This window comes from Archocentrus centrarchus, chromosome 1 (assembly GCF_007364275.1).
Source record: "Archocentrus centrarchus isolate MPI-CPG fArcCen1 chromosome 1, fArcCen1, whole genome shotgun sequence".
In the NCBI taxonomy this organism is placed as follows: Eukaryota; Metazoa; Chordata; class Actinopteri; order Cichliformes; family Cichlidae; genus Archocentrus; species Archocentrus centrarchus.
In genome coordinates, this window is record NC_044346.1 from 16,618,770 (window position 1) to 16,690,858 (window position 72,089).

Below are 72,089 nucleotides of genomic sequence, written 5' to 3' on the forward strand. Positions count from 1 at the left end.
CTCAAGCTAAACACAATTGAAACAACATTTCTCCCATTCAGATAGTTGTTTTAATCATCTTAATAAATATGGAATAAAGATAGAAAGAAGCTATGCTACTATGTTACTCCAAATTTACAAGGATTGTGATTCCATTGTTGAATTAATCATTAAACTTTATTTTAATCATCAAAAGAAATGTTTTGTTTTGGGGGTTTTTGACCAGCTGTTTGGTGAGCTTCTGTAATATTAACAATTATATTTCTGTCTGAGGCTGCTGTTTTATGTTGGCTAACATGCACTTGGACATTTCTTTGTAGAAAACTTTTTTTACTTGTAGTCTTTTCAATTATATTTAAACTATACATGCTCCCCTTAGGCAGAAATATTAGAAAGCACTGCACACAATTTCATTGCTATGCAGATGATACTCAGCTTTACCTATCAATGAAGCCAGATGACACACATCAATTAGTTAAACTGCAGGAATGTCTTAAAAACATTAAGGCCTGGATGACCTCTAATTTCGTGCTTCTAAATTCAGATAAAGTTAAAGTTACTCGGCCCCACAAATCTTAGAAACATGGTGTCCAACCAGATCCTTACTCTGGATGGCATTACCTTGGCCTCCAGTAACACTCTGAGAATTCTTGGAGTCATTTTTGACCAGGATATGTCCTTTAATGCACATATTAAACAAATTTGTAGGACTGCTTTGTTGCATTTGTGTAATAGTCCTAAAATTAGAAGCATCCTGTTGGACTATTATAAGTATTTACAATCCGTCTGTCCTAAAAGCTTCCTGAAAAGCCTTCAACTGATCCAAACTACTGAAGTACTGAATCTAAGATCCTTCTTCTTACACAAGGCCTTGAATATTCAGGCACCATTTTATCTTAAAAACCTCATGGTACTATATTACCCCAATAGAGCACTTTGTTTTCAAACTGTTGCCTTACTTGTGGTTCCTGGGATACTTAGTTCAGTTTCAGTCCAGTCATTTTTACCTGACCATTTCCAGAGGAATGTTTTTTTAATCCACTGAACTATGGCAGAATGGGAGGCAGAGCCTTCAGCTTTCAGGCCTCTCCCTGAGCCGCGATCTGCTAGAGGTTTCTTCCTGTAAAAGGGAGTTTTTTCCTTCCCACTGTCGCTAAACGCTTGCTCATAAGGAGTCATTTTAATTGTTGGGTTTTCTCTGTAATTACTGTTGTGTGTTTACCTTACAATGTAAAGCACCTTGAAGTGCTTATTTGTTGTGATTTGGCGCTATATACATAAAATTAAAATTGAATTGAACTGAACTGAATCATACTGTAAACTGTCAGCTCTCATTACAATAAATTAGATGCACACATGTGCAGCAACTTTTACCATCAGTGTACCATCTGGTATGCAGAGCCTACACTAGGCTACACTAAAAACAATGCCCAAACCACACCCAGTTCAGTTTCAGTCCAGTCACTGTAGCTGACCATTTCCGGATTAGTTTTTTTAAACCACTTAACATAACTATTAATTATTCAAGCATAAAACATGGCACCCAACTCAAGCAATGAACCTGTGTTGCATTTACACATAACAGACAACTTAGTAAAGAGCCAATTTAAAATTGTATCTTTAGGCACTTTGTTACTTGCTGCCTGTCCCATCAACAAAAAATTTGTGCCCATTTCTTTAGCTGAATCTATTAAAACCGCAAAAAACTTCACATAACTAAGAATGGTGTGCAGTGTGCCTCCAAAACACTTGAGGAAAAACACACAATGGAACACTATCAGCTATGGATTGGCCTCCCCAGAGCCCAAACCTCAACATCATCAATGCAGTGTGGTATTATCTTGGCAGAGATCAGAACAAAAGACAGCCAACATCCAAAGAAGAGCTTTGGATGTCTGGAGAACCATTCCTGAAGACTACTTAAAAAATGATGAGAAAGCTGCCTAAGAGAGTTCAGGCTGTGTTGAAGAAGAAAGGTAGCCATACAAAATATTGATTTTCAAGCTTGTTAGTTGTCCAAAATCTGTTTTTCTAATTTAATTTAATTTATTACATTTTCTACTGTATTTTCATGTATATTTATCTGTAAATAAATCACACCACATATTTCCCATTTTCCAAGCAAAATATAAAGAATTGGGAGATGTATATTTTGGTTTCCATCATGTTATAAGCATTTATGACTCCAAAACTGTTTAGTTTGAAGTGTTTGCTGCTTTAGAAAATAGTCCCAAATGATATTGACTGTGATGGTTCTACATTTAACAGTGGCAGAGCTGGTTTATCTTGAATAAACTGGTGCTTCCTTCAGACCTCATTATTTGCACAGCATTATCTGTCATTTCATCACAAGACCTGACTGGACACGCCCACTAAACTCTGTTAATAAGAAGAGAAATTGTGGGGGCAGCTGCTGACAGAACAGTTATTCTAAGGAACTTCTTCATCTCATTAACAAAGGTAAGATAGATGCTTTCAGATTGTTTCAGTTAGAAATGATGTCACTGAAAAAATACGTTAAGCATAATCTCTTAAAATTCCTTTTGCTATTGTTATTTTCATTATGATAGGACAGTTTTAAAGGTTTAAATATTCAAATGCTGAGAATGACTTTAATTCTCTCCCCACCAGGAATTGATTCAAGAGGGAAAATGGTGGTGTATGAAGTGACTGTATTCACTGGAAATCGCGTTAATTCCTCCACTTTTAACAATGTCTTCATTAAGCTGGTGGGCACAGATGGGGAGAGTAATCGAAAGAGGCTCATGAGCTTGAAAGGGGCTTCATCCTTCGTCAGAGGAGCAGTAAGTCTGGGATATCCATCTCCACAATCAAATGTTTCTCATGTATCACTATGCAAAGCTGAAATCTATCACCATAAAAATGGTCAAGGCAAGAAGTTCACTTCATGAACCACAGTGAATTCTTGGATCAATTGTATGCTGTTGTGTTATGGCTCAGTACAAACTATTACATCATTTCTTTAGGTATCAAGTTTTACTGTGTCCTGCTCCACTTCCCTTGGAAAACTTGTGCTAATAGAACTAGACAAACAGCCTCTCCCACTGTTGCCGGATGATGCTTGGTTCTGTGACAAGGTGGAGGTGAAATCCCCAGAAGGAGACACTTACAACTTTCCCATCTATCGCTGGATCACTGACAGAAACGTGTACCGCTTCAAAGATGGAAAAGGTTTGGGGAAATGTGCTCGTATTAAATCATGTTCAGTGCTTACAGGCTACAATAGATGTAAAACAAAGTCTCTGATGACTATTTTTAAGATTAGGCTTAAAACTTTCCTTTTTGATAAAGCTTATAGTTAGGGCTGGATCAGGTGACCCTGAACCCTCCCTTAGTTATGCTGCTATAGGCCTATGGTGCTGGGGGGTTCACATAATGCACTGTTTCTTCTCATTCACCTTATTTAATTTGTTTATACTCCACTCTGCATTTAATCATTAATTGATATTAATCTCTGGCTCTCTTCCACAGCATGTCTTTTCTCTCCCCTCAGCCCAACCGGTCGCGGCAGATGACTGCCCCTCCCTGAGCCTGATTCTGCTGGAGGTTTCTTCCTGTTAAAAGGGAGTTTTTCCTTTCCACTGTTGCCAAGTGCTTGCTCATAGGGGGTCATTTTGACTGTTGGGTTTTCTCTGTATTATTGTAGGGTCTTTACCCACAATACAAAGCGCCTTGAGGGGACTGTTTGTTGTGCTTTGGCCCTATATAAATAAAATTGAATTGAATTGAATTAATGAGGCCAAAGCAATTTCCAAATGCACCTTGTTTACAAAAAAATTTAAAGTTTTTGGGATTTTGATTTGTGTGTGTGTGTGTGTGTGTGTGTGTCTGGGGGCGCGGGGGGGGCATTTTAGCTGTAAGAGTCTTTGAAGACAACCATCATCTTGGCAGACACAGTCGACAGCAGGAGCTTAAGCGGCGAGAAGAAGACTATCGGTGAGAACTCAGAGCTTTTATACATTTTAGTTTTAAGGCCCCTGACACTGCCATGCAAATGCTCTCCAGCTATAGATGAATGATATTAATGATACTTAAGGTTAACATTAAACATTACAATATATTGTTTGTCTGCTCAGAGTAATTAAAAAAACATGTTGCAGAGCACATTATGTATATATTATGTATTTCATAATGTAATTAACCTCATCACTCTACTGTTTCATTGTTTTCTCAGTTGGGATGTGTATGTAGAGGGAATGCCGCACTCAATGAAGGCAGAGAACCTACATTCACTGCCGAGTGAGGTCCGCTTCTCCTTCACCAAAACCACAGAATTTCTCTACACTGCTTCCAAGGGGTGATGTTCTAATATTCTACGTATTTCTTTCTTTACTGATCAAAACTACATTAAGCATCGAATTCAATTCATTTCAGTTTTATTTATAAAGCTCTAAATAACGACACACGGTTTCCTAAAGGCACTTTATATTGCAAGGAAAAGACCATACAATAATTATATAATCATAAAGAATAAATGGCAAATGTGTTCTTCTTTTTCAGACTGACTGAGCTAAAACTGAAGGGACTGGATAACTGTAAGAAGAAGTGGGATGATATTAACAGCATCCGTCGAGCATTACACTACAAAAAGTCTGCCATATCAAGTACTGTGCTCACATTGTAGCATAATGAAGTACTTATGTTCATGCATAATGCTATGTATTTGACCGTTACCCTAATTGTACAGCCTTTTCTATAAAGCACATACACACGCACACACACACATACACACACACACACAAATTTATTTTTAAAAAAAGTCTCAGAATGTAAAGTTTCACTTAATATTTTGATTGATGTTTTAAAATGTAATGTGTGTCAATACATTTATTGAAAAGATTATATAGTTTTTGCTTTTTAAGAAACTTACTGACTTTTTTGTACATTTCATATCAGCAAGACTCAGACCGTCTCAGACACTGAACTTCTGACACGAATTCATGAACTGAGCAGATTTTTGTAGCCTACAGTTTAAAAATGATTCATTTAAATATTGTTGCTTTTTGCAGAATATGTTCAAGACCATTGGAAAGAGGATGCTTTCTTTGGCTACCAGTTTCTAAATGGTCTCAACCCCATGTTGATCCAGCGTTGTACAGCCCTGCCCAGTAACTTCCCTGTCACTGATGACATGGTGTTCCCCCACGGTCGGTGTAGCCTGGCAGATGAAATGAAGGTGACTGTCTCACAAAAGTAGAGAAACCTTTCTTGAGTCAAGTACTTGATCTTTGTAATATTTGATCAAATAATTGCACTTACACATTCACTGAGCACGGGTCATATCCAGACTGTTGCAATATTCTGAACTTTGATCAGAAAGGAAACATATTCCTGTGTGACTACAAGCGTTTGGATGGACTGAACACGAACACCATCAATGGGAAGAAGCAGTACTTGATGGCGCCTCTCGTCCTGCTCCACAAAGCTTCTGATGATAAACTAATGCCGATTGCTATTCAGGTAATTTAGACACTAAGCTTTAAGTTAAAATATTTATTAAAGTGGCTATAACTAATCATTACAGATAACCTGCCTTAGTGCTGTATCTGGACACCAGCTATGAATTTTCTCTGCAGGAAAGGAAGTCATTATTTTTGCCTCAGCCTTTAGCCTTGTGAAAAAGTTCAACCTATAATCATGGCCAAGTTGCTGAAAGCAAAGTCTAACAAATGTATAAATCAAATCAGTAGTAGATGTCATATTTACTGACTATTATTTTTAAATATCTAAAAGCAAAAGCCTCTCTGAAGAACTTCATGCTCTGACCTCTCAGTTGAAGGGATTAGTGGAAACTGCCCATAAGAGAACATCAGAGTATCAAACTGAAAAGATAAACTTGGCAAACAAACAGTAACGGAAAATTCATCAGTACTGACCAGTACCTGCATGGATTGTCTGCACCAAATGACCCACTTTGCCCTTTCTTCTACAGCTGAAGCAGACTCCATCAGATGACAATCCAATCTTTCTTCCTACTGATTCTGAGTACGACTGGTTGATCGCAAAGATTTTTGTGAGAAGTGCCGATTTCAATGAGCATCAACTCAATGCTCATTTGCTGCGCACACACTTACTGGCTGAAGTTTTTGCAGTGTCACTGCTGCGCAATGTGCCCAGGGTTCATCCTCTGTACAAGGTAACTAAATAGTGCTGAAACACAGTATTTTGATTTGTGTGTGTGAATATATATATATATATATATATAAACAAACATATACTGACATTCTTAGCAAAGCACTCAAACACCACATATGAATTTAACACAAAATATTCTAAATTATTATGTTGCTTTCCTTCAGCTTCTCAAACCTCACACGCGCTACACTCTGCAGATCAACTACTTAGCTCGAAATCTTCTCATTTCTGAGACTGGATCTTTCACTCGGGTATGAAGAAATCAGCACTACACCTACCTAACAAATGTTTTCTTTTTCTGTGTCATGTACATTTGTCTTTAACTGTGAGCTGCCTGTTCTCTAGTTTGCAGCATCTGGTGGAGAGGGCATGATTACAGCCCTGAAGAGGTCATTGTCCTCAATAACCTACAGCTCCCTCTGTATACCAGAAGACATTGCTGAACGTGGCCTGGAGACTGTGCCAAACTTCTACTACAGAGATGATGGGCTAAAGGTTTGGGATATCATCCACAGGTAGCATAGTTTCTTTTCTTTTGATGTTTATGATGTTTCACAAATTTTGAAAGTTGTAAAAAATTCACAACTCAGCTCAATCATTACTTTCCATTTCAATATATTGCATATTGTAGAAGGAAAACATCTGCCAGTGGAGCTCTATTGTTTAAATGTTATTGACCAAGAAATAAAACCTGGACCTGGAATATCTGATCTGGAGTATCCTTAGCCAAGAAAGGCAAAAAAACAATTAGATAATTCCACTCTTTTAATGGTTTAATGGTTAAAATCCTTAACTCACTGGGTCCTTTACTTAGATGAGAGATTATCAAGTACAGCTTACTTTATTAAACAATCTTCAGTTATTTGTTGAAACTGTCTTATGAAATGTGTTGATTTCATTTCAAACTGTAAAACAGCTTAAAGCTTTGTGCTGCTCTTAAAGTTAGACATGCGTGTGTGAGTAAAGCAAAGGTGTTAGGGCAAGTTAAAAAAAAATAAAACATTTTGTATAATTTAAATAATCCTGGAGCATACCGTCTGTGTACAAATCTATGATGAAAGCATGTTTTACACAGTGTATCTCCATTTCACAAAGGTTTGTGGAGGGAATTCTCAGCTACTACTATGAGACTGATGGTGAGGTTTAGCAGGACTCTGAACTTCAGAAGTGGATTTTGGACATTTTTGAACATGGATTCCTTTCTCAAGCAGGCACAGGTGGGCTTTAAAGAATATTTCAGTCTTTATGATGATAATGTTGATCTGGTCACACTGTATATGATTATACTGCAAGCAGAAATTTAACTAATGTTTGGTCACCTAAATGCATTGAAGCGATGCAGTTATTTTTTCTGCTTTTAACAGGAATTCCTCAGCGATTTACCTGTGTGACTGAGTTGGTCAAGTTTGCCACCATGGTGATCTTCACTTGCTCAGTCCAACATGCAGCTGTGAATGCTGGACAGGTGAGTCCTTGTATAAACCAGCCTGCCCTCCTTGAAAAAACATAGATATTGGTTGTTTCTGCAGGCACATTTTACGACCAATATCTACGTTTTGGAATGAAATAAAGCAACCTCTAGTCGTGTAAATAGCGTGTTCGTATTTCTCTGGCAAATCTGGAAAAAAAAAAAAACATAAATATGGATTTCCTCCAGTGGTGGATGCTGGTCTTTCAAGGAGGGGAAGCTCAATTTCGGCTTACATCATACAATGTGTTGGTATTTATACGTAAATTCTACCCTCCGTTCCTTTTCAAGAAAATGATCTGTGACCCTGTCGTACCAACAAGGCTTTTTTTTCCAGGGACTTGACTAGTGTCCTCTCAATGGCCAGCAGAGGTAGGCAGCTTAAACGGCCTTGGCCCATGGTGGTGCGGGTGTAAGACCTGAGCTGCTTTAAACAGGAGAAGCTCCTCTCCACACCTGCAGATGTAGCTCCAGTCGTTGCCACTAATGACAATAGTTTGTACACCTGAGGCATTGCACTGTCCAACTCCGGTCCACCACTTTCAAACTGTCTGCCATTATGTGCAGCTTGCTACCTAGCTAGGTCGCTAGCTGGGACTGGCGCGAGGCTAGTGTGAAGTGTGTTCGCCTGTGAGTGCTTTGTGATGGTGGAGGGGCTCAGCAGCACACGCTGGACAGAAACTGCGATAGAAGTCAGAAAGAGTGATAGAAGTCAGTCTCCAAACACAAGCAGCTACACAAAAACCCACCAGAAATAGAAGCTCGATTTGTCGCTAGTCGTTTTTAACAAACAAAATGCTGCTAAGACGATTAGGAAAGTCTCCAGTTCAACTCAGAACAGAATGAAAATTTAAAAATGCTCCCATGGATGTTTACACCAAAAGATCGCTGATTCGCTCATTTCGCTGTCAATCAAAAAGGGATTCAGCCTCAGACAGATCATCCAATCATCATGCAGAAGCTGAGCGTCCGGGCCAGCCGAGGCCAGCCCACTGCCCCATAGACCCCCAGAGACGCTGAGCGTCCGATGGGCGGGACAAAGCCCAGCATTTATCCAATGACTCGTCTCGTTTCGCTGCACTGTTTGCTTCGCTATTGAACTGTGTGGACGCTCAGCATCCACACTGTTTAAAACACTGGGAAGCTGCGGGAACGAGTGAGAGGAAAGCCGCGTCGTTACCAGTGATAAGAAGCTGATTCTGAACAAAAGTTGAGCGTGTTGTAGCGCATATTTAGTCAATGACATGTACACACAACAGTATATATTTGATCGCTTATTTTTTGACATTTTAGGGGAAGCTGAGCTTCCCTTGCAGTCTTAGAGCAATCGCCTCTGATTTCCTCAGATTTCTGAAAAGTCTGTACAGACTAAATGGCAACCCAATTTTGAAAAAGTTTGGATGCTTGTTTAAAAAGAAAAAAAAAAATCCAATGCAATGATTTGCAAATGTCACGTACCCATATTTTCGTCACAATAGATCAGAAAAAGAACAGAAAAAATGTCCACGTTTCACGATTCCCCAAATGTTTTAGACTTGCGAAAGGTCTGGACTGCAGGCAGGCCACTTCAGCATTCAGACTCTTCTACTATGAAGCCATGCTGTTGTAATAGCTGCAGTACGTGTTTTAGCATCGTCTTGTCAAAATATGGAAGGCCTTCCCTGAAAAAGACATCTTCTGGATGGGAGCATGTTGCTCTAAAACCTGTATATATGTATATCTTTACTTCTGAGAAACTGCCTTTATAAAATTCTCTTTTATGCCCTGTTTCTGACCTGTTGCCAATTAATGTAATTAGTTGCACAATTTTCCTCCAGCTGTTTCTATTAAGTAGCACTTATTTCCAGCCTTTCGTTGCCCCAGCAAGAAGGACTCAACAATCCTGAAAAACAAAGAAGGAATTAAACACCATGATTATTGCACTTATGAATCAGTTATCCTTTGTTCATTAAATGCAGTATGACTATGGTGGCTGGATGCCCAACACACCTATCTCCCTGCAACTTCCACCACCAACCACAAAGGGGACAACAAGTGAGGCCACGATGCTGGCGACCTTCCCTGATGTCAATGTAACAGTTCAGGGTGTGGCTGCCATGTGGCTACTCAGCAAGCAGTCCAGTGACTTTGTAAGTGGCAAAGATTTCATGAAAACAAAATGTTTATGTTCAAGTTTTGCTAAAAAACTACAACTTTATATAATAATGTTCAAAGCCTATTATGAGAAAAAAAAATGTTTGTTGTTGAAGGAAAAAATATCATTGTTCTCATCAGGTCCCTCTTGGCCATTACCCAGAGGACCACTTCACCGAGGAGATTCCCTGCAAGATAATAAAGGATTTTCAGAGGAAGCTTGAAGATTTAAGTGGAGCCATCAAAGCCAGAAACAAGTGCTTAGAAGTGCCATACACATACATGGATCCAGCCGAGGTAGAAAACAGTGTGGCCATTTGAATATTAAAAGACTTCCTCAGCTGTGGGCCAAATTCAGTTTCTTCTTCAAATGAGAGCAGGGAAAGAGTTCTAAGTTCTGATTTTAACTGAGGAAAAAAGCAAAATGAATTTACCGTTTCTGATTATTGTAGAGTGATCTGTGAATTTGATTAATATGTACTGGAATGTGATTGTTTTTAAAATCTTGTTCTGATTTTGAATATACTGTGCAGACTATCCAATCAAAAAACAAAACCTGTCAAAGAAAATCGATTGTTAAAGATGTTTTTTTTTTTTAACAATTGTGACCCTTCGAATGAGTTCTAAGTTACAGTTTCATTTCTTGGTGAGCCTGTCTGTTCTGAGCCACTTAATCTATATTATATTGATCTGTTAGAAATATTACAAATACAAAATTGTTCTAATTAAAATTTTCTCAAATGAAACACAATTGTAACAACTATTGCATTTCTCCCATTCAGTTATTTGTCTCAGTCATCTTAATAAATATAGAATAAAGATAAAAAGATGTTGGGATACTCAAATTTAAAAGGATTGTGATTCCATTGTTGAATGAATCATTAAACTTTATTTTAATCATCAAAACAAATGCTGTTTTATACTCGTGGTTTGGTTTTTGGAACAGCGGATTGGTGAACTTCCACATTAACCATCTTGGTCTCTCTTTAATCTCTGTCTGAGGCTGCTGTTTCATGTTGGCCAACATATTTCCAATCTGTAGCCCATCTGCTTCAAGGTTTAACATATTGTGCATTCAGAGATGCTCTTCTGCATATCTTGCTTGTAATGAGTGGTTATGTGAATTACTTGAAACAGTCGGGCACTCCTCTTTTGATTCCTAGCATGAGCAAAGCAGTTTCTCTTAATAGCCTGCCTAGCACCAACAACCACGCCAAGTTCAAAGTTTAAATCACCTTTCTTCCACATTCTGAAGCTTGGTTTGAACTTCAGCAGGTTGCCCTGATGTTCATGCTCAAATGTAGTTGTTGCCAAATGAGTGGCTGGTTAAATATTTGCATTAGCAAGAAGCTTAACAGGCGTACCCAACAAAGTGGTGTATATAGTAGTTTACTTACATGTGTTGTGTTGAGGGATATTCCCGGATACTAATTTCTTAATTGACTAAACAAGAAAAAAAGAAATTAGATTAATCTAATCTAGACTAATCTAAAACTAAGAAACACTCACATATCAAGTTAAATTTTAGCACTATTTAACTGGACAAGGTCAAAAACTATTTTAACAAAGGCATTTGAAACCATTAGTCACACTCTTCAACAGTGAATCGCACTTTAAATGCTGTTTAACTGTGTGGCACCTCGCAAAGTAAGATAAGATTAGATAAGATCTGCTATGCAGAGCCTAAACTAGGCTGCACTGAAAACAATACCCCAAACAACCCCAATTAACTCTGCTGCTGTCACCTGGCAGACAGTACAGATGTATTTGTTGCTGTGTCGCAAGGCCTCAGGGCAGTTTCTACTACTGAGTTCAGCCCTTCATTTTACAGTGAATAACAGGCAAGTTATTTATTCAGTTATTTAGTTTATTAATGTGTTGTTAGTAGCATAAATACAACACGGATCTTGTATATTAAATTATGCCTCCTGAAGCATCGTCTATGAAGTAATAAGATGAACAGAGTTGTTTTAGTGAGGATATTTTTGCCTGCATTTAAAATTTGTACCAAAATTATCATCAGAGTAAATGAGGCAGATATCAATGTGACTCATGTGATTTGGAAGAAGACTTTTTCAGGTGCTCCTTTTAGGGGGGTCACCACAGCAGATCATCTACCTCCATCTTAGCTACCCCTAGCATCCTCTACTGTCACACCAACCCACTTGTATTTTCCAAATAAGACACTAAAATTGCTCTGTTCACTTGTGCTTTGTGTTATATTGAGCATTATGCCAAAATCTGATCCTGAAGCACCACTTTGTCATTCCAACAAAAGAATATTTGCAATTTCTAACTGTGCTTGAGTGTCAACAGTCTGTGGATCTGCTCACATACAGACTGACTCACTTTTCTCTGTTTGTAGGATGTAACGTTTTGCCCTGCCGTGCCTCTCCCACTGATCCCCGAGGATTTGTGATCCCTCTGTAAGGGTAAAGTGAAGTCCCAGCAGAGACACATCTGAAACTTTCCCGTGCAGCACAGATTTGTTCAGAGGACAAACAGGTTAAATGCACGCTACATGCACTTGACTATTACAGCGTAATGTACTGTTAAATCAGCACCTCAGTATGTGCAGTATTTAGGATGGTACATCATATGCATTAATGCAGAAGCATAATATTTCAAGAGCTGAAACTATTATGGACTTTGTAGTTAATGTAGCTGGGTGGTTAAAACTTTCCATTTTCCATTTGAGCTACATAAGTTTTTCTCTTGGGATGCTGGGCTCCCAGGAAACATGTTCTTTATCATTTCCTGTTGAACATGACATTTGTTGTTAATTTGTGGTTGTAAGGTACATGGCAAATGTGCTGGCAGAGGTTCACCCATGTTACAAACTTCCCTCAGAAGATGGCAGCGTCATGAAGAACAGTGGTTATCTCTTGTTGTTGTTGTTGTTTTGGGTGTTTTATTTTTGATTGAGTCTATATTTAATAAGACAAAAGGGTCAATTTACAATTTCAAAACTACTTAGTCTTTTTGACATAATATATTTTGTGAACGTGCAAATTGTCACATTCAGATTCCTGTCTTGTAAAATCTTCAGAAAGCTGGACATGTAAAAAATAAATAAAGCCACAGTGTTTATAGGTGGCTAGAGACTAGAGAAAACAGTAACTGATTTAGTTAGAAAGTTCTTAGCTGTGTTAGTTTATTGGTCTGATGTACAGTGTAATAAATACTTCACGGGAACATCTGGAACATTAGAAGATTATATTTCAAATAAATCACCATCTGATGTTTCAGTGAACAAAAATAACTTTGCTCACTTCAGCATAACACAACAGAGAACTACGCTGATCACTGTAGATTCTCCTTTTGTGCTCTTCTTGGAATAAATTAGCCAGTCTGGCATTTATAAACTCAGCAGGGATAGTGTTTCAGGCAAAATCCCAATTTAGAAAAGATGCCCCCCTTCCATATGTTAGAAAATGGAAAAAGAAATAGTTTTTCTTCACTGAGGAGGCAATCCTGCACTTATATTAAGGAAGCATTAGAACATCAGAAGGATTCATCTGCAGAGATCAGAGTGTATACAAAGCTGCATTTTAACTTTTTATGGTCCACATGATCAGCACATGGTCATAGTTCTGAAAACGGTGGCTTCATGCCTCTCATGTTTTGAATAATAATCGTGTGCTTTAATCTTAAGCCAAGTATTAAAGCATAATGATGTTTTGTCATGATCCTACACATCAGAAATCCATAAGAGTCATGCAGGTTGTGAAATGAAATCATCATATTTTAAAGTTATGAGTCTACTTGTGATTTTTATTTTCTTGTAAATCTTTGCCATTTTTACTGTGATTCAGACAATAGCTGGTTCACCAATTCAGTGAACAGGAGTTACTTAATAACTCTTCTGCATAATGGGCAGAGGTTTTGTAATCATATACCTACACTTAGTTTCACCATCAACCTTACATAACACAAGTTCAAGAAGAAGTCACAAAGAAATCAAATGTTTTCATTCTAAACATATTTTAGCAGGAACTGGTGCTTGAATCAGTACATTTTTAATCCCTCTGTCTGATGTTTAGCTGTTGTTTAGGCTGTTTCAGGGCAATTGCTGAACCAGTTTTGTTAGTGTTGCTACAGGACTGCAGTGCCTTATACTGGCATTTGTGCCAGTAGTAATATAGAGTGAAATATAGAGTGAAAAAGCATTTGCAACACAACACATATAGAAAATGTTGGGTAGCGCTAACAGTCATTTTATCAACAGCAGCTGCTCAGAGTACAGTAGAGTGTTAGGCCTTTGTGACAGAGACAGCAAGTCTTGGCATTACCTGAGGGTTCAGTCATGTTTAAATTCCTTTTATCTTGATCCTATTTTGTTGTACCTGACACATCAGCTATTGCGCTGCACACATTACACCACAGTGGCTCCAACTGATTATTGTGCAAACACGTTATTTCTCATGTATGGCAACTCTCTGAATAACTAAACAAAACGGTGTGAGATGTTTGGAGTCATCTGAATTGATGAGTTCTCACAGTTCTTCATGGGAACTTTCTCTCTTTTATTTCCCTTTATTCTCAGTTTGCTGCACATCTAGTTAAGATGAATTTTCTGCCTGTTTGTATCAACAAGCTCAAACCCAGCAGACTCATGACTGTCCCTTCTCCCCAGATCTGAGACTCTGCCTTAGCTTGACTTCAACATAAGGGACAGATGAAAAGACTGTAAGTTTTAAATACTGCAAATGTTGAGCTCATATTGAAGTAAAAAAAAAAACCAAACAAACAAACAAACATCACATTCAGACATTTTTACATAATCTAATTAACTGCTGCAAAAATTAGTAAATATACTGAAATAATCTGCTTTTTTTTTAATCCACTTTGCTTTCATGACCCTGCTCACAGAGTCATTGTTTGATTATTATTCTGGCTTATTAAACAAGAATAACTGATTTTTATTTTGCTACAACCAGCCCAACAAAGAAATGATCCTGTGTAGAGGCACATAACACCAACTACATAAATGTGTGTAATCTTTGAGCCTCGGGCCTCATGCTGCCTCAAATGTGATCACTGTGTTTGTGTGAGAAACAATAAAAAATAAGACAGCAACTTACTTGGCGATTTCATAACCAGTATTAGCAGTTAATTACATTCTTCTATATGCATTTGGCATGTGACACAATGCTGTGCAAAAGTCTCGAGCCACCACTCATTTGTTTATATTTTGCTTCCAAGGAGTGTTTCTTTAGATACTGACTGACTTTTCACTCATTTTCAGTCCAGTCCTTCTATCTGACCATTTTCAGAGGAATGATTTTTTTGTATTTGTTAAACCACTTAACACTGACCTATGAATCATTCAAGGATAAAAAAGGCACCTAAATCAAGCGTTGAACCCGTGTTACATCTACACATAACAGACAACTTACCATAGAACCTGTTTTAAATCGTATCATTAAAGCACTTTGTTACTGGCAGCCCGATGCAACAACACAGAATTTGTGCCCATTTCTTTAGTTGAATCTATGAAAAATGCCAATGATAAAACAATTTGACAGGCATAAAATAATACTTTTGCACTAACAAGATGATTTCCAAAAAAGCAATTAGCCTCATCAGAAATGGCATCAGTGGAATGGTGACTGGCATGAAGCCATTCTTGAGGAAGGGAAACAGGGGGTAAAGGATGAGGCAACGGGTCATGTAAATGATCCCTAACACACTGCTATTGCAATCACAGCATACCTGGATAGAAAAGCACACAATGGAACACTGTCAGTCATGGATTGGCCTCCCCAGTGCCCAGACCTCAAAATCATCAAAGCAGTGTGGAATCATCTTGACAGAGAATGGAACAAAAGACGGCCAGCATCCAAAGAAGAGCTTTGGATGTCCTTCAAGAAGCCTGGAGAACTATTCCTGAAGACTACTTAAAAAAGGATGAGAAAGCTGCCTAAGAGTTAAGGCTGTGCTGAAGAATAAATGTCGCTATACCAAATACTGACTTTCAAGCTTGCTAAGAGTAAAAAAAAAACTTTTTTTTTACTTTTTATACTGCTTTTTCATGTATGTTTGCAATTAAATAAATTGCTGCATATATTTCCCATTTTCCTAGCAAAATATAAAGAACTGGGAAATGGAGACTTTTGTACAGTACTCAAAATTTTGGTTTCTCTCTTATTATAGCCATTTATGACTCCTAAACTGTTTAGGTCAAAGTGTTTTAGCAAATAGTCCCAAATGATGCAAACTGTGATGGTTCTACATCTAACAGTGGCAAAGCTGGTTTATCTTGAATAAACTGGTGCTTCCTTCAGACCTCATTGGTCATTATCATCTGGGGTTTCAGGTGAAACCACTGAGACCTTGCCCCACCTGAAGGTGTTAGTGGGGGTTGAGGCACCTGGGAAGGAATTTGGAGACTGAATTGCAGGGGGCTGACAGCTGCTGTCTTAAGCGACCACCTCAGAAATGGAACGGTCATGTAAAGAAAGCTCTTAAAACATGTGGTTATGCCAGCTGGGCCTTCATCAAATCTGCAAGGATGTACAGGAAAGAAGATCAGACACCAACTAGGGAGGAAGGGAATTACAACAGAACAACATTGTCATCCATTATGTAGCAGGTTTGTCAAGGAAACTGAGGAGAATTTTCACCAAACATGACACCTGACAGGTATTTCAGATGTCCTCAATACCGCGCATGATAAGGTTGGGCGAGGTCTCACAGTGGGCTCACCCAAAACCCCTGATGGTAATGAGCCACACCTTTTTTCATACCTTGGCTCATGTGATGACACATGAGTTTAAATACCTGGGACTCTCCAGCTTTTGGTTTTAGAACTGAAGAAACCTTTTGGATAAGAGGTGAAACCTCTTTAAAAAAATTTAAGAAGTCCAGTCCTCTTTGAAAGCTCTTGAGATTACCACAACCTGGATGACTGAGAATCTGCAGACTTATGATAGAACAGTTATTCTAAGGAACTTCATCTCATTGACAAAGGTAAGAGAGATGTTTTTCAGAGGATTTCATTTAGAGATTATGCCACTGAAAAAATACATTAAGTTCTTAAAAGTCCCATTCATTATGATGCCACAATTTTATTTAAATGTAATTCTCTCCCCACAGGAATTGACCACATTCAAGAGGGAAAATGGTGGTGTATGAAGTGACTGTATTCACTGGAGACTGTGTTAATTCCACCACTTTTAACAATGTCTTCATTAAGCTGGTGGGCACAGATGGGGAGAGTAATCGAAAGTGGCTCATGAGCCTGAAAGGGGCTTCATCCTTCATCAGAGGAGCAGTAAGTCTGGAATATCCATCTCCATGATCAAATGATTCTCAGCTTTCCTACATATTATACACGTATGAGTCCTGTTTGTGGAAAATAAAGGGATCACTACCTATGACTCACGGCAACAACATATGTACCACTATATTTAAGTTAAACTCTTTCACCATAAAAATTGCCAAAGCAAAGAGTTCACTTTATGAACCGCAGTAAATTCTAGGATCAACTGTATCCTCATGTCTCACAGCTCAGTATAAACTATTGTCATTTCTTCAGGTATCAAGTTTTACTGTGTCCTGCTCCACTTCCCTTGGAAAGCTTGTGCTGATAGAGCTAGACAAACAGCCACTGTTGACAGATGATGGTTGGTTCTGTGCCAAGGTGGAGGTGAAATCCCCAGAAGGAGACACCTACAACTTTCCCATCTATCGCTGGATCACTGACAACAAGGTGCACCGCTTCAAAGATGGAAAAGGTTTGGGGAAATATGCTCGTCTTAATTTTGTTCAATGTTCAAGTCTCTAATGGGGCCAAAGCAATTTCCATATGCATCAAATTTACAAGAACAATTTAAAACCTTTTTCTCTTTTAGCTCTGAGAGTCTTTGAAGACAACCATCATCTTGGCAGGGACAGCCGGCAGCAGGAGCTTAAGCGCCGAGAAGAAGACTTTCGGTGAGAACTCAGAGCTTTTACACAGTTTAGTTTGAAGGCCCCTGACACTGCCATGCAAATGCTCTCCAGCTATAGATGAATGATATTAATGATACTTAAGGTTAACATTAAACATTACAATATATTGTTTGTCTGCTCAGAGTAATTAAAAAAACATGTTGCAGAGCAAATTATGTATATATTATGTATTTGATAATGTAATTAACCTCATCACTCTGCTGTTTCATTGTTTTCTCAGTTGGGATGTGTATGTAGAGGGAATGACGCACTCAATGAAGGCAGAAAACCTAAATTCACTGCCGTGTGAGGTCCGCTTCTCCTTCACCAAAACCACAGAGTTTCTCTACACTGCTTCCACGGGGTGACGTTCTAATATTTTACGTATTTCTTTCTTCACTTATCAAAACTACATTAAGCATCATAAAGATCAAATGACAAATGTGTTCTTCTTTTTCAGACTGACTGAGCTAAAACTGAAGGGACTGGATAACTGTAAGAAAAAGTGGGATGATATTGAGAGCATCCGTCAGGTGTTTTGCTGCAAAAAGACTGCCATATCAGGTACTGTACTGACATTGTAGCATAATGGAGTGCTTATACTTTATGCATAACACCATGTATTTAACTGCTAGCCTAAAAGTATTCTTATGATAAGCTGTTAGATTTTATTGAATAATGAGCTGTACATTAGACAGTCTGTTCTGTAAAGCATATATATTTTTATGTGTGTATATATTTATTCAATTATTTAAAAAAATACAAGAATGTAAACTTTCATTTTATATTTTGACAGATTTTTTAAAAAATGTAATGTAATGTGTTTGTCAATACATTTACTGGAAGATCTTACAATTTTATATACATTTGACATAAGACTTGGACTGTCTCAGACACTGAACTTCTGACACAAATTCATGAATTGAGCAGATTTTTGTAGCCTACAGTTTAAAAAATGATGAATTTAAATGTTGTTCTTTTTGCAGAATATGTTCAAGACCATTGGAAAGAGGATGCTTTCTTTGGCTACCAGTTTCTAAATGGTGCCAACCCCATGTTGATCCAGCGTTGTACAGCCCTGCCCAGTAACTTCCCTGTCACTGATGACATGGTGTTCCCCCACGGTCGGTGTAGCCTGGCAGATGAAATGAAGGTGACTGTCTCACAAAAGTAGAGAAACCTTTCTTGAGTCAAGTACTTGATCTTTGTAATATTTGATCAAATAATTGCACTTACACATTCACTGAGCACGGGTCATATCCAGACTGTTGCAATATTCTGAACTTTCATCAGAAAGGAAACATATTCCTGTGTGACTACAAGCGTTTGGATGGACTGAAAACAAACACCATCAATGGGAAGAAGCAGTACTTGATGGCGCCTCTCGTCCTGCTCCACAAAGCTTCTGATGATAAACTAATGCCGATTGCTATTCAGGTAATTCAGACACTAAGTTTTATTTTTGTAGTACTTACTCACAATGACACTCCTCAAGCCCCATTATTTTCTAAGGCAAAGACCTATAATATTCAAGGGAAAACCCCAACAAACAGATTAAAACAGTTTTCCCTTTCCCGTTGAGCAAGCACTTGGCAACAGTGGGAAGGAACAACTTCCTTTTAACAGGAAGACACCTGCAGCAGAACCAGATTCAGGGAGGGGCAGCCATCTGCCGTGACCAGTGAGGGGAAGAGAAAAAAGAAGAGCATAAGAAGGCACTCAAAAATAACACTAAGATATAAGTTGGATTATCTGTACCTTAATCAATACTCTAACTTGTTAATTTTTTTATAAGCAATTGGGGTGCAGCTACCATAGCCTATAGTGTAACTGGACACCAGCTATGAATTTTCTCTGCTAGGAAAGGAAGTCATTATTTATTTCTGCCTCAGACTTTAGCTTTGTGAAAAAATTCATCCTATAATCATGGCCAAGTTGCTGAAAGCACAGTCTGACAAGTACATAAATCAAGTCAGTAGTAGATGTCATATTTACTGAGTATTTAAAAATACCATCAACAAAAACACAGTAACTAAAAGCAAAAGCTGCTCTGAAGAACTTCATGCTCTGACCTCTCAGTTGAAGGGATTCAGTGGAAACTGCCCATAAGGGAACATCAGAGTATCAAACTGAAAAGATAAACTTGGCAAACAACAGTAATGGAAAATTCATCAGTACTGACCAGTACCTGCATGGATTGTCTGCACCAAATGACCCACTTTGCCCTTTCTTCTACAGCTGAAGCAGACTCCATCAGATGACAATCCAATCTTCCTTCCTACTGATTCTGAGTACGACTGGTTGATCGCAAAGATTTTTGTGAGAAGTGCCGAATTCAGCGAGCATCAACTCAATGTTCACCTGCTGCGCACACACTTGCTGGCTGAAGTTTTTGCAGTGTCACTGCTGCGCAACGTGCCCATGGTTCATCCTCTGTACAAGGTAACTGAAGTTTGCTGAAACACAGTATTTCTGACTTTCTTATCAATTTGTATATAAAAGGCAGGTGACTGTTCAGCAGTGTGCCTCAGCACAAAAAGCAAAGCACATAAATACACTGCCTGGCCAAAAAAAAAGTCGCCACCAAAATAAAGGTCACACACTTGGACCGCCTTTAGCTTTGAATATGGCATGCATTCGCTGTGGCATTGTTTTGAAAAGCTTCTGCAGTGTCACAAGATTTATTTCCATCCAGTGTTGCATTAATTTTTCACCAAGATCTTGCAGTGATGATGGCAGATTCTGACCACTGCGCAAAGCTTTCTCCGACACATCCCAAAGATTCTCAGTGGGGTTGAGATCTGGACTCTGTGGTGGCCAATCCATGTGTGAAAATGATGTCTCATGCTCCCAGAACCACTCTTTCAGAATTCGAGCCCAATGAATCCTGGCATTATCTTAGAATATGCCCGAGCCATCAGGGAAGAAAAAAAATCCATTGATGGAATAACCTGGTCATTCAGTATATTCAGGTAGTCAGCTGACCTCATTCTTTGAGCACATAATGTTGCTGAACCTAGACCTGACCAACTGCAGCAACCCCAGATCATAATCCAGGTGGTGACTTTTATTTGGCTAGGCAGTGTACCACATATGAATTTAAAGCTCAAGATAAGTACTATATAATGCAGTGTGCACAATATATAATAAATTGTTGTGTTGCTTTCCCTCAGCTTCTCAAACCTCACACACGCTACACTCTGCAGATCAACTACTTAGCTCGAAATCTTCTAATTTCCAAGACTGGATTTTTCACTCAGGTATGAAGAGACCAACACTACACCTTTACCTAAAGAATGTTTTCTTTTTCTGTGTCATGTACATTTGTCTTTAACTGTGAGCTGCCTGTTCTCTAGTTTGCAGCATCTGGTGGAGAGGGCATGATTACATTCCTGAAGAGGTCAGTGTCCTCAATAACCTACAGCTCCCTCTGTATGCCAGATGACATTGCTGAACGCGGCCTGGAGGCTGTGCCAAACTTCTACTACAGGGACGATGGACTAAAGGCTTGGGATATCATCTACAGGTGCCATAGTTTTTTTCTGTTCATGTGTATGGCCTCTTAATTATGCTGTTAAGTTGCTGTAATTCAAAGTTTGTAAATAATACAAAACATCCCACTAACTTCCAACTCAAATAATAATCAATAAAACATAACTCCATCCACTCTCTATCCACAGTCAATGAACACTAAAACGATCAAAAGAAATATGTTTTTTTTTTAACCTTTATTCACTCAGGAACTGAAACTCTTGAGGTTAAGAAGGTCTTTTGCAAGAGTGCACTGTGCTGACATAGGCTGGGTCTGAACACACCTCCTTATTCAGTGGTTTTTCATTATTTAAAAATTGTCTGCATTGTAGATCAATACTAAAGTCATTCAAACTATGAAGAAATACATATAGAATTATTTAGCAAACAAAAAACTGTTAAACAAACCAAAATATGTTTTATATTTTTGATTCTTCATAGTAGGTACCTCTTGCATAGATGACAGCTTTGCACATCCTGGCATTTTCTCAGTCAGCTTTATGATTTAGTCACCTGGAATGGCTTTCAGTTAACAGCTGTGCCTTGTCAAGAGTTGATTTCTTGAATTTCTTGCCCTCTTAATGTGTTTGAGACCGTCAGTTGTGTTGTGAAGAGGGAGAGTTGGTATCCAGTGAATAGCCCTATTTGAGTAATGTTCTAATCCATATTATGGCAAGAACCACTCAACTAAGTAAAGAAAAATGACAGTCCATCATTACTTTAAGAAATGAAGGTCAGTAAATCCACAAAATTTCAAGAACTTTGAAAGTATCCTCAAGTGCAGTCTCAAAGACCATCAAACGTTATGATGAAACTGGCTCTCATCAGGACCGCCCCAGGAAAGGAAAACCAAGAGTTACCTCTGTTGCACAGGATAAGTTCATCAGAGTTACCAGCCTCAAAACTCGCAAGTTAACAGCACCCCAGATAAGAGCCTACCTAAATGCTTCAGAGAGTTCAAGTAGCACACACATCTCAACATCAACTGTTCAGAGAAGACTGCACGAAACTGGACTTTATGGTCGAATTGCTGCAAAGAAGCCATAACGAAGAACAACAAGAGGAAGAAAATGGCTTGGGCCAAGGAACACAAGGAATGGACATTAGACCAGTGGAAATCTGTTCTTTGGTCTGATGAATCCAAATTTGAGATCTTGGTTCCAAACACCATGTCTCTGTAAGACAAAGAAAAGGTGAGCGGATGGTTCCTACATGTGTAGTTCCTACCGTGAAGTATGGAAATGTGATGGTATGGGGGTGCTTTACTTGTGACACTGTTGATGATTTATTAAAAAAAATCCAAGGCACACTTAACCAGCATGGCTACCACAGCATTCTGCAGTGACATGTCATCCCATCTGGTTTGTGCTTAGTGGGACCGTCATTTGTTTTTCAAAAGGACAGTGACCCCAAACACACCTCCAAGCTATGTAAGAGCTATTTGACAAAAAAAGAGGGTGATGGAGTGTTACGTCTGATGACTTGGCCTCCACAACCTGATCTAAACCCAGCTGAGATGGTTTGGGATGAGTTGGATCACAGAGTGAAGGCAAAGCAGCCAACAAGTGCTAAGCACCTCTGGGACCTCTTTCAAGACTGTTGGAAAACCATTTCAGATGATTACCTCATGAAGCTGATTTAGAGAATGCCAAGAGTGTGCAGAGCTGTAATCAAAGCAAAAGGTGCCTCCTTTGAAGAATCTAAGTTCCATTTGTGTGTATGTGAAGCAAAGGAGTTAGTATAAGACTCCTAAAGTTTTCTATAATTTAAACAATCCTGGAGTCTACAATTTGTATACAAATCTATGATGAAAGCACGTTTTACACAGTGTATCTCCATTTCTCAAAGGTTTGTGGAGGGAATTCTCAGCTACTACTACAAGACTGATGGTGAGGTTCAGAAGGACTCTGAACTTCAGAAGTGGATTTTGGACATTTTTGAACATGGATTCCTTTCTCAAGCAGTCACAGGTCGGCTTTAAAGAATATTTCAGTCATTTTGATAATGTTGATTTATTCACACTGTATATGATTATACTGCAAGTATAAATGTAACTTTTGTTTGGTCACTTAAATGCATTTAAGCGATGCAGTTAATTTTTTCTCCTTTTAACAGGAATTCCTCAGCGATTTACCTGTGTGACTGAATTGGTCAAGTTTGTCACCATGGTGATCTTCACTTGCTCAGCCCAGCACGCAGCTGTGAATGCTGGACAGGTGAGTCCTTGTATAAACCAAATTCTGAACATTGTTTAAAATGTGAATTAAAACAGAATGCAATGATTTGCAAATGTCATAAACCCACATTTTATTCACAATAGAAATAGAAAAAATATCAAATGTTTACAGTGAGAAAATGTAAAAAATTTTAAGTATTGGCTCATTTTGAATTTGACGGCAACAACAAGTCTCAAAAAAGTTGGGACAGGACCATATTTACCGCCATGTTGCATCCCCTCTTCTTTTAAATGCATTTATTGCATGCAATTCACGGTCGTAGCCAAAAAAAAAATTGCATGTGTGTTGACGGGTGCGGGCTAAGTAGCATTAGCTTGCTAATGCTAAATGCTGTGCTAGCTTGCTAATTCAGTGAGGGTGAACAGTTGGATAATATTGTGTATGTACTATTCTCTGATAATTGTTGGTCCTACAGGTCATTGAAGGCACCTGAATCTAATTGGACCATGTGACTTGATGACAATAGGGAGTGTGGATCCCTGTAGTCTGTGTTATGATGCTCTGAAAATAATGTCACGTTTCCACTAGTACATACTCAGTGTGGCTCGACTCGACACGTTTGTAGGCTTTTCCATTAGGTCCTGGTACCAGGTACTTTTTTAGTACCCACTCAGCCAGGGTTCCAAGAGATCTGATGTGATCGGAAAATGTGACGTCGAAGAACAGTATTCCGCTGATTGGCCAAGAAGTGTCGTCACTAGCTGAGTTAACAGAGCAACTCCTTCACCAGCTTCAACAGTGCCATATTTAAAACCCGACAAAGAAAATGGAGGCTCGCAAACCACTGGGAGGCTCGGTTGAATGCCCAGACCGACGGTTTGTAGCGGTAGTTTTGCAGCAAGAGTGCCATCTGAAACGCGCACACAGCATACGTATTTTAATACTTAACAATGATAACTTTCATCCATTAAAATGTTGTACCGGGGACTTATGCATTATGACGACAGAAAACTTGCATTAGCGACCGTTAGCTTGCCTCTATCTCAAAATTGTCCTTTGAGCTCCCTTTTTTTTCCTACTTCCCCCTCGGTTTCACGCTGGTCGCTATTTTGCCCCCACAAAATCAAGCGTGAACAGGACTGTCATGAGATCACGCATGCACACTATGAACGAAACTGGCTGTGCCCGGTGGTAGATTGCAAATTGTGGTGAAATAATACTATAGTGCTGGGATCTAGCCAGAAAAAAATTCAGTCTAGTATCGATGACGGGGTGGTGTGTGCTGGGTGCGTGCCTGCTTGCTAATTGTAGTGATAGAACAGTTCTGATAGCAAACTGGTGAATTTCTCAGCCCGGTGCAAGACGACCTCAGCATGGTGCAGCACTGGGCAATCAACCACTGGCTAGAATCCTGCAATTAGTTGTCCTTAAAAATTTGGGAACTGAGGAGACCAGGTAGTGGAGTTTGAAGATAGTAATGTTGTTTGATTCTTGTCTGACAGAGGAGTCTATTTGCTCAACAGTCGTGGATCTTCTGTCATATTTTTCGTTTCATGATTCCCCAAATGTTTAAACTTGTGAAAGGTCTGGACTGCAGGCAGGCCAGTTCAGCACTCTTCTATTATGAAGCCATGCTGTTGTAATAGCTGCAGTATGTGGTTTAGCATCGTCTTGCCAAAATATGGAAGGCCTTCCCTGAAAAAGACATCTTCTGGATGGGAGCATGTTGCGCTAAAACCCATATATACACACACATGTATCTTTACTTCTGAGAAACTCTGTCTTTTTTAATACTCTTGTTATATCAAATCATGCTTTTGACCTATTGCCAATTCATGTAATTAGTTGCAAAATGTTCAGTTATTCTTCAGTTATCCTTTGTTTGTTCATTAAATGCAGTATGATTATGGTGGCTGGATGCCCAACACTCCCATCTCCCTGCAACTTCCACCACCAACCACAAAGGGGACAACAAGTGAGGCCATGATGCTGGCGACCTTCCCTGACGTCAACGTAACAGTTCAGGGCATGGCTGTTGTGTGGCTACTCAGCAAGCAGTCCAGTGACTTTGTAAGTGGCAAAGATTTCATTAAAAATAAAAAAATATTTTTGTTCAACTTTTGTTTTAAAAAAAACTACAATTGTACATAATATTGGTGCAAGCCTAATATACAAAGCATCATTCTCATCAGGTCCCTCTTGGCCATTACCCAGAGGACCACTTCACTGAGGAGATTCCCCGCAAGATAAAGGATTTTCAGAGGAAGCTTGAAGATTTAAGTGGAGCCATCAAAGCCAGAAACAAGTGCTTAGAAGTGCCATACACATACATGGATCCAGCAGAGGTAGAAAACAGTGTGGCCATTTGAATATTAAGACTTCCTCAGCTGTGGGCCAAATTCCGTTTCTTCTTCAAATGAGAGCAGGGAAAGAGCTCTAAGTTCTGATTTTAACTGAGGAAAAAAGCAAAATGAACTTACCGTTTCTGATTATTGTAGAGTGATCTGTGAATTTTAATAATCTGTATTGAAATGTGATTGTTTTTAAAACATTAGAATCTTCAATCATCTTCTGATTTTGAATTTCTTTCTGAGTCAGTTAATCTATTGAACATACTGTATAAAGACATATTATATAAAGATAGAAAGATGCTTTTGCTCCCAAATTTACAAGGATTGTGATCCCATTATTGAATTAATCATTAAACTTTTGTTTAATAATCAAAAGAAATGTTGTTTTGTGCTCTGATGCCTTAACACAAAGTTTTTTGTAACAGCTGTTTAGTGAACTTGTAAAATATTAACAGTTTAACCTCTGTGTGAGGCTACTCTTTCATGTAGGCCAACAAGCACTTGGAAATTTCTTTGTAGAAACCTTTTTTAATTGGTTTTTGTTTTCATCATACTGCAAATCGTCAGCTCTCATTACTATAAATTTGCTGCATTTTGCATTGTACAGAGCATTATTTAAGGCATGACACAGATAAATCACACATAGCTCACAAGCATTGACAGCACTGCAAAATACAGTGATGTTTAAATAGGGCACTGTATTTAGTGTAGACAATAGTTCATTGGCCACAATGTGATTGTATCAATCTAATATTCACCCACTGGACACTTTATTTAGGTACATGTACTACTTTAGAACTTCAGTACTCGCCTTTAGAACTGCCGTAATTCTTCATGGCAGAGATTCAAGAAGTTGCTGGAAACATCCTTAGGAGATTTGGTCCATATCGACATGATAGCATTACACAGTTGCTGCAGATTTGTCAGCTTCACATCCACGATGTGAATCTCCCATTGCACCACATCCCAAAAGTTCTCTATTGGATTGAAATCTACTGACTGTGGAGGCCATTTGAGTACAGTGAAATCATTCCAGTTTGAGGTGATCTGAGTTTTGTGACATGGAGTGTTATCCTGCTGGATGCAGCCATCAGAAGTCATAAAGGGATGGACATGGTCAGCAACAATACTCAGGTAGGCTGTGGTGTTTAATTCAATTCAATTCAATTCAATTTTATTTATATAGCGCCAAATCACAACAAACTGTCACCTCAAGGCGCTTTGCATTGTGGGTAAAGACCCTACAATAATACAGAGAAAACCCAACAGTCAAAACGACCCCCTATGAGCAAGCACTTGGCGACAGTGGAAAGGAAAAACTCCCTTTTAACAGGAAGAAACCTCCAGCAGAACCAGGCTCAGGGAGGGGCAGTCATCTGCCGCAACCGGTTGGGCTGAGGGGAGAGAAAGACATGCTGTGGAAGAGAGCCAGAGATTACGCAAGACTCAGTTGGTAGTAAGGGGCCCAATGAAAATATCCCCCACATTGTTACACCACCAGCAGCAGCCTGAACCACTGATACAAGGCAGGAGGGGATCCATGCTTTCATGCTGTTTACAGCAAATTCTGACTACCATCTTAATGCTGCAGCAGAAACCAAGACTCATCAGATCAGGCAACATTTTTCCAATCTGTAGCCCATCTGCTTCAAGGTTTAACATATTGTGCATTCAGAGATGCTCTTCTGCATACCTTGCTTATAATGAGTGATTTTGTGAATTACTTGAAGCAGTTTGGTACTTCTCCTTTGATTACTAGCATGAACAAAGCAATTTCTCTAATAGCCTGCCTAGCACCAACAACCATGCCAAGTTCAAAGTTTAAATCACCTTTCTTCCCCATTTTGAAGTTTGAACTTCAGCAGGTTGCCTTGACCTACATGCTCAAATGCACTGAGTTGTTGCCAAATGATTGGCTGATTAAATACTTGTGTTAACAAGAAGCTGAACAGGTGTACCCAACAAAGTGGTCTGTGGGTGTATATAGTAGATTACCTACACGCATTATGTTACACTAATATTCTGATTTTAGTGTAACACTTAACGCATCTCAAATTTGATCTAAATTCAGTCTACTACAGTAAATTAACCCACAAGATCCCACAGTGACACCGGTGTCACAGTTCTGCATGTCAAGGAATTTTCCTGAAATAAGTTTGTAGTTTAAAAGATTTTTGAAATTCTGTATAAATTTTCCTTGAAAGGGAAATGTGTGGATTCTTATGGGCTAAATCACATTTCATTTTACATTAGTAGAGCTGATGTGGCACAGGTGAGTAGATCCTGACAATTAATAATACATACACTACTGTATATTGCCCAAGTATTCTCTCACCTGCCTTCACACACATATGAAATTGAGTGACATCCATAAGGTGTTCTATCAGGTTGAGGTCAGGACTCTGTAGGCCAGTCAAGTTCTTCCACACCAAACCCACCGCATGTCTTTATGGACCTTGCTTTGTGCACTGGTGCACAGTCATGTTGGAAAAGGATGGGATCATTCCCAAACTGTTCCCACAAGGCATGAAATTGTGCAAATATCTTGGTATGCTAAAGCATTAAGAGTTCCTTTCACTAGAACTAAGGGGCTGAGCCCAACTCCTGTAAAACAACCCCGCATGATAATCCCCCCCCTCCACCAAACTTTACACTTGACACAGTGCAGTCAGACAAGTACTGTTGTCCTGGCAACCACCAAACCCAGACTCGTCCATCAGATTGCCAGACAGAGGAGCGTGATTCATCACTCCAGAAAACACATCTCCACTGCTCTAGAGTCCAGTGGTGGCGTACTTTACATCACTGTATCCCACGTTTTGCATTGCATACACTGGTGATGTAAGGCTTGGATGCAGCCACTCAGCCATTGAAAACCCATTTCTTGACGCTTTACATGCTGTTCTTGAGCTAATCTGAAGGCCACATGTTTGGAGGTCTATAGTGACTGACTGCAGAAAGTTGGCAACCTCTGTTCACTCTGCATTTTACGTGGTGTACCACTTCACTTCCACTTTGTCATAATACCACTAACAGTTGACTGTGGAATATTTAGTAGTGAGGAAGCTTCACGACTGGACTTGTTGCACAGGTGGCATCCTATCACGGTACCAGGTTCATTGAGCTTATGAAGCAGCCCATTCTTTCACAAATGTTTGTAAAAGCAGTCTGCATGCCTAGATGCTTGGTTTTATACACCTGTGGCCATGGAAATGATTGGAACCCCTGAATTCAATGATTTGGATGGGTGAGTGAATACTTTTGGCAATATAGTATTATCACACATCTCCACACTAAACAAGGAAAAAAATTAGACTAATGGACTAATGTAAAACTAAGAAACACTCAGATTTTAAGTTAAATTTTAGCACTGTTTAATGGACAATGTCAAAAACTGTCTAAATAAAAAGGTATTTGAAACTATTAATTGCATTCTTCAATAATGAATGCTGCTTAACTGTGTGGCATCATGCATTATGAACACTGCACATTATACTTTAAACAACGAAGAAAAAAAAACAAAATAAACTGATGCTAAATATATGTAAACGATTTACTGCAAATGATGTTTACTCATCATTAATAAAAAATAAATTGCAACTTAAAAGTGTGGTGCATTGTGTGCCATATTATTAATAATGCTCATTGTTCTACAATTCATGACACGCATCTCAATAAAAGTTAAAATCCAAAATGATAATAAAAAATACAATACAAAAATCCATCCAGCCATTTTCTTCCGCTTATCTGGGGCCGGGTTGTGGGGGGCCGCAGCCTGAGCAGTGAAGCCCAGACCTCCCTCTCCCCCAGCCTCCTCCAGCTTACGCCTTATTCAGACTTCAGCGCTGAGTCTTTGCACAGCTACAACATAACCTACGTAAGTGGCCGATGTTTTTGCCAGCATTTATGCTTGTGCAGCTGCATTGTGTGAGCTAATTACCTTTCATTCGTGTCCTGGTGTTTTACCTGCGGTGCCAAGAGAAACATAAAATGCTGGGATAGTTTCCCCTCCTGGGTTCTACTCTTTGCTATGGTCAGTTTTGTTTAAAGTGCAAACACATTTGTCCCTCTAGTTTTTTCACATCTTTGTAGCCGGAAATGTACGGAAGAAAATGACTGTTTCTTGGGAGGTGTGCTTCAGGCTTGTAAAACTTCAAAAATGACAAGTCAAGTCAAGTCAAGTCAAGTTTATTTATAAAGCACATTTAAAACAACGACGTTGACCAAAGTGCTGTACAAGATCTGTAACCCCAAGGACTATACTAAATAAAAATAAAAATATATATATAAATAAATAAATAATAAAATAAAAATAAATAAATAAAAACATTAAGAACAATAAATAACATAAGAAAATTAAAAATTAAAACGTTTAAAACAAGTACCATAAAATACCATAAAACAATCATCTAAAAGGAGGTAGCACTGCAGCCAAATGCCAAGGAAAAGAAATGTGTTTTTAATAGAGATTTAAATGTGTGTATCGTCTGAGCTGTGCGGATATGGAGAGGTAGATCGTTCCATAGCTTTGGTGCTGCTGCTGCAAAAGCTCGATCACCTCTCTGTTTTAGTCTAGTTTTAGGCCTCTGTAAGAGCAGCTGGTTCGATGACCTCAGAGCTCTTACAGGGGTGTGACAGTGAAGCAGCTCAGACAGATACAAAGGTGCCAGTCCGTTTAAGGCTTTAAAAGTAAGCAATAATATCTTAAAATCGATTCTAAAACGGACAGGGAGCCAGTAAAGGGATGACAGGACTGGGGTAATGTGTTCATGCTTTTTTAAACCGGTTAAAAGACGAGCTGCCGCATTCTGGACTACCTGCAGGCGGCGCACAGATGATTGATCTATGCCAAAGTACAGAGAATTACAGTAGTCCAGGCGGGAAGTAATAAAAGCATGAATAACTTTTTCCAGGTCCTGCTGCGGGGGATAAGGTTTTACCTTGGCAATGACTCTGAGTTGGTAAAAACTGATTTTGGTAACAGCACTTACTTGCTTCTCCATTTTAAAACTACTATCTAAAATGACACCCAGATTTTTCACAGCATCACGACAGTGAGGAGCCAAATGACTCGGAGTGCCAGAGGAGTAGCTTGAGGGGTCAAATTTACCAAAGCATATGACCTCGGTTTTGCTTTCATTAAGATTTAGGAAATTGTTTCTCATCCAGGACTTGATGTCACTTAGACAGTTCAGCAGGGGTTCCCATGGATCTCTGCTGTTCAGTTTGATGGGCATATACACCTGGATGTCGTCAGCAAAACAGTGGAAACAAATATTATGTTTCCTAAAAATCGACCCTAGAGGCAACATATACAATGAGAAAAGAATTGGGCCCAGAATGGACCCCTGAGGCACTCCACAAGAAAGCTTTGCTGTGGTAGAAAAACAGTCTCCTAGATGGACAGAGAAACTTCTATCAGTAAGATAAGATCTGAACCAAGTCAGAACCGTGCCTTTAATGCCAATTTCATGTTCTAGGCGGGATAGAAGGATCTCGTGGTCCACAGTGTCAAAGGCAGCTGACAGGTCTAGAAGTACTAAAACTGCAGGACTACCAGAGTCCACAGTTAAAAGCAGATCGTTAAAAACTCTTAAAAGAGCCGTCTCTGTGCTGTGACGCATTCTAAAACCTGACTGAAACTTTTCCCACATTCCATGTTCACTTAAAAATGCTTGAAGTTGCTTAAAAACAACTTTTTCAAGAACCTTGGATAAAAATGGTAATTTAGAAATTGGTCTGTAATTTGAAAGAACATCAGGGTCAAGGTTCTTCTTCTTGATTAGAGGCTGTACAACTGCATGTTTAAAGGCAGCTGGAACACAACCAGATGCAAGGGCACTGTTAATCAGAGCGAGGATAGTTGGTCCCACTGAATCAAAAGCCTCTTTAAAAAGGCGAGACGGAACACAGTCTGTGGGAGAGTTTACAGGTCTCATATTGTGAATCACCTCCTTTAGTGTGGAGAGTGTGACAGGCTCAAACTGCTCAAAGACAGCTCTGCTGGGAGGAGGTGCAGATGAGCCTGTTTCAGCCTGAGGTGATGAAGGCCTGAGGGCAGAAATTTTTTCCACAAAAAATTTCTTAAAGTTTTCGCACAGTGCAGGACAGACCTTGGCTTGGTTTACATTACAGCGAGGATCAGCGAGTGAATTAAAAACACTAAAAAGAAAATGAGGCCTGTGACTGTTACTTGAAACAATGTTAGAGAAATAAGCAGACTTTGCATATTTTACTGCTTTCTGGTATTTCAATAAACAGTTACGCAGGATCTCTAAGGAGACATGGAGCTTATAATTTTTCCACCTTCTCTCAGCGCGTCTGCACTCACGTCTGAGAGCGCGGGTTGTCTCATCCAGCCAGGGCTGGGAGGAAGGTTTGGTGCGTTTGGTTGTAAAAGGGGCAATACAGTCCAGTACAGCAGTACAAGTAGATATAAAAGAGTTAGTGAAGTCCTCGGTATTCAGGCTCAAGCAAAAATCCAAATTGCTTAAGTCAGAGTTTTTAAAAGCAGCTGCAAAATCAGCAGCGCATGAAGAGTTAACCAAGCGCACACGACGTGTAGAGGATACTCGATTTATCCCAGAGCTGGGGACCGCTGCTGTAAATAAAACAGGAAGATGGTCCGATATACCACAGTCACGTATCCCTGTGATGCAGACTCTAAGTCCATAAGACAACACCAGATCCAGTGTGTGACCTTTTTCATGAGTGGGACCACACACGAGTTGTGTTAAGTTAAAAGAGTCAATAAGCGAGGCAAATTCTTTAACCAGTGGACCACTCTCACAACACACATGAATATTAAAGTCGCCAACAATTAAAATACGGTCATATTTTAGTATGAGACCCGTCAGCAAGTCAGCAAAGTCACCGATGAAGTCCTTCGTGCACTTCGGTGGTCGGTAAATCACCGCGCAGAGCACCGAGGGGGAAGAGTTTATCTCCAACAGCTGCAGTTCAAAGCTGGCGTACAGGTCTGCCGAGACCTGACGACAGCGAAAACTGCATTTAAATATTGAAGCAAGTCCTCCACCTTTTCCAGAGATCCGCGGGGAGCTGAAGAAAGAACAGCCGGGAGGTAAAAGTTCGGAAAAAGGTGCAGACTCACCAGCATGAAGCCACGTCTCAGTCACAAACATAAAATCCAACTGCTGTGCGATGAAAAAGTCATTGAGAAGGAAAGTTTTGTTGGCTAACGATCTAGCATTTAGTAGGGCCATTCGGATGACCAGATCCTTGTTAGCTGAGGCCGGGGCCCGCTTCAACAGGCGAAGGTTAGCATGGTTTACGCCCCCTCCACGATCCCGCATCCTGCGCCAGGACGAGGGACGCCGAGTCTCCAAGATGACAGGTGGGACAATCGGCCTGATCCAGCGACGCCCGAAATCCACAGGCAGCCCAACAGCCTTGAGGCGGCAAAGACCACCATCCAGGGGGTAATGAACAGACAAACCTAGGAGTCTCAGGTAAGTTTTGACCCGCACCGCGATACCTCCCCGCTTTCCGCGTCTCCTCTGGCGTTTGTTGGGGACCGGAGCACTGGGCAGCCGGCGCAAATTCTCAGGTACATCCGATAGGTGTGGAGGAAAAATCGTTGAGTTTTTCTTTACAGTATATGCTGGTACCAAAACAAGCTGGAGGTTTAGAAGTGTCTGCCAATCGTAGGTGATCAAAGCGGAGACATCTGGGCAGATGACTACCAGGAACAGAGCGACAGCAAACAATACACAGAACAGCTGACGGCAGGCCGTACACAGTGGCGCCATCTTGGAAAACTGTCCGAGGCCAATATTAGATATTAGATATTAGACCTAATAAAAATATCAGGCCAAGATTAACAAAGTTATGCATTTTTCTATAATGATGTCAGGGCTGCAACTCTTTCTGGTGGCAGATGGGTGCGTCACATTTAGGAGAATCATTTACGGCACCGGGCATCTATTAAAATCGGAACATTAGGCTCACCGACTAGTACGTCTGGTACTGACTAGTGTCAATAGTGACACTTAGTTGTCTATTCAACTAGTCGTGGGCATCCCTACTCCACACTGATCAAAAAAGAAAGATCAGAGGTGACTATGTCTCTTAAAGAAACATAAGGCTTCATTTCCATGTCAAGTTCTTAACATTTCTTAATTTCCAAAGTGAAAACATCACAAATGGATTTTGTATGTTCACGGTCCACGACTGGGGTGTTCTGCAGTGGATGATTGAACTGCCCACAGCATTCTTTGCACACATGTACTGCAACTTTTACCACCAGTCATATTGGTGAGGCAGCTATGTAGAGCGTAAACTAGGCTACACAGAAAACAACTTATGAACTGTGAATATTAAATTATACATCCTGAAGCATCATCTGTAAAGTAATAATATGAACAAGTTTGTTTCAGTGAGTATATTTTTGTCTGCATTTAAAATTTGTACCAAAATTATCATCAAAGTAAATGGAGGCAGACATCAATGTGATTTATGTGATTTGGAAGAAGACTTTTTTTTTTTTTTTAGCTGTTCCTTTTAGGGGATTGCCACAACAGATCATCTGCCTCCATCTCACCTACCGCTAGTATCCTCTTCTGTCACACCAACCCTCTTGTATTTTCCAAATAAGACACTAAAATTACTCTTTTCACTTGTGTTGGCTTATCTCTTCTAGAAAGCTGGTGCTGATTAAGGCTGACGAAAAAAAAAGCCTCTCCCACTGATCCCCAAGGAATTTTGGTTCCTCTGTAAGGGTAAAGTGAAGTCCCAGCACGGAGACATCTGGAACTTTCCCGTGCAGAACAGTCATAGACTTGTTCAGAGGACAAACATGGAAACAGGTTTTACTGCCTGTGCTTGAATATTACAGAGTATTGTACTCTTTACTCAGCACCTCAGTATGTGCCGTATTTAGGATGTTACATCATATGTATTAACACAGAAGCATAATATTTTAAGGGCTGAAACTATGATGGACTTTGCAGGTTATTGTCATGGTTTGGCTGTGTGGTGGAAGGGTAGGACCCAATTGCAGGACACGTGACACTGGAGCTAAACTCTAACAGGATTATTTGTTGAGGCTCACAGGAGAAAATAAACAAAACAACAAAATCTCAACCAAGGCCAAAAACACACAAAAACAAGCCTGGGGAAAAACTAAACTGGGAAACACACAGCAGGAAAGTGGAAACACTGACGATGACGCAACAAGAAACAGAAGAAAACTGAGGGCTTAAATACACAGCAGGTAATTAGGGCGAGAGGAAACAGCAGGGCACAACAGGTGAAGCAAATGAAACTAATAACAGGGGAAGCAAAACTAAACACAAAGCACAGGGAACACAAGATTGTCAAAATAATACAGGAAGTGACTAAAAAGGTATATGCAGACTTGACATGGGGAACTGGCACACAGAAAACTAAACAGGGACCACGGCACAGGGAAACAGACAAAGAGACTCAGACATGGGACAGAAATGCAGACTAGTCACAACACTGGGAATAAACTCAGTATGAAAACACAGGAGGTCAGGGTCAAGACAAAAGAACAAAACAGACACAAGACCACAGATGCAGGGGCGACAGGGACAAAGGAAACTAGAAAACCAAAACAAACTAGGAAATAACAAAATTTGTGAAAACAGAACTAAACACAAAATGCTGGGCAGATGGTCCAGGACCATGACAGTTATTTTGATCACAGACCAGTATTGGTCTTGTTCTTGCTAAAAAAAATTAATTTTAAAAAAGTTATATTATTAGAGTTTTCATGCTTTTCATGGCCATGGTTGCTACTGACCATGTAGTCATGATACTCCTGAACTCAAATACTTTGCCAGTGAACAATATTAATTTGTTCTCAACTGTTTGCAAGCCTCCTCAGCTTCTAAGTGGATCATACTGTGCCCCCATTATGGTCAAAATATGAGTTTTTTTTTTTTCCCTCATTTATGCTATTGTGTTCACTTTGTTTCATCTTTTGTAACGGCAGCAGGCTGCAGAACACTTATCTCCCTATGTTTGTCTGCTTTGTTTGTCTTTTCTTGGATGGGTGTTCTGGAGCGCAAATTTCATTATATGTTTACATATAATGACAAATAAAGTCTTCTTCTTTAAATTCTCATTAGTTTGTGCAACATAACCAACCAATGACAACAGTTATCACTTTCTATCTGTCCTTCACACCTTACAATAACCTGTGAATTGTGATGGATTGTGTGTCAGATGATCTACTACATCACTGATGTTCTGGTCCATTATTTAGTTTTTTAAACAATTGCTTTCTGCAACTAATCCAAGCAGTTTGACAGCTCTTGTATCAATACTTTAAAGAAGTTATCAGGCAATAATTTAACAAGAGGGTGTATATGTTTGTTGCTGTTGGTGTCATTGAACATCATCTGCTTGAAGACCCCCATGTCCTCACACGTGAAGCAAGACGTTAACTGTCCAAACGTTAAGTTACCGAAACTGCTGTGAAAGTGAAAGTGAAATAATAACAAAATGCCTGCAGGCATTTTGTTATTATTTGGTGGTTTTGAATTGGGATTAATTTGTTCCTCTGTGTGTAACCAGGCCCACTGTCATATTTTTTTTTTTGTGTATTTTCTTGCCTTTGTGTGTGTGTATCTTAATCATCTATTTCTTAACTACTAAAATTTTACACTCTTAGTCTTGCTGACATGAAATATTTTGTGAAGACACTAATCGTCATATTCAGATTCTTGTCTTGTCTTAGCAATAATGGGGATACTGTATAAAAATAAATGAATAAAGCCACTTTTATAAATCCAGTTTTTATAGGTGGCTAGAGACTAGAGGAAACAGTAACTCATTTAGTTAGAAAGTTCTTAGCTGTGTTAGTTTATTGGTCTGATGTACAGTGTAATAAATACTTCGCTGGAACATCTGGAACATTAGAAGATTATATTTCACATAAATCACCATCTGATGTTTCAGTGAACAAATATAGCTTTGCTCACTTCAGTATAACACAACAGAGAACTACACTGATCACTGTAGATTCTCCTTTTGTGCTTTTCTTGGAATAAATTAGCCAAATTGGCATTTATGAATTCAGCAGGGATAGTGTTTCAGGCAAAATCCCAATTTAGAAAAGATGTCCCCCTTCCATATGTTAGGAAGTGAAAAATAAATAGTTCTTCTTAACTGAGGAGTCAATCCTGCACTTATATTAAGGAAGCATCAGAACTCTGTTATGAAGTGGGAAGGATTCATCTGCAGAGGTCAAAGTGTATACAAAGCTGCATTTAAACTTTTCATAATCTGTGGCTTCATGTCTCTCATGTTTTGCATAATAATAATCGTGTGCTGTAATCTTAAGCCAAGTATTAAAGCATTATGACTGTCATGATCATCATATAGGCAGTTTATTATCCACCACAGCTCGAAAGAGCGAAAGAGCCGAAAGATCGAAAGAGCCCTTCCGACTCCGGAGCCTTTCCATGGGGACCTGGGAAAATGTGGGGGTTTTCTCACCCAATGCCTTTTTGTTTTCCAACAGCAGCGGACCGCATTTGCCTCAGACGGCACCAAGATCGGCTTCATTCTCGGATTACTATGGGGACGGGCGCTGGACTGGGGACACGCGGTGCTGCAGAGGGACCCTGGAATTACTTACCGTGAGTTCCTATCTCAATTCAAAGAGGTGTTTGATAAGGGCTCCTGTCCGGAGGCGGCAGCGCAAAAACTCATAAATGCACGCCAAGGGAAAAGAAGCGTTGCAGACTTTTCAGTGGACTTCCGGATCCTCGCGGCGGAGGCGGGCTGGGAAGAAAAATCACTCAGAGGTATATTTCTTAACAGCCTAAATGAGGAAATCAAATATGAACTCGCCACCCGAGACCTGCCGCCATCCCTGGGGGCTGTGATCTCCCTTTGTATTCGCCTGGACGATCGCCTGAGCACCCGGCGCGGGCTGCGAAACTACAATTCCCATCAGGCCTCTCGTCGCACGGCCCCGGCTGATCGGGATGACACCCCGGAAGAGGGACCAGAGGTTGCGGGGACACCTGTTGGCCTGGTGGAGCAGCCCATGCAGCTCGGTCACTCTCGGCTGTCAGCAGCGGAGCGCCGCCGGAGGATGGCGAGCGGTGAGTGTCTTTATTGTGGACTAAAAGGGCATTTCATTAATTCCTGCCCGACTCGGCCAAAAGGGGCCGCCCGTCGGTAATGGTGGGGATACTGACGGGCGCGGTCAATGCTAGTCCCTCCCAACCCAGGTTAACCATCCAGGCAAAAATTAACCTTCCTCCCGAGAGTCATCCGGCGCTCGCCTTAGTGGACTCAGGGGCTGAGCAAAATCTTTTGGACCGTGCTCTCGCTCACCAGTATGGTATTCCCTTCGTCCCACTTCCTCAGCCGCTTCAGGTGGTTGGCCTAGATGGCGCCAAACTTTCCACAATTAACCACCGGACTGACCCCATCTCGCTCACTCTCTCAGGTAACCACTCTGAACTAATCTCATTTTACCTTTTCGAGTCTCCCCAGACACCCATCGTTCTCGGCTTTCCTTGGCTTCAACGACACAATCCACACATAAATTGGACCACTCGGAGCATCTCTGGATGGAGCGAGCAGTGTCACCTGCGATGCCTTAAGGCCGCTACTCCCTCCGTCCCGCCCGCAGCATCTCCTAAGGACAACACGCCACCCGACCTCTCCGGAGTGCCCGAAATATACCACGACCTTGCTGAAGTGTTCAGCAGAGATCACGCTGTCTCCTTGCCGCCTCATTGCCCCTACGACTGCGCCATCGACATCCGCCCGGGAGCTCCCTATCCCTCCAGCCGCCTGTACAGCCTTTCCAAACCGGAACGAGACGCTATGGAAAAGTATGTCACTGAGGCCAGGGCAGCTGGTCTCATCCGGCCCTCCACGTCTCCCTTGGGGGCCGGATTCTTTTTCGTTGCCAAGAGGGATAAGTCTCTCCGCCCATGCATCGACTACCGGGGCCTCAACGCCATCACCATCCGGAACAAGTACCCACTTCCTTTACTCACCTCCGCGTTCGAGCTACTACAAGGAGCCACCATCTTTTCGAAACTGGACCTCCGCAACGCTTACCACCTCGTTAGAATCCGCAAGGGAGACGAATGGAAGACAGCGTTTAATACACACCTCGGTCATTTTGAGTATCTGGTCATGCCATTCGGACTGACCAACGCCCCCGCAGTGTTCCAGGCCCTCATTAATGACGTACTCAGGGATTTCATTAATCATTTTGTCTTTGTGTACCTCGATGACATCCTCATATTCTCCTCCTCGTTACAGGAACATCAGACACATGTGCGGCAGGTGCTGCAGTGGTTATTGGAGAACCGCCTGTTCGTGAAGGGGGAGAAGTGTGAGTTCCATGTTGACACCACCTCTTTCCTGGGCTATGTCATTGAGAAGGGGCGGGTGAGGGCGGATCCTGTCAAAGTCAAGGCCGTGTTGGAATGGCCAACACCCGCTGATCGCCAACAGCTGCAACGTTTCCTGGGCTTTGCCAACTTTTACAGACGCTTCATCAGGGATTACAGTCGGATCACCCTGCCATTAACCTCTCTTACCTCTCCGAAAACCCCTTTCAGGTGGACGTCTGCCGCGGCCGAGGCCTTCCAGCTCCTGAAGGACCGTTTTACCACCGCCCCGGTCTTGCTCCAACCCGACCTGTCACAACCCTTCATCGTGGAGGTGGACGCCTCCGATGTGGGAGTAGGGGCCGTCCTCTCTCAACAGGCAGCAGGTAACCTTCAGCCGTGCGCCTTTTTCTCTCGTCGACTCTCCCCCGCCGAGAGCAACTATGACGTCGGGGACCGCGAGCTGTTGGCCATCAAGCTGGCACTCGAGGAGTGGAGACACTGGTTGGAGGGCGCTACACATCCATTTCTGGTGTGGACGGACCACAAAAATCTGGTTTATCTCCGATCGGCCAAGCGACTCAACCCCCGGCAAGCCAGGTGGGCCCTGTTCTTTACCCGATTCAATTTCACCATCTCTTACAGACCCGGGTCCCGGAACGTGAAACCAGACGCCCTCTCTCGTCAGTATGCCTCCCCGGACCACTTCTCCCAGACGGACTACATACTCCCACCTTCCTGTGTCATAGGCTCTATCACCTGGGAGATCGAGTCGGCAATCCAGACGGCCCTCCGGACTGAACCGGACCCCGGTACCGGCCCTCCTAACCGCCTCTACGTGCCCTCCCAGGTTCGGGCCCAGGTTCTACAGTGGGGCCACACCGCTAGGTTTAACTGCCACCCAGGGGCTCACCGAACCGTCACCTTCCTCCAACGGTATTTCTGGTGGCCCTCGCTGGTTAAGGATGTCCGGGAGTATGTGGCTGCTTGCAGTACCTGCGCTCAAAATAAGCCATCGACCTCCTCACCCGCTGGTCTCCTCCGGCCCCTGCCGACCCCCAAGCGGCCCTGGTCACATATTTCTCTGGACTTCATCACCGGCCTTCCTCCCTCTGAGGGTAAGACTGTCATCCTTACCATTGTGGACCGTTTTTCTAAAGCTGCTCATTTCATTGCACTCTCCAAGCTCCCCTCAGCCCTGGAAACATCCCAACTGCTTACTGATCATGTCTTCCGCCTGCACGGCATTCCTGAAGACATCGTATCCGATCGAGGGCCCCAATTCACGTCTCGAGTATGGAGGGAGTTTTGCAAGTCGCTCGGAGCCCAGGTGAGCCTGTCTTCAGGTTATCATCCTCAGACTAATGGTCAGACAGAGCGTACCAACCAAGAACTCGAGGCAGCGCTACGCTGTGTGGCCTCCACCAACCAGGCCACCTGGAGCTCCCATTTGGCGTGGATCGAATACGCCCACAACTCCCTCTCGTCCAGCGCCACAGGCATGTCACCTTTCGAGGCCTCCTTGGGTTTCCAACCTCCCCTCTTGCCCACCATCGAGAGGGATCTCCAGGTTCCTTCCGTCCGACACCACCTCCGCCGCTGTCGCCGTGTGTGGCGGGCGGCCCGGTTGGCCTTACAGCGCACCAAGGACCAAAACAAGCGAGTGGCAGACCGACATCGGACCCCGGCGCCAGCCTATCAACCTGGCCAGAAGGTATGGCTCTCAACCAGACACGTGCCTATTCGGGCTGAATCTAAGAAACTCGCCCCTACATTCATTGGTCCATTTGAAATACACTCCCTTGTCAATCCTGTCTCGGTCCGGCTTAACCTCCCTCGCAACATGCGTATTCATAACGTCTTTCATGTGTCCCAAGTGAAACCTGTCTCTACCAGCCCTCTGTGCCCGCCGGCAGCCTCTCCTCCTCCGGTGCGCATCATCGACGGCCATCCGGCCTACACCATCAACCGCATCCTGGATGCGCGCCGCCGCGGCCGTGGTTATCAGTATTTGGTGGACTGGGAGGGCTATGGGCCGGAGGAGCGCTCCTGGGTGTCCCAAACAAACATGCTGGACAAACGCCTAGTGCAGGAGTACCGCCGGCGGCATCCAGACAAGTTCAGGTCGCCAGGAGGCTCCCGTTGAGGAGGGGGTACTGTCATGCCCTGTGAGGGCGGTCCCTCCATGGAGCTGCTCCACACCTGTTCTCCATTGAGGCAATCAGCACAGCCTTCTTAAGATGACAGCAGACCTCGACTCATTGCTGGATCATTGACAGAGTTACAGTCAGTGTCGGCTCAGTATCAGGCTAATGACTTACCTGTTCCATTTGTCTTATCTAACTCCTCGTCTCTCGCCTCAGGTCAGCTGTGGATTCCTGCCCGCGCTCCATCGCCACCACCGTCTTGCCCCCCCGCTCCTGCGGACCCTTGGGACCACCGTCACTCGTATTCCTCGTCGGAGGCAGCCTCTCCTCTCCCTCAACAACTCTCGCCCCTGCTCACTTCCCTTCGCACATTCTACTGTTAATAAACCTGTTAACGCTCACCCTCCTTGTGTCTTTTCGTTCTGTGGACGTGACAAGATCATATAAATAGAAAGACATTATGTAGTATACACCCTTGTACAAGTGTGCAGTGTGTACTTTCTCTTATTTGTTTACCATAGAATGTTTTTGTGCCTGTTCTAGGATGTGGTTACCAAAAAGTCTTTAAAGATAATCACAGAATATCAATCTCTTACAGCATATTTAAAATTGTTTTGATTAAATGAGTATTGGTTATATTGAAAACACATTGTGCTGAAATATGTATTATATCTTCACTAGCCCAGGTGTTAGAAGGGTGGAGGGGTTGCTGCAATTTTTCAGGACTCACTAAACTGTAAAAAGGTTTCCCTGGGCAACTTCGACTCTTTTGAATATCTGGGAATTGAGGTAAAAGGCCACAAATGAACTCTGACACTAACCCTATACAAAACCCCAAACTATGTGGCAAATTTTTTCAATGACTTCAGTGAACTTCTATCTATGATATGCATTGATTATGATCATTTAATAATTATGGGAGACTTTAACATCCATGTTGACAGCACAATAGACAGAGAGGCAAAAAAGCTGAATGATGTACTTCAAAACTTTGGTTTGACTCAACATGTTAAACAGCCAACACATAATTTAGGACACACTCTAGATTTGATTATCAGCAAGGGTGTAAATATCTCCAAGGTCTCTGTTATTGATGTCGTTCTGTCTGATCGTTTTGCTGTTGCTTTTGAAAGTACAATCTATGTCGACTCACTTAGAAAAACAGATGTTATCACAAAATGCTTGTTTACAGACAGCACAGCTGAAACTTTTAGTCAGCTATACTCCTCTACTTCACTTCCATGCTGTAAACCAGTAGAGGAACTGGTATATAACTTATTCTACAAAATCTCAGATATAACGGATTCCATTGCCCCTATCAAAATGAAAATTGTGTCTGGTAGAAAGAAATCACCGTGGATTAACGCTCCACTTGTAAGAATAGGGCATTGTGGAGCCAGATGCCAGCTCCTAGCCAAAACAGTTTGCTGATAGTGATGGAAGTTCATCAGCGGCTGTGGTACACCAGATCCAGCTTCACAAATCACAGAGAGGGCTGAGGGGAAAAGCGACCATCACACATTGTCCTGGAGAGATATGATTGCCAGCCCAAGGCCGGCTAGGGAGCCGAATTCCTGATAATGCAGATGTTGTTTTGGAACAGGCTGCATGTTTTTTTCCAACAGCCTTCAGTCTCACTGGGGAACCCATTCAGTAATCCAATATTCCAAATTCATTTGTTACCGTCCTCACCCTGCAGAACTGAACCTTATCTCCAGATCGAACCCCTCTCGCCTGCGAGCACGTTCTCAGCTGGACTACCCGTCCACTTTACGGCTCAGGTCCAACAGGCTTTGAGTCTGAGTTTGTACGGCCCTGCACAGCCCAGCCACCTGGGTCTGCAGCCTCGGCTGATGTCGAACTGCTGCCCAGATTTTAGGTATCCTCCGAGCCCAAACAGAAGAGATACCGCTACCAAATAGCCAAATATGTAGATGTCTTCAACGTCCTCGATCTCCAGAGCTGAGAGGCACACAGGTCTCCATGAACTCCAAAAATCGATGACATATCCAACTGGGTCTGTTCCACTCGGACACTCAGGCTCCCCTTTCCCCGATCTCATAGTGGAGAAAATTCGATCAATGGTGTTTAGGGCCCAGTTTGCCAGATCCATGTTGCTCTCAATCTTATTCTTATTCGGACAGTGTGTAAGAGACGCTCTCACAGCAAGCAGCAAGCAGGAGAGATAGGGAGGGCAGGGAGAGAGAAAGAATGCGACCGTCTCCGTCAAAGAGCAGGAGGGAAGAAGAAATAGCTTCTTAACAATGACAAGTGTTCAAAGTGTTCAACGATATCTACACAAATACAGACTGCGGAAGAAACACAGTGCTGATTCTACTGGACCTTAGCACAGCATTTGACACTGTTGACCATGATATATTACTAAAGCAACTGGAGAACTGGGTCGGACTCTCAGACACAGTACTTAACTGGTTCAAATCCTACCTAAAGAACAGGAACTTCTTTGTGTCAATAGGCAATTTCTTTTCAGAGCGGACAGGACTCACTTGTGGAGTACCCCAAGGTTCAATCCTGGGACCCCTTCTATTTAATAACTACATGCTCCCACTAGCTCAGATTATAACAATAAGATTAGTTATCATAACTATGCAGATGACACACAGCTCTATATCACGTTATCACCAGGTGACTCAGAAACTATCCAAGCACTGAACAGATGCTTAGAACAAATCAATGTGTGGATGTGCCAAAACGTTCTTCAGCTGAACAAAAACAAAATTGTTATCTTTGGACTTAAAGCGGAACGATCAAGAGTCAGCACGCAGCTTCAGCTACTACAATTAGAAACCTGTGAACAGGCCCGAAATCTTGGTGTAGTAATGGACTCAGACCTGACCCTTCAGAGACACATAAAAACAGTTACAAAGTCAGCTTTATACCACCTGAAGCACATTTCTAATGTCTCAACAAGATCTAGAGGAACTCATCCATGCATTTATCTTTAGCCGCATTGATTATTGCAACTCAGGTCTGCCAAAAAAATCAATCAGACAGCTGCAGCTAATCCAAAATGCTGCTGCTCATGTTCTCACCAAGACTAGAAAAATAGAGCACATCACCCCGGTTTTAAAGTCCTTACACTGGCTACCTGTAGTTCAGAGAATAGACTTTAAAATACTTCTATTAGTTTACAAATCGCTGAACGGTTTAGCACCACAATATATTAAAGACTTACTATCGTCATATCAACCTTCCAGAACACTCAGGTCTTCTGGTTCCAGTCTACTTTGTATCCCCGGAACCAGAACCAAACATGGAGAAGCAGCTTTCAGTTGTTATGCACCTTTAATCTGGAACAAACTCCCAGAAAACTGCAAAACAGCCAAAACACTAAATTCCTTTAAATCAAGACTGAAAACCCACCTGTTTGGAGCTGCCTTTGATTAGTAGTCCACAAACAAATCCGGGTGAAAGCTGCTCTAAATAAAATATCTTATTACAAATTGACCATCTCCCTATGATTATCATGTGTATCTGCTCGATGGTTTAATGATTTTGTGTGATGATTTTGATGTTTTCATGATTTATTGTAATTGATTGATTGATTGTAAAGCACTTTGAACTGCCTTGCCGCTGAAATGTGCTATACAAATATATTTTTACTTACTTACTTTACTTACTTACTAAACGTTTGGATAAAGGTTTAGGTCAAGGGCTCCAAATTAGGGTAAAATAGTTTTGCAAAAGGTAATAAGATGTCTGCTGAAGGGTTTTCTATTCATGAAATGGGGCTGTAATGTTATCCTGACTTCTACATTTATTTTATATTTTCATTAATTGCGCGACGATATTGCCATCGGTGATGGGTGTTATTAATCCCTCAGTCTGATGTTTCGTTTTTGTTAAGGTTGTCACAATTTTATTAGTGTTGTTACTGACTGTAGTACCTTATACTGGCGTATGTGCCAGTAGTAATATAGAAAAACTAGAGTAACAAAGTATTAGTAACACACCACATATAGAACATGTTGGGTAGCGCTAACAGTCATTTTATCAACAGCAGCTGCTCAGAGTACAGTAGAGTGTTAGGTCTTTGTGACAGAGACAGCAAGTCTTGGCATTACCTGAGGGTTCAGACACATTTATCTTATCTTGATCCTACTTTGTTGTACCTGACACATCAGCTATTGTGCTGCACACATTACACCACAGTGGTTTCAACTGATTATTGTGCAAACATGTTATTTCTCATGTATGGCAACTCTCTGAGTAATAACTGAACAAGCCTGTGTAAGATGTTTGAAGTCATCTGAATTGATGAGTTCTCACAGTTCTTCAGGGGAACTTTCTTTTTACCCTTTTATTCTCAGTTTGCTGCACATCTAGTTAAGATTAATTTTCCATGTGTTTGTATCAACAAGTTGAAACACACTGGACTCCTGACTGTCCCTTCCCCCCAGATCTGAGGCTTTGCCTTTAACATAAGGGACAAATGAAAAGGCTGTAAATTTTAAATACTGTAAATTCTGAGCTCATATTGAAGTTAAAAAAAAAAACTGAACAAACATCATATTGCATTTAGACATCTAATTATTAACTGCTAATTATTAAATGATCCTATGTAGAGGCACATTACTCCGACTAAATAAATGTGTTTAATGTCTGGGCCTCTCTCATCCTGTGTACAAAAAAAAATAACACAGCAACTCACTTGGTGATTTTAAAACCAGTATTAGCAGTTATTTATAAGTGAAATATCTTTACATTCTTCTATATGCATTTGGCATGCTATACAGTGCTGTGCAAAAGTCTTGAGCCACCACTCGGTTCTTTATATTTTCCTTCCAACCAGAGAGACTTTCCTGCAATTTTTTTAAGTGCTCTGGTGCGAATTGCGCCCTTAAAAAAAATTGAGAAACTGAGCAAGTGGAGGACAAAAGAAGAAGTGCCAGGTCTGATAAAACTATCTATAACAGATGAAGATCTGGAAGCTCACAAAAAGCTTAATCAGAAATGATCTCAGTGGAAGGGCGGCAGTCAAGAAAATTCTGAGGTATGCCAACTTAGAAGAAGTGGACATAAAATCAGTGGCAACAGGTCTTATGGAGTGATGAATTCAAATGTGAAATTTTCGTTTCAAATTGTTAATGTACAGAGTACATGTACATATTTTACAGTCATCTGTAAAACATGATGGAGGCTCTGTCATGGTTTGGGGTTGCATTTTAGTCAGTGGTGTTGGGGATCTTGTCAAAATTAGTTGAAATAAGAATGCAGAAAGGTACCATCAGTTTTTGTTTCATCATGTATGTTCCTGTTTAAATAAATTGCTCCACCTACTTCCCATTTTCCGAGCAAAATGCAACAAATTTGGGAGAAGGAGACTTTTGCACAATAATGTATATTGTGGTTGCCATCATGTTATACACATTTCGACCTCCAAAACTGTTTTCATTGAAGTGTTTGTTGCTTTAGAAATGGCCCCAAAATTAAATTGACTGTGATGGTTCTACATTTAACAGTGGCAGAGCTGGTTTACCTTGAACAAATTGGTGCTTCCTTCAGACTTCATTATTTGCACAACATTCTCTAGCATGTCATCACAAGAATGAAGTGATTCAACTGACTGGACACGCCCACTAAATCCTGTTAATAAGAAGAGAAATCGTGGGGGCAACTTTGACAGAACAGTTATTCTAAGGGACTTCTTCATCTCACTGACAAAGGTAAGAGAGATTTTTTTCAGAGGATTTCAGTTAGAAATTATGTCACTGAAAAAATTACATTTAGCACAGTCTGTTAAAATTCCTTTTGTTATTGTCCTCTTCATTATGACACCACAATTTTAAAGGTTTAATCATCCAAATCAGTGCTGAAAGTGACTTTAATTCTTTTCCCACCAGGATTTGATCACATTCAAGAGGGAAAATGGTGGCGTATGAAGTGACTGTATTCACTGACAATCGTTTTAATTCCACCACTTTAAACAATGTCTTCATTAAGCTGGTGGGCACAGGTGGGGAGAGCGATCGAAAGTGGCTCATGAGCTTGAAAGGGGCTTCATCCTTCGTCAGAGGAGCAGTAAGTCATCTCCATGATCAAATGTTTCTCAGGTTCCCTATATGACATTATTCACACATGAAATCCTGTTTGGGGAAAATAAAGGGATCACTAACTGCGACTCACAGCAACAAAATATGGACTTCTATATTCAAGTTAAACTCTATCACTATAAAAATGGCCACAGCAAGCACTTCACTTCATTAAACACAGTGAATTCTAGGATCAATTGTATGCTGGTGTGTTATGGTTCAGTACAAACTATTACATCATTTCTTTAGGTATCAAGTTTTACTGTGTCCTGCTCCACTTCCCTTGGAAAACTTGTGCTGATAGAACTAGACAAACAGCCTCTCCCGCTGTTCCCGGATGATGCTTGGTTCTGTGCCAAGGTGGAGGTGAAATCCCCTGAGGGAGACACCTACAACTTTCCCATCTATCGCTGGATCACTGACAGCAAGGTGTACCGCTTCAAAGATGGAAAAGGTTTGGGGAAATGCGCTCGTCTTAAATCATGTTCAGTGTTTACAGGCTACAATAGATGTAAAACAAAGTCTCTAATGAGGCCAAAGCAATTTTCAAATGTACCATATTGATTAGCAATTTTAAACTTTGTTTTAATTTAGCTCTGAGAGTCTTTGAAGACAACCATCATCTTGGCAGGGAGAGCCGACAGCAGGAGCTTAAGCAGCGAAAGGAAGACTATTGGTGAGAGCTCAGAGCTTTTACACACTTGAGCCCCTGAAACTGGCACATAAATATCCTCCAGCTATGACTGAATATCTTAATATTCATTACGTTTAAGGATAAATTAAACATTGCAATATATTGCGTCCTGGGATTAATTAAAGTTTATTAAACTATTAAATAGAGTTTAAACATTTTATTTATTGTATAATCAAATTAACCTCATCACTCTGCTGTTTCATTGTTTTCTCAGTTGGGATGTGTATGTAGAGGGAATGCCCCACTCTATAAAGGCAGAGAACCCACTTTCACTGCCAAGTGAGGTCCGCTTCTCCTTCACCAAAACCACAGAGTTTCTCTACACTGCTTCCACGGGGTGATGTTCTAATATTCTACATATTTCTTTCTTCACCGATCAAAACTACATTAAACATCATAAAGATCAAATGACAAATGTGTTCTTCTTTTTCAGACTGACTGAGCTAAAACTGAAGGGACTGGATAACTGTAAGAAGAAGTGGGATAATATTGACAGCATCCGTCGGGTGTTTTGCTGCAAAAAGACTGCCATATCAGGTACTGTACTCACATTGTAGCATAATGGAGTGCTTATGCTTTATGCATAACACCATGTATTTATCTGCTACTCTAAATGTATTCCTATAACAAGCTGTTAGAATAATGACTTGTACAGTATGTTATGTTTTCTGTGAAATATATATTTCTGTGTATGTACTGTATGTCTTTATTTATTTTAAAAACATTATCTTAAAAAAATGTGAAGACCCATTTTATGTTATGGCAGGTGCTGCAATGAACATGTATCAGTACATTTACTGGAAGATCTTACAATTTTCTTATTCATTTGACATAAGACTTGGACTGTCTCAGACACCAAACTTCTGACACAAATTCATAAATTGAGCAGATTTTTGTAGCCTACAGTTTAAAAAAAATTATGAATTTAAATGAATTACATTTTTTTTTTTGCAGAATATGTTCAAGACCATTGGAGAGAGGATGATTTCTTTGGCTACCAGTTTCTAAATGGTGCCAACCCCATGTTGATCCAGCGTTGTACAGCCCTGCCCAGTAACTTCCCTGTCACTGATGACATGGTGTTCCCCCACGGTCGGTGTAGCCTGGCAGATGAAATGAAGGTGACTGTCTCACAAAAGTAGAGAAACCTTTCTTGAGTCAAGTACTTGATCTTTGTAATATTTGATCAAATAATTGCACTTACACATTCACTGAGCACGGGTCATATCCAGACTGTTGCAATATTCTGAACTTTCATCAGAAAGGAAACATATTCCTGTGTGACTACAAGCGTTTGGATGGACTGAAAACAAACACCATCAATGGGAAGAAGCAGTACTTGATGGCGCCTCTCGTCCTGCTCCACAAAGCTTCTGATGATAAACTAATGCCGATTGCTATTCAGGTAATTTAGACACTAAGCTTTAAGTTAGAAAATTGATTAAAGTGGCTATAAGTAATTACAGTACCGATAATCCCCCTTGTTATTGTGTTAAGCAGTTGGTAGCAGCTATCATAGCTGGTTCTGTAACTGGACATCAGCTATGGGGTTTTTTTTCCCACTCTACCTCAGCCTTAGCCTTATGGAAAAGTTCATTCTATAACCATGTCCACTTTGCTGAAAGTAGAGTCTGACAAGTACATGAATCAAGTCAGTTTCAATTATGAACCCCCAAATCACAATCAGACTTTACAGTACAGTCTGTACAAGTCTGGAAGAAGAGACGAACAGATGCAGCATATTTACTGAGTAAACACAGATACCATCAGTGAAAACATGCTAATAAGAAGCAATATGTAAAGCTGTTCTGAAGAACTGCCCTCCATTAGAAAGGATTCAGTGGAAACTGCCCATAAGGTAACATCAGAGTATCAAACTGAAAAGATAAACTTGGCAAACAAACAAGAGTAACAGAAAATTCATCAGTACTGACCAGTACCTGCATGGATTTTCTGCACCAAATGACCCATTTCGCCCTTTCCTTCTACAGCTGAAGCAGACTCCATCAGATGACAATCCAATCTTCCTTCCTACTGATTCTGAGTACGACTGGTTGATCGCAAAGATTTTTGTGAGAAGTGCCGAATTCAGCGAGCATCAACTCAATGTTCACCTGCTGCGCACACACTTGCTGGCTGAAGTTTTTGCAGTGTCACTGCTGCGCAACGTGCCCATGGTTCATCCTCTGTACAAGGTAACTGAAGTTTGCTGAAACACAGTATTTCTGACTTTCTTATCAATTTGTCCACAAAGGACAGGTGATTGTTCAGCAGTGTGCCTCAGCAAAAAAAGCAAAACACATAAATACCACATCAGAATTTAAAGCTCAAGATAAGTACTATGTAAAATAGTGTACAGAAAATCTAATGAATTATTGTGTTGCTTTCCCTCAGCTTCTCAAACCTCACACACGCTACACTCTGCAGATCAACTACTTAGCTCGAAATCTTCTCATTTCTAAGACTGGATCTTTCACTCAGGTATGAAGAGACCAGCACTACACCTTTACCTAAAGAATGCTTTCTTTCTCCTTGTCATGTACATTTGTCTTTAACTGTGAGCTGCCTGTTCTCTAGTTTGCAGCATCTGGTGGAGAGGGCATGATTACAGCCCTGAAGAGGTCATTGTCCTCAATAACCTACAGCTCCCTCTGTATACCAGAAGACATTGCTGAACGTGGCCTGGAGACTGTGCCAAACTTCTACTACAGAGATGATGGGCTAAAGGTTTGGGATATCATCCACAGGTACCAAACAAACTGCTTCTTTTCAGTTTTATAATCCTAACTGTTATGATGTCAATGATGTTGCAGTTCAAAGTATTGAAATAATACAAAATCCATTACTTACAAAACAGCCCTCAGTAATGGGAAACATCACCGCCACTAACTCCCAACTCAAATAATAATCAGTAAACCATAACTCCATCCAGTTTTTATCCTCATAAAAAAATAAATCAGCTTAATAATCAAAAGAAATATGTTTTTTAACCTTTATTCAACCTGGAAGTGAAACTCTTGAGATTAAGAGGCCCTTGTGTAAGAGACATATTCCCAGCTCACTAGGTCATAGTGCTGTTTATTGTTTTAGTTTTTTATTTTAGTTATTTTATTTTCAAATTTTGTTGTCAGTTTTCAGTGCGGTTTTGCTCTTAATTGTTATTAGTGAAAATTTTTATTAGTGAAAAACTAGCTTTGAGTTTTGAGTTTTCTTAAATTGAATATTTTGTGAAATCAATTGTATTGATTCTTGATTCTTGATTTCTTGAATATTTTGTGAAATCAATTGAAAAACAGTAATGTAGCACATTTGAGTCTCAATAAACAAATGCACCAAAGCCCCCTCACACTAATTTCATTGATCAAACTTGACCAAATAAACACTAAAACTAAAGAAAATTATCATGTTTTTTCCTGTCATTTTTAGCTCATCCAGCTGAAGGACTGATGAGCTTACACTGTACATGAGTCAGTGCAATTGAATACGCACAATGATCACCTAATGGGTCTTCACCCAAAGGTCATATATGTCATTTTATAGACACACTCACAAGAATCACTAGTCCTAAGAGTATTGGTCTGGGTTGTAAAGTGTCATTTAAATAAATGAAGACATTAGGTAACAACTTCTTCAGCTAGGTTAGGGTGGGTCAAGAAATACCACCATGGTGTTGTTGATATAAGATTCTCAGGGCTGATAAATTTTGCATGCACAAAATGATGAAGGAAGAACTTCATGAAATACCAAATATAGTAATGTGATAGCTTGAAATATCCATTTGCCCCAAATGTTGTGTACCACTTGTATCCTGTTAGATGATACTTTGCCATGCTCTTCTGCAAACAACCATCTAATTAGGATCTGTTATATTAGATATAACTAATTGATATATTCATCCACCTATTTTCTTCTGCTTGTCTTGGGGGGTGCTGGAGCCTATCCCAGCTCGTCATAGGGCGAGAGGCAGGGTACACCCATCCCTGGACAGGTCACTAGTCTATCACAGGGCTAATACACAGAGACAGACAACCATTCACACTCACATTCACATATATGGCTAGTTAAAATTGGAAGTTAACTTATCCCATGCATGTCTTTGGACTGTGGGAAGAAGCCGGGGTACCCAGAGAGAACCCACGCAGACAAACGGAAAACATGGAAGCTCCCCACAGAAAGGGCCCAGCTGGCCTGTGGATTCCTGCTGTGAGGCAGCAGTGCTAACCCACCACGCCACCGCACTGCCTTTGATGAATACATATAATGTATTTAAAATTTATGGAGTACACCGTTTTTAAGCTCTTTACACAGTGTGTGTCTCAAATGAGTTAATGTTAAATGATATCTGAGAAAGCAAATACTCCAGTAATTCATTATGACCAAATCAAAACATCAACACATTTTGGGGAAGCTTTTACATCTGAAGGATTTTAATTAAGTTATTTTTCAGCTGGCTGGCTGATCTGTTTCATCCTCATTAATATCGCTTCAAATCTCTAACGTAACACCTGAAGAAATCCCTAACCCCTCACTTGCGTTACACCCCTTCTTCTGGTCTTTGCCAACATTTTCTTTGCATCAGATTCTTCAATTGGTCTGACTCTCGATTTCTTAACATTTACTGGCCAAGAAGTAAAACCTATGAGGCCTCAAATCTTTTTCAAGAGTATCCTGATACAAGAAATGCAAAAAAAAAAAAAAAAAGTAATCTCCTTTCCTTTGACAGTTTATGTTGAAACTTCCCTTGTGTGCCTTTGTATACCAATCGCTGTCGCCACAGGAAGTTTTAAAATCTAACGCACTGGGTCCCTTAGAAACTCAGATGAAAGATTATCGAGTACAGCCTGCCTTGACTTTATTAAACAATCGTCAGTTATTTACTGAATCTGTATTGATGTCATGTTAAAACGCAGTCAAAACCAAAAGTGGTGGATGAGCTTTGTAGTGCTGCTCTTAAAAGAGGAGCAAGTCTAATACTTAGAGAAACCTACCTTCACTAAGTTAAATTAGATACAGTATGTGTGGGGAGTTATCATGACTGAGGGGTTAATACACTGAATCAGGGCAAGGAACCGATCTAATCCTGCCTAGTTTACCATCATTCTTCACCTGTAGCTAAAGGAAAAAGAAAAGTAAGTAGTCGTTTGTATACTACTCTATAATGAAAGCATGTTTTACTCCATTTCTCAAAGGTTTGTGGAGGGAATTCTCAGCTACTACTACAAGGCCGACAGTGAGGTTGAGCGGGACTCTGAACTTCAGAAGTGGATTTTGGAAATTTTTGAACATGGGTTCCTTTCTCAAGCAGGCACAGGTGGGCTTTAAAGCATATCTGTCTTTATGATGATAATGGTGATTTATCCACTCTATATGCAGTCATGGAAAACAGAAAGTACACCTTCTTTCATTTCTAAGGTTTAAGGTATAAGGATATGATTAAAATAATAGTAACTATGATGATAATGGTTGTTAACAGGTAAATGAGTTAAATACAACCTGACATGAATGACAGCACATGACACATTACACAATATCATTTTTTCATTGAACAAAAATTAAGCCAAAATGCAGAAGCAGTGTGAAAAACTAAGTACATATTGACTGTATCATTGTAAGCGGGCATAATGGGGTGGCTGTGGCTCAGGAGGAGCAGGTCACCTACTAATCGGAAGGTTGGCCGTTCGATTCCTGGCTGCTCCAGGCTACATGCCACTTAGCTTAGATACACATGGAAGTATCCTTGGGCAAGATACTGAACCCCAAGTTGCTCTCCGACACAAGCATTGTATGAATTTGTGTGAATATTAGACAGGAAGCACTTAGCTTAGATACACATGGAAGTGCTTGTATGAATGGGTGAATGCAAATGTGTTGTCTAAGCGCTTTGAGTGCTCAGTCAGAGTAGAAAAGCACTATAAAAGGCCTGGGTAGCTGGTAGCCTCCTGGGGCTGGGGTCCTGGGGCGACCTTCTGGTGATGTCTGTGTGCCTGTCCTGGTTGATGGTGGTGGGGGCTTGGATGGTGCTGCCTTCGGTCCTGGGGTGTGGGCGGGGTGCTTGGGGGGGTGGTGCCGGCCCTCGGTCGGTTGGCTGGTCTTCCCTGTATGGCTTGGGGGCTGGGGTCTGGGGCCCCGGCACTGGGGCCGCGCCGGCTCCCGGTGGGCCCCCCCTGGCGCGGGGGGGGCCGCTGCTGTCCCGGCCGCGCCGCCGGGGGGGGTGGGTTGGCCTGACGTCGGGATGTCCGGTCTACGCTTTTGGGGCCCTGGGGTGCCTGCATTGCAGGGGGGTGGGGTGGGGGATGGGGCCGCGGTGGGGTGGTTGGGGGGGACTGGGCACTGCATTTCCATGCCCAGGCCAGTATGTCCTGTCGCCTGTTTGTGTCTATTGTTGAGTGAATGGGCATCTAGGAGGAGCGGGCCGCCCTCTGCGGTGGGGGCGAGGGCGCCAACCTCGGGTGCTGCAGTGCTCCGGGATGCTGTCACCGCGGCCCCGGGCTCACCTCCCCCTGCCCTGTGCTGGGGTGTGGGAGGTCGGGGTGCCTATTGAGCCAGCGGCTAGCTGGCTCTCTTCTTCCAGGATTTTTCCTGGTCATATGCCCCCCCCCCCCCTCCCCCTCCCCATACACAAACACACACACACACACACACAGAATACACATCACTCACAGATGTAGGATGGAGAGGCCACGTGGAGAGCTGCACCACCACTTGCCTCTCCGTTTTAATTGCACTTTAGTCATTATAACTCACAACACATACACACTTACACCCTGATACACATAGGACCTTTGGGGCAGGCATGTTACTCAGAGGTTGATGAGATGGGCCGCTGAGGTGGCCCCACTCGGATCCTCGTCACTGTCTGTCTCCAAATTTTATTTGCACTTTAGACATGGAGGGTTTTGGGGGGGCAGTGTGGGCAAGCGCTGACGACCAACAGTTGGCGCTTGTGGCATAACTGTCCCCTCAATTTTAACTGCACCCTATACACCTCATTCACTCACAAACATTAACACATAGACCTACAAGTTGGGGAGGAGGAGGGGTGGATGGGTCATCTTACACCCCGATTTCTTGCGTCTCGCCCGGGGTAGGGGTCGGGTGGTTCCTTGGGGACCGGGCTGGTGGCGTCCTGGGGTCGCTGTTGGCCCTGGGGTGGTTTCCACTTGCCCCGCCTTCAGAGGGTGGGTAGCTATGGATGAATGTGTGTCTTTGTGTATTTGTCACCGTCTCCGTGAGTATGGGTGGGTGAGTGAATGTGTATGTATGGCATATCTGTGTGTGGGTAAGTATGTATGGGCATGTATGAGTATCTGTGTATAAATGTGTACACGGGTGTCTGGGTGTGTTTGTATGTATGGCTGGACCTGGGTCTGGGCCTTGTGCCTTGCCTCCTGGCCGCTCCTTGCTGGTTGCCTCCCCCCCCCTACCCCCCTGGGATGGGGGTGCCTCGGGGTTCCTGGGTGGGGCTGGGTGTTCTGGCGTGGGTACTGGCCTGCCCCCCTTGGTGGTGCGGTGCGGGGCTGCGTTGGCTTCTTCGGCGTGGGGGGGGGCTCTGTGGAGGGTCGGGCGGGTCCTTGGGTGCCGTGGGCCCGGGAGCCCTGCCGCCGGCCAGTGCAGGGGGCTGGCCGCTGGGGGGGGGCTGGCTTCTCATCGCCTTGGGTTCCCTGGAGCCCTCGCTCCTCGACTGGGGGGGCTCCGTCTGAGACCACCCTCTCCCGTCTGCTGGGGTAGGTGTGCGGTTGTCTTTGGACTGAGTGGCCGGGGGTCTTCCTGGCCCTTGGTGGGCTGCTGGTGGCCTGGGGTTCTGGGGGCTTTCCGTACCTGCCTCTGGCTTCTGATGGGTGGAGCTGCAGCGCTTTGCCCTCATTGGTAAGTACGTTCCATGACACAGACACAAACATGACACAGACACAAACGCCCACTCAATCACAACTCAACAAAATTGTTGGTGTGCGTAACATGCTTTGTTAGTTTTGTTTTTCACACACAAATTTATTTTTGCAAGTATTGATAGTATTTTTTTATATGTTAAAGTGATGAAGTATCTGATTAATAGACTTGTGCTCTTTCCCCTTTTTTTTTTTTTTGCTCCCTTTCTCTCTCCCTTTTTCTTCTCTTTATTTTCCTCTTCTTCAGCCTGTCAGCTCTGGCTGTTACATAGTATGTGGAAAAATAACTCAGATAAATAAAATAAAGGGTTAAAACAACAACAAGAAGAGCCTATTGAGAACCTATAGAGCTCATCTTGAAATAGCAAATATGTTTGGCACAACAACGCATTCAGATCACAGTTCTGCTTGCAAGATCTACCAGACATGACAGGCTAAAAAAAAAAAAAAAAAAAAAAAAAAAAGAAAAGCACTATATAAGCACTAGTCCATTTACCATAAGTCTGACTTTCATTTGGTCACCTGTATGTAATGATGTTACTCCTTTTCAATTAACAGGAATTCCTCAGAGATTTACCAGTGTGACTGAGCTGGTCAAGTTTGTCACTATGGTGATCTTCATTTGCTCAGCCCAGCACGCAGCTGTGAACTGTGGACAGGTGAGTCCTTGATGAGGTTTTTGTAGCTTATTTTCAACCTGAGCTGGAGAAACACATGATGCTGAACAGCTCTGTAATGCTGTATTCCAATGTCCTTATATTTAACAGGTATAATGATATCTATGATCATAGTCCCATATGTGAACATGTAAAACAGTTGCTAATTAGCAGTGAATACTAAGTATAGCTGATTCTGGAGGGAATCGCATTTGTTTTGCAAGCATTCATTTTCAAACTTGGCATAAATACGGTGTTATTTTGAGGAACACCAACGTTATTGCCATTCATCTGGGAGTAGGGTGTGTGTGTGTGTGTGTGGGTGAATGAAAATTTTGAAACTCGTGGTCATGCAAAGGGAAAGTGAGGGGTAAATAATTTTAAAATAGCAAGACAGCAACAATAATACTAAAAATCAAAGAAGGAATTGAAACCCTGATCACTGAGCTTATGAATCAGTTATGCTTTGTTTGTTTATTAAATGCAGTATGACTATGGTGGCTGGATGCCCAACACTCCCATCTCCCTGCAACTTCCACCACCGACCAAAAAGGGGACAACAAGTGAGGCCACGATGCTGTCAACCTTCCCTGATGTCAATGTAACAGTTCAGGGCATGGCTGTCGTGTGGCTACTCAGCAAGCAGTCCAGTGACTTTGTAAGAAGAAAATATTTCATTAAGAATGTTTGCATTGAAGTTTTGTGAAGACATTATGATCTTTAAAAAAAGCTACAATTGTGTATGATAATGTCGATAAATAAGTTGATAAATTGATCAATTTGATAAATAAATGTGTGTTAGTTGAAGGAAAAACTAAGGTATGATTGTTCTTGTCAGGTCCCTCTTGGCCAGTACCCGGAGGACCATTTCACTGAAAAGATTCCCCGCAAGATAATAAAGGATTTTCAGAGGGAGCTTCACGAGTTAAGTGTAGCCATCAAAGCCAGAAACAAGAGCTTGAAGGTGCCATACACATACATGGATCCATCAGAGGTAGAAAATAGTGTGGCAATTTGAGTATTAAGAGGACAGACTTCCTCAGCTGTGGGCAAAATTCAACTTCCTCTTCAAAAGAGAGCAGGGAAAGAACTTGCTGTTTCTGATCATTGTAAACTGATCTGTGAATTTTAAGCAAAAGTTTTTGGCTTTTCTGTATTATCTGCCATCACTGGACTATTGTTTTATGCTTAATTATGTCTCAACACAATAATCAATTCAAGATATTTCTTCCCCGTAACTGTATTTTAGCTGTTTGCCTTGCATTGATGGACTGAGTTAGAGACTGATTTCTTTGTGAGTCTGTTCTGAGCCAGTTAAAATTAAACATTGCTAAACATTATTGTACATTTTTGCTAAAGAAAAAAAAAATCATAGCTTATATTTTCATTATTTTAATGTTTTAATCAAAACTGATTTGAATATCTTCATTTAACAGATTTAACAAAAAAATAAACACATCTGCGATTACGCTTAGGATTGTCTCAGATACTTGTTTTAACATCTTTTTTTTTTTTTTTTTTTTGTTTTAACATCTTAATAAAGCTTCAATAAGGAATAAAAATACTGTGTTACTCCCATGTAGTGCCTCTCTAGCACATGTGGCTATAGTGAGAGGTGGCTAACCTGAGTTCTTTTAAATCTTCTAAGAACCTGAGGTTTCTCTAATGAACTTAACAAAATTTCCCTTTGGTGTACCACAACATGCATCAACCAATCCACGTAGAATATTAAGAATAGTGAATAAATAAACTGGTTTAGAGGCAAAAAAAAAAAGAAAAAAAATGGAACATTTACATATAAAATAGATTTCAGGTGTTCACTTGTATGTTTCACTCAAGCTCATAAATGCATTAAGAATAACAAATGTCAACTCAAACGATATCCTATGGGCCCAGATAATTAAACCTGTAGCCAGCAATGAAATAAATTAAAATGATAGCCAGTTTAAACTGTTGCAGTCCACTCAAACTCACAAACGCCACCGTATTCAGGTTTCTAAAAGAGCCCTTGCCTTCTCTTTTTCAAACTATTCTCTGTAAACCTTAGAGATGGTTGTATGGGAAAATCCCAGTAGATCTACAGTACTGAAATACTTAGACCACCATGTCTAGCACCAGCAACTGTGTTCAGAGTTACTCAAATCACCTTTCTTCCCCATTCTGATGATTGGTTTGAACTTCAGCAGGTGTGTGTGTGTTAGTGGCATAAATAGACCACATCTGAGTTCTGTACAATGTACAGTATGCAACATAATGATAACTGATATGAATCATGGATATGTAATCATGCCTGCTAAGTATTTTATAGGAACAAAGTTGCATCAGTGAATATATTTTTGTCTGCATTTAAAAATAAAATTTGCACTAAAATCATGTGGCAGACATCGGTGTGATTTACTGTATGTGATTTGGAAGAAGACTTTCTTTCAGCTGCTCCTTTTAGGGGGTCTCAATACCAGATCATCTGCCTCCATCTCACCTACCCCTGGCATCCTCTTCTGTCATGGCAACTGTCCTTTTTTCAAAATAAGACACTAAACTTGTTCCATCCACTTGTGCATTATGCATTATGCCAAAATCTGATCCTGAAGCACCACTTTGTGTGGAAGGAAATTGTGTTCATTCTAACAAAAGAGCATTTGCAATTTGTAACTGTACTTGAGTTTCACCAGCCTGTGGATCTGCTCACACAGACTGTCTCACTTTCTGTCTGTTCGGAGGATGTAGCATTTTGCCCTGCCTTATCTCCTCTGGAAAGCTGGTGCTGTTTGAGGTTGACAAAAAAAACAAAAAAAATTCTTCCTCTGTTACCTTAAGATTTATGGTTTCCCTGTAAGGGTAAATTGAAGTCCCTGCAGGGAGACATCTAGAACTTTTGCGTGTAGCAACGTGATAGACTTGTTCAGAGGACAAACAGAGAAACAGGTTTGTGTGCCTGCACTTGACTATTACAGCGTATTGTACTGTTTATTTAGCAAAGTTTTTTTGAGGGGGGCAGCAAACATAAAAGAACAGAAAAACTAATGTCAGATGGCGATTGTCGTCTTGGCGAGTAAACCTGGGATGAAGAGCTGAAGTTGAGAAGAGATGAGTGCTGTATGTTGCACCAGAAGGTAACACTGGCTTTAATTCTTGTTGCTGGTTCTTTTAAAACCAAAGTTGTTAGGAATGTTCTCAACAACTTTGAGAAAATAGAGCAAACTGGGCTCTGAAGAGGCGATGGGACACTGGTAGAAACATCTTGCAGTTTTTTATAAATCAAGCCATTGGCCTATAGCTGTGTTATCATGAGGTAGAGCAGAGAGACAGATGTTCACCAACAGCTTGGTTCCGTATGGGTTCCCAGCTGCAATACATCAACCAACACACCAGAAGGAAATTCTTTTACTTTAGTCTAGACTTTCCTTTTAGATCATTTTCATTTTCATGCTTCACCATTTCACTGGTTACAGTGTCAGTTTACAGGATAGCGGCCATTTATTGACAAGACACTGAATCTTTCAGAGGTGTTGTAGTTGCCTTTCGTGGCCAATAAGGAGCCACATTACCTTTGATGTTTACATTTAGCTTCCTCTAGCAGGAGTATTAACTACAGTAACGTGCACTGTGCAGTTTATTATTTAAAACTGCACTATTATGTTAATTTTTCTTGGTCACACAACACACAATTTGGTTTCAGAAAAATAAGAGAATATGTGATGGAAAAAAAATCTTACAGTTACTAATGATGCAGAGTTGTCAGTTAGTTTCATTTTTGCAGCTAGTATCAGAAATTCCAAGAGATCACAGAGGTGAAATGAGCTAAGTTCAACGCACTGCACTAAGGAACTGCTTTAGCTTTGCAGAAAAAGAAAAAGGTTTGGACAGTGAAGCACAAACAACATGCGGAGTAATTTCCTAAGACAGGGCGTGTACTCAGTTACAGAGGTGGACAGCTGCAGACATCATGGAGAAACAGTCATAGTGTCTCCACTGACAAGTCGATGTGGTCATAAAAACATTGGTTGGCACACACACGTCCTTGCTCACCATATTATGGTGAAACTGATTGTACCACTAACAGACATAACCTCCACATCCGCTCTTGGACCGATAGTAGGAGGAAGTTGTGAACTTTTTTCTCTTTTTTTTTCTTTTTGAAGAAATTACCAGGTCTTGAATGAAAGGGGCATGTTGAAAGTGGAAAAAAGATACACCCCAGGAGAAGAAGGGGGACTCACTGTGGCTGGAAACTGGCTGGGAACTGTCTCACAGTCAACTGCCAGCCGGCTGGGGGCAGCAGTTGTATGTGTTACATGCAAGCGTTAAATTTTCCTTTAAATGCCACTGCACAGTCCTTACCTTCAACAATAACCTCACTTCTTCCTCTCCTGTCCTCTCATCTCTTACATTTTTCTCCGTCTGACACTGTTTGACGAACTGCACAAAAACAGTTTGTGTGTTTGCTGTTAAAAATGTAGCATTTGAAAGTGTCTGCTGCGTAAAAAACGTTACTCCCTTTATGCTCGCTCTTCTTCTATTGCCTTAGCTAGATGCTGAAGTACCCACAACTTATGGACACCTGCACCAAAATGCCCCAAATTTCTCTGGCCCACTTCAACCCCTGAGTGCTATGAAAGATGCATAAATTATATGGTTTTTTTGTCTTTTTCATCTGTGCATGTACGATAAGCACTGATGATGGATACACCAGTAGGATTGCTTTTATGTGTTGTTGCTCCTGCCATCAACGTTCAAATTGGTTTGGTGTCAGGAAGGCACAAAATGTAATAGTTTAGGTCCTACAGCTTTTGAAACATCAGCTGTCTCCCTTTTTTTTGAGATGAGCAGCATTCTGGTAAAAGGGGCCAGCTGATCAGATAAAAAATATGCCAATAAAACTGCAAAGTGAAACAGAGACATTTCTCATAAATCAGATTCAATTAATACAACTTTGCAAGTAAATTGCATTAAAACATCAATTTCATAAACATATCCATCAAAAAAAACAAAACAAATACAATCACTTCTTCCTCAGCCTCATCCTCTCCTCCATATACTTCTCTGTTCCTTTCTTTTTGACATTTGTCTTTAACAAACAGTTTAACATGACTTTACTTAAGCATCTATCTCACCTGTCACTTCCACATTTCCCTCCCTGTCTTTTCTGAATGAGTGAGCGCTCACGTGTACAACTTTGTTTGTGTGTGCATGTTTGTGTTTTGCACATATTCATACTAACATGCATGCACATGCAAATGTAGTTGAGCACACATAAATGCACATCATATACAAAGACACTTAGAAGGGAAAATGTTGAAAAGCTTTATAACACATGCTATAGAATATCAAAACCTTGTCATTTTCAATAAGAGGAAGCATCAGAATATGTGCTAAAACTCCACTTAGAGGGTGAAACATTTTATCTGACACATTGAGATAAATTGGGCCAGTAACTAAAAAAGTAAATAAATAAATAAAAATGCTTTTTTCATTTAAAAAATGGCTTGTTTTGGCAAAATATCAGTCTGGCACAGTCCATCTTAACAAGTATTATGAATCATTACATCTACATGTTCATTTGTTTGTCATTGATTCATCAACCTTATTAGTGACAGGTAAGATTTGATAAGTCAGGCCACTCGTGAGGCAGTCTCAAAATGTTGTATTGCCCCACCTCCCTCAGCAATCTTAGATCAGTGAAATCAAATGCTAAATGTTGACAGTTTGAAATCATTTGGAGCCACTGGCTGTTAACCTTTAAAGAGATACTCAAACTTTAAATGGTCTATTTTACCTGATGGCCCAGTTTACCTACGTTCAGCCTACAGTAACAAAGTATTTGTCCTTCGCCACTTCCCACCTCTTGCTGCTGCTGCTGCTGTTGCACTTTTGGCATCACAAGCCAGTGAGTTCAAGATATTACCAGAACTGGACAACTAGCACATTTTAGCTTTAACTGTCCCTTTAAGCATGAACTCATTCAACCAGCTGAGCTTTAAATGAAACATCAACATTCTCTCGATTAAATTTCATGTTGTATCTCTTCATTCATGATTTTGTAATGTTATGTAAGCACTCGTAGATTTAATATTTCCACACAAGAAGCCTAACACTATCTACGAAGATCTTTCACCTTCATTCAGTCAGGTTTTCTTTTCTTGTGTGCGCTATCGCTTTATGTGGGAGCATGTGAGAAAAGAGAGAAGCAATGCCTCACACACACACACACACACACACACACACACACACACACACACACACACACACACACACACACACACACACACACACACATACACACGCTATGTGTGTTTGTGTTGGCTATTTCTACTTCCCTCTGGATCTCTGTGTGTCTTGGTGGTTTATCTCAATAAAAGAATTGTTTGTTTGCCCTTTTGGCCCCCAAATAAGCAGCCCAGAAGTGAAATGAAGATCCTTAGATATCTCATAACGGGGTCAGTGATCAGAAAGATTAATTGATCTAATATCGAAATCGCAGACATTATTTGAGCAAACAAAAATTTGAATAAATTGCAGTTTGCTGTTGGGTGGTGGGAGTATGTGAGTTATTGAGCCTGAAGGAGATTATCCATGATAGCTGTTCCTCTAAAGGTCATCAAACTATTTTCTGTTGTCCACCAGATTTAGCACACAATCGGAGCTTCGACTCTGTACTTGTGAAAAGGTCAAGGTGGCTTCAGTTACTGCTGCTAGTGCATCTACCAATTATTAAAATTTTTTGTATTTATGTGATGATGATAATAATGTAATGGAATATTAAAATGCAGGGAGTGAAGGTGGAAACATTTTCCACTGCTGCTTATTGTGATTACAGTTTTCTATGGCCACTTACCATAGAATACCGAGTGCTTATAACAAAGTAAATTGATCCACTTTACTTCATTGTGAGAACTAACTGTCATGTGTAGTGAAGTGTGAGGAATGAGGACCCAAGAGCAGACACACAGGTGGCAGGCAGGGGTGAACTTAATGCGAGCCTTTATTAGGCTGAAAACTGACATAACTATCTATCCATCCATCCATCCATCCATCCGTCCATCCATCCATCCATCCATCCATTCTCTTCAGCTTATCCTGTTCAGGGTCGCAGGGGATGGGGTAGGGGAGGGTGTCCACCCCAGCTGTCATAGTGGAACAAAATACAAAAGGGAACAGAAGCTAGAACTATTCGTAACTAACTGGAAATACGTGCTAAATACTGGGAGCTGAGGAGACAAGGAAACTGACAGACACGAAGGGGAGGAAAACCTGATGCTCTGACAGGGACAAAGGGAGAGTGAGGCAATAAATACACAGAGGGATAACAGGGAAGTGGAACAGCTGGGAGAACAGGTGAACAGAATGACATAAACGGAACAACAGGGGAAGCAAAGCGGGACACACGGCACACAGGACACGAGACTGGCAAATAAACAGGAGTGAGAAGGCAGGGAAAGAACCCAAAGTTGACACCACACATGAGACAGAACACACAGAGACTTTACACAAAGGGAGGGACACTGACGGGAAAACACAGGGAGAACCAAAGTCTGAAACCACTAAAAACTAACTAAGAATACATAAGGGAAACTTGTGAAACAATGTAACAAAATTAAGCAGTAACCACGAAGGCAAAAAAACTAAATAAAAAAGTCCATTAACTAAGATATGATGCCATTTTTTGGCTGTATTATAAAAATGAGAATATATCTTTTCAGTGCCTGTGGGGATTTGAGTATTAAATCAAAGCACATGTCCTTCTGCCTTCCTCTTAGCCGCCTGCTGATTAACTAGTTGCTCCATCAAAGAAAGAACACTTTTTCCCCTTTTCATCTAAAATTAATTTTGTCATGTGGCATGCAAGTTATTGTAATCTCAGCTGCATCATTTTAACATCTTATTTCTCAAAAAAAAAACCAACAACACACAACAAAAAAAAAACAACAACTGCTGCATCAGATTAATCAAATGCCAATCCTTTAATTTTTGCATTGAATCTTGAAAGATTTTAATCTGGTGAATAAATATTAAAACATTTACATTATTCCTGTTTTACAAAAATAATTCCCAAGTTAAATAGTACGCCAAGCAAAGTGGCTAGCAAGAAAGTAAACAAACTGATTCCAGACAGATGTTTGTGACCTGCAACAGTAATTGGATCTTGTTATGAAAGTGTTGTGAGCTTATGCTTTGATCATTTTATCCAACATAGTCTGAAATTCTGGGACATCATTATATTAAAGGTGCCATACTGAGTTTTTACCCTACGCAAACACAGTTTTGTTTGTTCCTCAGCAAAACACATTGTGTGAAAGAATCATAATAAATGCATTTCAAACTTCATTACTGTTGTATTTCTTCTTCTTCTTCTTCCTTCAGCAGCTCCCTTAGGGGTGGCCTCAGCAGGTCCATCTCATCCTGTCCCTGGCATCCTCTTCTGTCACACCAGCTCTCTGCATGCCCTTCTTCACTACACCCGTGAACCTTCTCTGTAGTCTTTCTCTTTTCCTCCTGCCTGGCAGCTCCATCTTTGACATCCTACATCCAATTTATTCACTAGCTCTCCTCTGCACATTTCTAAACCACTCAACCTGAGCTGTCCCTCTGATATACTCATTTCTAATCCTGACCATCCTGGTCATTCCTAATGAAAATCTCAGCATCCTCAACTCTGCCACCTCCAGCTTGGCCTCCTGTCTTTTTGTCACTAACATCTTATAAACCTTCACTGTCACTCTTGCTGCTATCCTGTCACAAATCACCCCCGACACTCATGTCCACCCACTCCACCCTACCTGCACTCTCTTCTTCACCGCTGTCGTGTGCTGTTTGTTACTTTGGATGGCTGACCCCAGGTATTTAAACTCATCCATCTTCACTACCTGTGCTCCTTGCAGCTTCACTGTTACAACTGTCTCCCTCTCATTCACACATATGTATTCTGTCTTGCTCCTACTGACTTGCATTCCTCTTCTTTGCAGTGCATTCCTCCATCATTGCAAACAAGAAGGGGCTCAGAGCAGCATCTCTGTTGTAATCCCACCCCCACCTTCAATGATCTGTCACTCTTACCACAGTTTAACTATCACAATAAATGCATTTCAAACTTCCTTAAGTACTTACTATTGTATTCTAACTTTATGAAATGTGAATTTTAACTGTACATCAAATTGTCACATTCCTTTTTCTTTTTTTTTTTTTCACTGGAGCATCAATATTTTCATTTTAATGGTATAACCTGCTGTTGATAGACCTGTAGCCAGTACTCTGTGCCTGTATACATTACAATGCCAACAACATGGAGGTCATGGCCTCTATATAAAAGAGAGCCACTTTGATGTTGCCTGTTGGCTTAAATCTTTTAAAGCCTGGATTATAAATGTCAGTATCTCGGTCTTTTGAAGCCTAAAGTGATATTTGTAGAGAGAGAATGGAATGCTAAGCTTGTTTAGCAATCCATAGACTATATGGGAGGATCATAAAGATGTATAAACTTACTGATTAGTGGTGAGTAACACACCAATGAAATACAAAAATATCACTTACCACAACTGGAGCCCAGACTTTTTAGACAGGCTGTTAGCACAGTTCTGCACAGCGAGTCCGATTATTTGTCAGAGAACTCCATTAAAAACACTCTCAACGGCACACACAACACAAACACAATCGAAGGGTCAAGTTCAGTGACTCAAATTAGAGAAGCTGAAACATAGCAGAATGCAGCAATTACTGCGGGTAGTTGGTGTTCGGCACTTACCTCTTAGTCAAAGTGTCCACATCTGATGATTTTGCAGAACTTTAATATCCTTAAAATGCATGTGTTTAAAAAAAAAAAACACCCTCGACACCCTGAAATGTGCCATTAGGTTGTAAATTAGCTGCAGAGACCAAACTTTTTTTTTTTTTTTTTTTAAAGGCTGTAAAGTTGTGCATTTTAACACTGAATCTTTGGAGATTGACTCACTTTTGGAAACAGCTACAAGTAGCCCTTTTTGAAACTGCCATTTTTCAGCCTCAGAGGTAACTGTTTAATGGTTTTATGTTTATTAAAATATCCATCTCTTTTCTTCTTCTTAACAAATTCAGGGTCCCTTTTCAAACTATTAAGGTTGTTTTTAAGGATTGTGTTGATAAGTGGACTGGAAATAGAAATGAATCGGCTCATACTATGTGGTGCCTTAGAGCAGGTCATCTATTAATCGGAAGGTTGGCGGTTTGATCCTCGGCTACCCCAGTCTGCATGCCAAAGTATCCCTGGACAAGATACTGAACCCTGAGTTGCTTTCTAATGCATTCACTGGAGTGTGAATGTGTGTGAATATTAGATAGAAAGCACCTAGGCATAGAAAATTGTTAGTAAAGCAATCTTGGGTTTCTTTGAAACATATCAGTCTAGTTTTTTTTTTATTTTTTTTTTTTATTTACATACTGGTTTGGATAATTCTGAATTTGGTGGTTGCAACTATGCATACAGAAAACCTTTACAATGCCCTTCATCATCACAGCATACAATATGCAACTATGTGCTTGGCAAGTTACAAACAGAGCTTTATACCATACGAAGACACACATTTTGCGCACTTTAAACAACAGCCTTGCACCACACAAGGGTTTCATCTGTGTACATATTCTTTCATTAAAAGTTGAAATATCAACCAGCTGAAATCCAATCAATATTCATGTATGAATTTACATAACATATAAACCACACAACAAATGGGATTGTATAGAGTATGTACACACAACTACATTTACAATAATACAATTTGTGAAAACCTAAAAAGGTGTTGGCGTCATTGTCTTTATAACAAACTGCACTTAATATAACAAAGCACAAAGTGTATAAGAGAAGGTAACTTTTGATTTGACTCGAAAATCATACAATGATTCTGTTTTACACGTTTCAAGTATCTGAAGAACATGATCGTAGAGTTTAACCAACCTTACTCAGTGATAAAAGGATAGAAAAGATGCTAAATATCCAAACTGGTCTTTGAAGTGCTGTGGCAACAAAAAGAAATACCGTGACATTTCAGACAAAGCTGTGCTATAGAACAGTAGCCAGTAATAAAAAAAAAAACAACTCACATTTGACCAGCAATATCAGGGGATACTGTGGGTCTACATCAGATTTAAAGAAATCTGCATTAGAACCGATCCGATTTTGACAAATACAATTTGTATTTTATGTATATTTTTATCTCTAACCAAAAGAAATGCATACCACTTCTTTTTTTTTTTTTTGCTGATCAAAACAGTCACAAAATGCACCCCTGGCCACGTTTCACCATTAAGCAACTAAAAAAAGCAATAGCTTATGGTTAAAGGATCAAAGCAATGCAAAAGCGGGCTCCCTAAATAAAGGAACAATCCTCTCCAGGAAGAAATGAAGTGAATGCGGGCCTCTCAACGCTGTGGCTGGAAGGCTGCCAGTGCCGTCTTAAGTGGAGGACATTTCCGTGGTGAGTAGGTACATGCACATCTTAGAGTAACAAGGTGATGGAGTGAGATGGAAGCTGAGAGGACTGGGGTGTGCTGCTGGGATCCACCCACGAGAACAGATTCGGTCCTTTTATTAACGGACAGTTGAGTAGTGAAACCCACTGTTCTGCAGACGCACAATTTTTGGGATTTGGGGATTTGATCAATGAGTGCCCAGGCAGAGAGGAGGGGAGGAGGGGAGGGGTGGGGGGTGTCACAACAGAGTCAGTTCTCTTTGAGATGAGTTTCCCTCTTGTTTTCTTTCTGCCTTGCTCTGTTCTGTCAGTCAAAGTCTCCTCAGATTGTGCTCCTCTGTGCAGGAGCCTTTCCTCAAGGTTATGTCGTCCACAGCCATCTCTCCGCTCCTGCCTCGCCCACGCTCCCCCTTCAGGATCACCTGATGAACAGGCACAAAATGCACACTGAGGTACTCCCATATAGGAACAGCCATCACATGCTGCTTTATGATGAAGCGGTCAGAGTGGGTGTCAAAATTTTTTTACAAATTTACTCATTGGAAATGCAGCTGCCTTGATTTTCTTTTTATAAACAAGAATACAAACATTTCATCACTGCTGAAGCTGAAATAATAACGTAAAATCTTTATATTTTCACTGTACGAGAAAATTATTTATCAGTATTGTTATACTTACACTTTCCAGGCCTGTGCCCCATAATGTGATCTGGGTGTGTCTCCAGCCATTTCCACCCGTTCGACCCCACACCGCTGGACTGTACTGCTTTCCTTTCTTCACAAACACTTGAAGCATTCCTACATGGTGACCTGCCAGCTTGTGCCGGAACGACAAGCACAGGTTGCCGTCATTCCAGGGAGGGGTGAGCGGGAGGACCAGCCGTGCTCCTCGTCCGGTCCTCTTGTTTCCTACATCGGGTATCGTTAGGTACCGTCCACCTGTGGAGGCAAGTAATGGACATTACAGTCAATCAGTGACAAGAGAGTAGTCTAAATTTTCAGTCCAAAAAAAAGCCCCAAACTGAGCTGTGTTAATAAGATTAGACTGAATGAACTTTCTCTGAAAAGGCTGCATTTAAAACTACTTAATAAAGGTAATAAATGTTTCTGGCTTTGCAGCTTTTTCTTTAAATGTCATGTTGTTTGTTATCAATATCACCATCAGTCTGTACACAGTGAGAATCTTTATATGAGCAAGCCTCAAGGATTTGGTTTGAATTGACTTAAACACAGATGAGTGACAGTTCTGAAAGAAAATGTGTTGAAGCAGACCAGAAGAACTAAAATGAACTAAACCCTTTGATTACAGGTCAGTTTGCATAGCCAACCAATGAACCAAACATTCTTTTTTTCACTTACATTAGCTTTGTTTTACAAAAATTTGGGGATGCTTGTGTATTTTTACTGCTACAGAAACTGGTTCATGTTTCACTTATCACTTATGCATATCCATCACACATACATATCATTTGAAACCACTTTAGTTGGTTTGATTTTCTGCTTCAAAGAAGAATCCCGATGCAAACGTCTGACAAAACTGTCCCCACTGATTGGCACACTACTTCTAGAAAGCCACAATATATATATATAAATTACACCAAAATCCAATTTGAAAGATTAAACTGGCACAAAAAAAAATCACATAAATCATTCAATTTTCTTCCCATAAAAAAATAGTAAAAATTAGACACACCAACAATTTCATTAGGTACACCTGTTAAACTGCTTGTTAACACAAATATCTAATCAGCTAATCACATAGCAGTGACTCAATGCATTTAGGCATGACCTGCTAAAGTTCAAACTGAGCATCAGAATGTGGAAGGGAGGTGATTTAAATGACTCTGTACATAGTGGTTGGTTCCAGATGGGGCTGCTGATCTGCTGGGATTTTCCTACACAACCATCTCTAGGGTTTACAGAGAATGGTCAGGAAAAGAGAAAAAAATCCAGTAAGCAGAAGTTCTCTTTGTGAAAATGCTTTATTCATGCCAAAATTGGGGTGATAAGGCAAATAATTAGTCATTACAATCAAGCTATGTAGAACAGCATCTCTGAATGCACAACACGTGGCACCCAAGAGCACGTGTGCTACAGCAGAAGAAGACCACACAGTGCGCCCCTCTTCTCAACTGAGAACATGAAACAGATGCTACAGTTCACACAGGCCCCACAAAACTGGACAATAGAAGATTGGAAAAATGGTGCCTGGTCTGATGAATCTCGATTTCTGCTGCGACATTTGGATGGTAGGGTCAGAGTTTGATGTAAACAACATGAAAGCATGGATCCTGCATTGTACCAATGGTTCAGGCTGGTGGGGGTGGTGTAATTGTCTGAGGGATATTTTCTTGTTACACCATGACCCTCAGCCTACCTGAATATTGTTGCTGACCCTTTATGACCTCAAGCTCAGTCTCAATCATCTCAAACTGGTTCTTGAACATGACAGTGTTCACTGTACTCAGATGGCCTCCATACTCATCAGATCTCAATCCAATAGAGCAGCTTTGGAATGTGGTAGAACAGAAGATTTGCATCATGGATGCTGCAACAATGTGATGCTACCATGTCAATATGGACCAAAATCTCAGAAGACCTTTCTGAATCTATGCCATAAATAATTAAGGCAGTTCTGAAGGCAAAATAGTAAGAGTTGTCAAAGGACGTCAGGGACAAGACTGTAGACCTGCACAAGGCTGAAATGGGCTAAAAGACCATCAGCAAGAAGCTTGGTGAGAAGGTGAAATGAAAGAATTATAAAATGGCCACCAATCCTCATTCTGGAGCTCAATGCAAGATTTTGCCTCATGGGGTGAGGATGATCACGAGAAAGGTGGTGGATCAGTCCAAAACTGCATTGTAGGAGCTTGTTAATGGTCTGAAGGCACCGCAGTGACCAAGAACACCATTGGTAACACACTACACCATAATGGATTGAAATCTTGCAGCACCCGGAAGGTCCCCCTGCTCAAGAAGGCACATGTACAGGCTTGTCATAAGTTTGCCAGTGAACATCTAGATCAGGGATCCTCAAATCCAGGCCTCGAGGTCCAGTGTCCTGCAGATTTTAGATGTGTCCCTGATCCAACACACCTAAGTCAAATATAGAAGTCCATTAGCAGGACTCTGGAGAACTTGACTGCACACTGAGGAGGTAATTCAGCCATTTGAATCACGTGTGTTGGATCAGGGACACATCTAAAACCTGCAAGACTGTTCATTTCTTTGTAAGTGAGCACTGTAACAGACAAACCCTTGACCCACTTATGTTTCTTGGCCTTAAAGTACACCCAGTTGCCATTGGCAACATGTATTTTAATTTATGCATTAGTCAGTGATAGTTGAACTATAGTTTTAAAAATTTAAAGGTGATAAAGCTCCTGAGTATTAGCTGATTAATGCTGATGTATTTTGCTTATACAGCATGTATGGCTGGTGTTAACCACAGGGGGTGTATTAAATATCTGCAGGCCACAGAAGCTTTCTGCATAAATTATGAGCTCTCTCCAAATCTATGCCAATCCTCTAATGGGCATGAATGTTTGCCCGTGGCTGTCGATCAAAGTACTTAAAGGGATGAACAGTAAATAATTACATGCTTCACAACACACTGAGGATGTAGTAAAAAACTGGGCACACACACACATATGCACAGCATAACTAAAAGATTATTCAAGTGTTCTGATTAAACTTAGTAGCACAGAGAGGTTACTGCAAATTGAAATGTTGTCCATTAAATGGAATTTCTCAAAGTCAGCACTTAGCTTATGATTCATTATAAATCATTTTCCAGGGAACTTAAAGGTCTGGGGAAAGAAAAATCTTTATTTGCTCTAGTGAAGGAGCCTGGACTTAGCTGAAATGAGGCCTCTCTGAAAACACACTAATAACTGCAAGACTAAACAATTTGCCAAAAGAAGTCAAATGCAGTTAAACAGTTGCAGTACAACGCGCTTTTAAGCCTGCTCACCGACTGTAGTGAGTCCTCTTAACATAATTCACTGCGTCTTCTCCTCGTCTGAACCCACAAAGCAACGGTGTCGTATTCCTATTTAATGTGAGCCACAGGTATCCCTGATGGGTCACGCAATCTACTTCTCATTTGCATTGCTTTGCAGAGTGAAGCACTAATCT

The 72,089-nt window shown here is 40.9% G+C and overlaps 4 protein-coding genes across 4 annotated transcripts in view; 3 read left to right on the forward strand and 1 right to left on the reverse strand.

Moving 5' to 3' along the window:
• Positions 1–2,369: 2,369 nt before the first annotated feature.
• On the forward strand, positions 2,370–10,165 carry LOC115785802 (arachidonate 15-lipoxygenase B-like). Its single transcript, XM_030737675.1, is given in 15 exon segments — positions 2,370–2,439; positions 2,611–2,783; positions 2,967–3,171; positions 3,855–3,936; positions 4,175–4,297; positions 4,501–4,604; positions 5,010–5,176; positions 5,317–5,460; positions 5,933–6,136; positions 6,300–6,386; positions 6,481–6,650; positions 7,231–7,352; positions 7,500–7,600; positions 9,562–9,732; positions 9,878–10,165. Coding segments are annotated over 14 exon segments (2,013 nt in total). The 5' UTR covers positions 2,370–2,439; positions 2,611–2,630; the 3' UTR covers positions 10,058–10,165.
• Positions 10,166–16,859: 6,694 nt separating this feature from the next.
• On the forward strand, positions 16,860–25,748 carry LOC115785815 (arachidonate 15-lipoxygenase B-like). The gene is made up of 14 exons (XM_030737702.1): positions 16,860–17,012; positions 17,277–17,475; positions 17,593–17,674; positions 17,913–18,035; positions 18,132–18,235; positions 18,658–18,824; positions 18,965–19,108; positions 19,910–20,113; positions 20,845–20,931; positions 21,028–21,197; positions 23,051–23,172; positions 23,318–23,418; positions 25,279–25,449; positions 25,572–25,748. The coding sequence occupies exons 1-14, from the start codon at positions 16,860–16,862 to the stop codon at positions 25,746–25,748; spliced, it is 2,004 nt and encodes a 667-aa protein (XP_030593562.1).
• A 21,105-nt stretch (positions 25,749–46,853) lies between these two features.
• Positions 46,854–57,986, forward strand: LOC115781631 (arachidonate 12-lipoxygenase, 12R-type-like). The gene is made up of 15 exons (XM_030731399.1): positions 46,854–46,913; positions 47,091–47,268; positions 47,529–47,733; positions 47,874–47,955; positions 48,188–48,310; positions 48,407–48,510; positions 48,928–49,094; positions 49,235–49,378; positions 49,965–50,168; positions 50,368–50,454; positions 50,551–50,720; positions 53,163–53,284; positions 56,418–56,518; positions 57,003–57,173; positions 57,354–57,986. The coding sequence occupies exons 2-15, from the start codon at positions 47,116–47,118 to the stop codon at positions 57,531–57,533; spliced, it is 2,013 nt and encodes a 670-aa protein (XP_030587259.1). The 5' UTR covers positions 46,854–46,913; positions 47,091–47,115; the 3' UTR covers positions 57,534–57,986.
• Positions 57,987–66,930: 8,944 nt separating this feature from the next.
• npnta (nephronectin a) overlaps positions 66,931–72,089 on the reverse strand; it is a 56,364-nt gene continuing 51,205 nt past the window's right edge. The window contains 2 exon segments of the mRNA XM_030744168.1: positions 66,931–68,375; positions 68,632–68,891. Of these exon segments, the coding sequence (XP_030600028.1) occupies positions 68,265–68,375; positions 68,632–68,891 (371 nt within the window). The 3' untranslated portion in view covers positions 66,931–68,264.

Bases quoted from the DNA above. Each gene is read 5' to 3' on its own strand.
- LOC115785815 (XM_030737702.1), top strand. From the start codon at position 16,860: ATGGTGGTGTATGAAGTGACTGTATTCACTGGAGACTGTGTTAATTCC. The intron at 20,932-21,027 runs GTATGAAGAGAC...CCTGTTCTCTAG, and splicing joins AGACTGGATTTTTCACTCAG to TTTGCAGCATCTGGTGGAGA. The intron at 23,419-25,278 runs GTGAGTCCTTGT...CATTAAATGCAG, and splicing joins CAGCTGTGAATGCTGGACAG to TATGATTATGGTGGCTGGAT.
- LOC115781631 (XM_030731399.1), top strand. From the start codon at position 47,116: ATGGTGGCGTATGAAGTGACTGTATTCACTGACAATCGTTTTAATTCC. The intron at 49,379-49,964 runs GTAATTTAGACA...TTCCTTCTACAG, and splicing joins TAATGCCGATTGCTATTCAG to CTGAAGCAGACTCCATCAGA. The intron at 50,169-50,367 runs GTAACTGAAGTT...GCTTTCCCTCAG, and splicing joins TGGTTCATCCTCTGTACAAG to CTTCTCAAACCTCACACACG.